At 37.2% G+C, this 72,089-nt stretch overlaps 1 protein-coding gene, 1 long non-coding RNA gene and 1 pseudogene across 2 annotated transcripts; 2 read left to right on the forward strand and 1 right to left on the reverse strand.

Annotated features, from left to right (window-relative positions):
* Positions 1–7,767: 7,767 nt before the first annotated feature.
* On the reverse strand, positions 7,768–8,662 carry TEX47 (testis expressed 47). Its single transcript, XM_055590604.1, has one exon. The coding sequence runs from the start codon at positions 8,524–8,526 to the stop codon at positions 7,768–7,770; it is 759 nt and encodes a 252-aa protein (XP_055446579.1). The 5' UTR covers positions 8,527–8,662.
* A 4,492-nt stretch (positions 8,663–13,154) lies between these two features.
* On the forward strand, positions 13,155–36,978 carry LOC129659363 (uncharacterized). The gene is made up of 2 exons (XR_008718025.1): positions 13,155–13,429; positions 36,377–36,978. It is a non-coding gene; the product is annotated as an uncharacterized LOC129659363 (long non-coding RNA).
* A 14,265-nt stretch (positions 36,979–51,243) lies between these two features.
* Positions 51,244–52,103, forward strand: LOC129659362 (40S ribosomal protein SA-like; annotated as a pseudogene).
* Positions 52,104–72,089: the final 19,986 nt, after the last annotated feature.

Below are 72,089 nucleotides of genomic sequence, written 5' to 3' on the forward strand. Positions count from 1 at the left end.
TGCCTAGAGAATCCCATGGATGGAGAAGCCTGGTAGGCTACAGCCCATGGAGTTGCAAAGAGTCAGACACCACTGAGTGACTTCACTTTCACTTTCAAGCAAATACAGATATAAATTTTAGTCTTATCAAGCATATGTCTCAAAGAACAGATAAGTATAGATACTGAAAAAAGGACTTAAAGAACATAAATAAGTCACTCTTAAATATGGAATAAAGGTCATATACCTTGCTGCTGCTAAGTCACTTCAGTCGTGTCCGACTCTGTGCGACCCCATGGACTGCAGCCCACCAGGCTCTGCCGTCCCTGGGATTCTCCAGGCAAGAACACTGGACTGGGTTGTCATTTCCTTCTCCAATGCATGAAAGTGAAAAGTGAAAGTGAAGTCACTCAGTCGTGCCCGACTCTTAGCGACCCCATGGACTGCAGCCTACCAGGTTCCTCTATCCATGGGATTTGCCAGGCAAGAGTACTGGAGTGGGTTGCCATATACCTTACTAGTAGCTTATTCAGAAAGTATTTTTAATCAAGTGAATTGGGAATGAGCTCTTTTTTTCAATGGGTAGTGTTATATAAAAACAAAAATTCGACTGAATCACTCCCAGAATGTATTCCTAGTATCCTTCCAAATTTGGGTGGAAGAAATTATTATGTGCTTAAAACTGAAGATTTCAGAGAAGGTGTCACCATGTTTAGACTTGCTATTTTAGAGAGCTTCATGAACAATGGCCAAACCCTGATGGGTCAGATAGGAATATTTTAATATATTGAGATTTCATAACCATTTTGATAAAAGTAGAATTAACCTTATGGAGAAATTCTTACAGATATTTTAATGACTCCTTTTAAAAATGAGGAGCTAAAGATACAAATATCAAAAAAATCTCATGATTATTATTTACAAGTTGTTGGGAAATGAATATAAAATTAAACAGCAGCAAGAAGACAGAAGACTTGCCAAAATGTGGTTGAGGATCATGAACGATGAAGACAGAAAAGAGTATCTTGAGTTTTCCAGGCTTCACAGAGGAAATAAAATTTAATCAATAAGCAGAATTTTGCTAAGGGAAGTGAGGAAGGAAGTTAAAGACAAAAAACATGAAAATATTAGGAAATCTTTAGAGAACAAAGTGTGAGAAAGATAATGGTGGTTACAGATGAAGGTGGGTCACTTAGTAAGCAAAGATCAGAGAATCAAGGCTTTGGAGATCATTTTAGAATTCTGTTTTTTATCTTGAAATGGAAGCCATTGAAGAATTTTGATCAGAGGAATAGTGTTTATTATACTAGCATACTAGTATGCTAGGATCTTTACACCATTATTTCATGCAGTATCCATAACCAATCTTATAGGTTCTATTTACCACACTCACTTTGCATACGAGAAAACTGAGGTGCAAAAAGGTAAAGAAGCAAATTACGGCTCTACAAACATTCAGACCCAGCTTTCAATACAGCAGTTCAGTGCCATAGGTGGGTTCTCTACCTCTTCTGCTATACCACCTTTAACTTTGAGAGACATACTACACAGAGTAGAAAGACAGAGAGGAGGACAAGACTGGAGTGAGGGAGATCCTTAAGGATGTCACAAAAACAAGGCCAGACAGGAAACACTGTGGGAAAAAATGGGTGGGGCTTGGATTGATTGCCTGTCAGTGAGATAAAAAGAAAGGGAGGAAGTTAGGACAACACTCAAGTTCTTTTTTTTTTTTTTTTTTTTTTTGGCTTCTCTGATAGCTCATTTGGTAAAGAATCCACCTGCAATAGATGAGACCCCATTTTGTTTCCTGGGTCCGGAAGATCCACTGGTGAAGGGAGAGGCTACACAGTTCAGTATTCTTGGATTTCCCCGTGGCTCAGCTGGTAAAGAATCTGCCTGCTATGCGGGAGACCTGGGTTCCATCCCTGGATTGGGAAGATCCTGTGGAGAAGGGAAAGGCTACACACTCCAGTATTCTGGCCTGGAGAATTCCATGGACTATACAGTCCATGGGGTTGTAAAGAGTCAGACACAACTGAACGGCTTTCACTTTCAAGTTCTGATTTAGCAACTGTATGGAGAGTGTCCATTTTACAGTAATGGGGAATGCAGGGAGCAGACTGAAGGAATAATAGAGACAAGGAATGATGAATTCTATGCAGAACATGTGGAGATGGAGATGTCAGTCAGATGTTTAGAAAAGGCATTATGTGAGGGCTGGAGCACAGAAGGGGTGTGGCATAGTAGTGAAGAGAGCTCTGTTTGGGTTAAATCACTTCAGTGGTGTCTGACTCTTTGTGATCCTCTGGACTGTAGCCTGCCAGACTCTTATGTCCATGGGCTTCTCCAGGCAAGAATGCTGGAGTGGGTTGCCATGCTGTCCTCCAGGGGATCTTCCCAGCCCAGGGATAGAACATGCATCTCTTAAGTCCCTTGCATTGGCACCAGGTTCTTTACCGCTAGCGCCACTAGCACTTAGAGTCAAATCTAGACACTAACCATGACTAAGTGCCTGGCTACAGTTAATTATTTAAAGTGATGAAGTGGAGATAGGGGACTAGTGTTACCAACTATTGCTTTTACTGTGAGCCAAACGCTTAATGTCTTTTTCTGCAAAACAGTGAAGGGTCAGGGGGATGGGTAGAACAGACATTTGACAGGTACCTTTGGGGTTTTATCTTTATATTTTCTTGAAAACTAGGCACTGTGTTTATTGTATGAATCCTATCAGCAGGTAATCTGGAAATTTACATAATTGACCACAAGGGGGAGAACTCTAATTCTACATTAAGTCACTACAACTGTAAAATAGCCTTAAAGTACTTGCTATTTTCAGTGGGTATTCAGCTTAATACCATTTCCACTTCCTCATGGAAGTTTGGGGAGTTCTCTGCTAGAAATAGGTTTCACTGAATTGAAATGTGTTGTGGTGTTAAAGTTATGATCAAGTCACTGAATGTAAGAATCTCTTTGTATTAAGCAATAATTCTCCAGGAAGGAATCCAGATGCTTCTTTAATTAAAATGAAGACAGTATGAATTTGAAAATTCACCCTGGGAGGGTTTTTCCTTCCAAATCACATTATTTCAGTTGTCCTTCAAGAAAACTATAATCTTTCTGAAAGTCCTTGGTTACACTGAAACAAGAAGAAAGTCAACCTGTCACTCTGTTGTAAAGTTATAGGTATCAAAACAAATGGATTAGAATGGTGCTGGCCATATAAATGTCATATGTTCCTTGACTATATATGAGTACATGTTACATGGTTATATGGGCAGTGAACATTGTATGTTCAGTATTTAAATGCTCATTTTTCTTTTCAGTTTAATTTCTGTGCCCTGGTTTTATGTAAAGTGTAATTGTAAATAAACTATAATCCTCATTAGGGGTGAAAATTACCTTATGAGACTTTCTAGTGTTTAATGAGCTACATTTTTGGACTTGATCAAATTAAATTACATTTGTTAAGATATGAGTATAGTATTTCTGCGCTTTATCATTATACCGAAACAGACACAACTAAATGAGTATTGTCCCCTTTGAAGATATGATATTGGTGAGCTCTATAGGGCTTTCAATAATTCAGCTGTTATTGGAAAACATATTTTTGCTTCCCCTTGAAGGCAGTGTCATGCCCTTTTAATATGTTCAGTGTCAGCAGATTTTCCTTTGAGAGGGAGTTCGATATTTAAAAATAAGTCTTTCTATGAATGAAGGTTGAATTTTAAGTGAAAGTGGCTCAGTCATGTCTGACTCTTTGTGATCCCATGGATTATATCCTCCATGGAATTCTCCAGGCCAGAATACTGAAGTAGGTAGCCATTCCCTTCAGGATCTTCCCAATGCAGGGATTGAACCCAGGTCTCCCATATTGCAGGCAGATTCTTTACCAGCTGAGCCACAAAGGAAGCCCAAGAATACTGGAATGGGTAGCCTATCCCTTCTCCAGCAGACCTTCCTGACCCAGGAATCAAACCGGGTTCTCCTGCGTTGTAGGCAGATTCTTTATCAACTGAACTATTAAGGAAGCAGGTCACCAGTCAAATTGGAACATATATTATTTGGGGTCCAAAAAACTAGATATCACTAAGATATTTTAACTCCCTTTGATTTATAAACCTCCTTAACTTATCTGTCATAAAAGAGTCACACAATGTTTTTAGTAATAATGCTGTTACTGAAATGAGTTTAAACTCTCCTAAAGGTAACTACTTTCATATGAATAAACTCATTCTAAAATGTTCACTTAACAAATAAGTAGTTTTATTTATGCTCACTTTGTGCTTATTTTCCAGTTTTCACAATTGATACTTCAAAAATCCTTTAAATGTGGCATAATAGTCTACTAAGTAAATCAGTGTTTTCATTTAGAAATTTTCTATAACTTCTTTCAAAAATGACTCAGGTTTTTTATGTTTTTCTTTGACTAGATGAATTAAGTTTCTGTCAGTATGTTTCACACCAGAAAGTATTATAGATCAATAAAAGGTCTATGCTAGGAAGTCTCATGAAGTAATTCTCACCCCAATGAGGGTTATAATTTCCTTACAATTACACACATCTTACTTCTGCTTCTATACCCAGTAACTAGCACAGTGCTTGGTCCCCTAGTAAATATTTACAAAATATTAGTTGCATACATGAATGAATAAATAAATATGTACATATCTAAATAAACAAATATATATAAATGCATATATATACACATATATATAAATAAAATATACATATAAAATTATTCCTGTTATATATTGGTGTTCCATACTGCTATTATAAACATCCACTCAAAACTTGGTAGCTGGAGTCAACACAAGAATTTCTGCTGTTCACAGATCAGTTTAGACAGGGCCCAGTGGGAACAGTCCATCTCTACTCCGCTCCCCCACACGGTGTCAGCTGCTCTGGCTTGAAATCCAGGGTTGGCTGGGAGCCTAGAGTCTGGAATTACCTGAAGGTTCACTCAGTCACATGTCTAGTGGTGATACTGGCTGTTGGCTGGAACCTCAGCTGGGGATGTTATCTAGAAACCTGCTTGGATTGCTCACAGCATATTTTAGATTCCATTCAAGTGATCAAGGCAAAGTGCAAGGCATTTTTAAGACCTTGGAGGTCACATTGGATCACTTCTGTTGTAGTATTGGTCTAGGCAGTCACAAAGGTCTACCTGATTTCAAGGAGAAGGGATTCAGAACCCACCATGAGATGAGAAGTGTTTAAGGTCATATTGTAAGAGCATATCGGGTGAGATATATTGCAGTGGTCTTTTTTTTTTTTTTTATGAGAATATAATGTGCCGTACTTTTTATACTCAGATATGTAGTTTTACTTGTAAACTACTTCTATTCACTTTAGAAAATATTGTTCCCAAACAAAATTTACCCTGTTAAATGGATTCATCTGCTCCAATGAACATTTATGGGTCATTTTCTCTTTCCTGGTTTTGCTTGTATCTGTTCTCTTAAATATACTCACCTGCCCTTCAAAACCTCTTCCTCACATACATTCAAAGACTAAGACTGAAGTGTACTCGCTTTCTTTTTTCCTTCCTACTTCTCTTCCTTTCTTCACTTCTATTTCTTTCTTCTGGTTTTTTTTTTGGGGGGGGGTGGTTTGGGGGGAGGCCTGGAAAGCTTTTACTCTAAACTCATTTTGTCAAGTAAACAGTATCTAATAGGTGACCTCTCATAGTTCAAAGAGTAAAAATCACATTGATGTATATTAGGTGTTTAATATTTACCAAATTGATGAAACATTTATAAATTATGTATTCTTTCTTAATTTGAAGAGGTTTTTTCTCTAAAATATAGTTTTTGTTCTTAAATTTAAATGAAAGGAACTTTAAGTTCAGCTTAAAGTGAAAAATGCCATTCTTTTTCTAAATCTATTTTACTAAATTAAAAAATAAGAATTGTCTTTCCTGAAATTTGATTCTGATAGGGAACAAATTATGAAATTTTCTGCATAATGACAAATCTGAGGTGAGTACTGAAATGGCTTTTTTCCCAAAAAGTGACTGAAATAAACAGTAAAAAATGAAACTAAAATGATATAACAGTATTTCCTCTATTCAGTCCAAAGTCTGTTTCATAGGATATTGAAGCAATCTGGGGATAAATAAATCACTGAAGTAGTAAGACATTTATGTTGTTTAATTGCTTAAAGTAGAAAATTTTAAATAGTGCAAAAAAGCATTAACCTTAATAAAGGAAGGGGGAGACCAACTTGAAGTAAGTTGTATAGGAATTGCATATAATTAATTGCTATCCACAAAGAAGGAAATGGCAACCCACTCCAATATTCTTGCCTGGAAAATCCCATTGACAAAGGAGCTTGGTGGGCTACAGTACATGGGGTTGCAAAAGAGTTGGAAGCAACTAGAAACAAACAAATAAAACAAACTTGAACCTTTCAAAACCGCTTAACCCTTTGTTGTCTAATTTGTAGTTTGACTTGGGGTTTTGGTTCCAGTTGCCAATACATATTTATTAACTTTCTGACTGTCCCGTAATTACACAAAACTTCTGTGTTGTTCATTCGAGCTATATTAAACAAGTATGTTGACCCTTCCCCAGCTACAATGAAGTTACAATCAATGCTTTAAAAAAATTGTTTTGAACTCAGTTAATGGGGACTTCCCCGGTGGCTCAGTGGTAAAGAATCTGCCTGCCAACGTAGGAGACAAGGGTTTGTTTGATCCCTGGTCCTGGAAGATCCCACATGGCACAGGGCAACTAAGCCTGTGCACCACAACCACTGAGCCCACACTCTACAGCCCAGGAACCACAACTGCTGAAACTCCCATGCCCTAGAGCCTGTGCTCTGCAAAAAGAGAGGCCACCTCAATGAGAAGCCTGCATATTATAACTAGAGAGTAGCCCCCATTCCGCACAACTAGAGAAAAGCCCGAGCAGCAATGAAGACCCAACACAGCCAGAAAGAAATAATTAATTTAAAAATTAATTGCTGTCTAGGAATTAAATGGAAAAATAACCAATTTGTTTATCTTACAAAGACTTTCCAAGGGAGGACTCATCCTAACATATCCCTGTCATAAATGTCTGTCCTGTGAATGGTGCTCAGTAAATGATTTGCATGAAAGAATTCAGTGCTTTCTGATGGTGTATTTTCTAGTCATTTCAAAAAACTATTGTGTTCTTTAGCTTTATAATTGCCTCGATATTCTTGATTATGTCATCCAGAATATGAGATTTTGAAACTATTTTGAAAGTTTAGGTTTTGTGTTCTGAGTTCAGGGATCATACATATAGAAATTAGTCCCTCACTCGTGCTGTTACAGCCTTTCCTACATACTGCTACTGTAATAACAATCACATATCACATCATATGCCGTATTTAGTCTTACACATATTTGCCTCCAACTTTATCCCCTGAAATAGTATACTCTTAGAACACATTCCTGTGTGGTGACAGCTTCTCATTGATGGTTGAGAGAATGAATGAGAATCTGAATCTAGTGTTTGTCCTCTTTCATCTCCATTTTTCATTAAAATATTAAGTTTTTTCATCAATGTGATATAAGCCTTTGAGAAACTTATAACCTTAAGAAACCCTTCACTGTTGAAAATAATGTGTTGAATTTAATATTAGACCAGATAAATGTTCAAGTTTAATTCAACATATTTTTTAAAGATTAATCTATTACCTTTGTGTAGATCTCCATGTTGTTTCTCTTTTAAGGAGAGAACTTTAGGCATATTTTCCTTTTATTTAAGTAGCATGCATTCCTTAAGAGATTTGACCACACTGACCACATCATCTCTCTTCATCCTAGAAACGGGAAGGAGCAGGCCATACCACCTCAGAATCTAAGGTGACATGTATGGGTTTATTGTACATGTTTATAAAATCTTCCGGGTCCATTAATTCTGCAGAGTTGCACAAATACTTTATTATTTGTTCTGGGAGGAGTAATTCAGGTGCAGCTTGGTGCAAACTGTCTCCTGGTCCTTTAGGGCTCACTTTCACAGTCTTAAAAAGGTGAAGTGCTAGCTTGTGTGTTTGGATGAGAAATTCCGTCATGACCTCTTGTAGGGACTGTGTCTGTGTCACATCATCTAGATACATGACCGGCGCTTTTATTACTGAAACGTGCCACTGCATAAAGAGCCTTGTTGGGATATTGTGGGACATGACGATAATCTTCATTCCTTGGATAAAAAATTCCATTTCATCCTTTTTATGGCTCAGGTAATCTAAGAGAATTTGGTAAAAAGTACCACTGGAGGACTCCAGAATATGCAGAATGGAAGTAGGATATATGAGCAACAATCCTGTCACTGCTTCTCCTAGGTGACGTTTCAAAATTGACTGAAACAATTGTTCAAAGTAGTCAGCAATATCTTTTTTTTCTATGTTTGCTGTTATCCTTGCCACTAGGAACATCCTATGAAGAAGGAATTTCTTTAGTTGTAGTCTTTGCTTTTCTTCCTGAAATTGCAAGTAATTGCTACGTGGAACTTGTGGCATTAGAGATTCCAGTGGCAAATTCTTTTTGTTGGTCTTTCGGGGATGGGTTCCAAAGGACATGATGAGTCTTATTTATTCTGCCAGATGATTCCAGTTTTTAGCTTATTAAAATAGTTATATCACCAGGCTACTTCTTTGGTGATAAACTCATTTTTGTTTCTTGTGACAAAAAAACAAACAAAAAAATTTAGTTGTTCAAATGCTTCCAAGTGTTATCAATAGTGTCTTTGAAATAAAAGAGACTGTTGAAACAAGAATGAAATTATAGAATTTTGTTTTAAAATTTACAATGAGATAACTAGCACTCATATCCTAGAAAAACTCTCCAACAAACTGGGTGGTAGGAAGAAGATAGAGCTTAATCTAGAATAAGTTCACTGTGTCATTGTTTACATTATTATTATTTTTTTTTAATTTATAGAATTTTTTTCTCCCCATCTTAAACCGTATATACACACACACAAATATGAATGTATCTGCTGATACGAACAGTAGCCTTGGCATTGCATTAAAATGTCTTTTCATTTATATAATGGTAAATACAGATTCTTTTTGGTCAAACTTTTTAAAGGATATCTTTTACCATAATTCCTCAATTTATATATTTAACTGACAATAAATTTTTTAAAATCTGGGGATCTCTTAACTAGTAACTGGCTTCTTTAACCTTTACTCAGTACAGTGAAAGTTAATAGTGTTGCTTGGATAATTAGAGTAAACTTTTGAAGTAAGTAGTTTGGGTTCTTTTTTTGTCAGTAGACCTCAGAAATGGCTTTTTTTCCTTTTGTTGTTGTTGTAGGGGTGAGATTAAAAAATTCTGTTACTTTTGACTTAGTGTTCTTACCAATCTTTTTCTCTTTCCTGCAAGTCAACTTAACACTTCTTTCTTTCTTAAGTGCCTCTCCCTTTTACCTGTCCGCGAGGTCCCACTGGCTCCATCACTGTCGCAACTGCCAGTATCTTGGGTGCTCTAAGGTGCCCTGTGTTCTGTTCTGGTTTCCATGGTGCCCTGGGAAATCAGAATGTCAATGGTATTAAAGGGCCAAAGTACACTGGCAACTCAGCTGGGTGGTGGACCTGGAAATCCCAGACATTTTCTCTTCTTTTTGTCCACAGTTTATGGAAGAGGAAACCAAAGCATGGATTAGCTCTGTATCTTGCACGCAATTAGCTGAACTTGATTTCTACAGGGAATATCAGATTATAGAATTTTGTTTTAAAATTTCTTTCTAACCTTTCACTTTAGAAAACTCTAAATTACTTCTGCTATTTTTCTCAGCGTGCACCTTTATGTGCTGGAACCAAATGTTTCTGAAGAAACAATCTACCAATGTCCTTTTGTCTTTGTAAGACAAGTAGAACAGACTAAATACCATTAATTGGTTATTACCCTGTGTCATGTAAGCATCTAGTCAAGAACATCTGTGCTGTGCTTTGTTATTTCAGGCGTTTCTAACTCTTGGCAGCCCCACGGACTGTAGCCCCCCAGGCTCCTCTGTCCATGGGGATTCTCCAGGCAAGAATACTGGAATGGGTTGCCATTCCCTCCCCCAGGGATCTTCCCAACCCAGGGATCGAACTCAGGTCTCCCTCATTGCAGGCAGATTCTTTGCTGTCTGAGCTACTAGGGAATCCCCCCTAATAGCATACACTGAATCAAAAGTGAACACTTCTTTCATTTAAATTTGATACCTAAAATTTAAATGTTACCTTCTGAAAAAATGATAATGTAATTACCTTGAGAGATAAAGAGAGCTGTATCATGAACTATATTCCCTTTCTTCTTCGACTGTTAGCAAACCTAAAGACCAATCTCTGGCTTCCCAGAGTGATAACGATTGACACTGACCTTCAAAGCAGGATGATGTTCCCACCCCTACTTATCTCCTATTCCTGGTCTAGCTTTTATTTTTATTTTATTTAACCCTCACTGTTTTAAATTTATTGTTTTAATTTACAAAATTTCTTTTAGATGACTCGAGTCTGTTGTGAAAGCAAGTCAGGCTATAAAAAATAATCAAATATAGACTATCCAACTATTGGGATGCTACTCAGGATTTTAGACAGCTTTGAATGTGATTCATGGAGAGTATTCATTTTGTTCATTTGTAGCAAGTATAATTAGGGCTGCCAATTTTTTGCTTTGACAATTGGCAAATTCCTTTTGGCAAGTTTGATTTCACTTTTGTGTGGGTGTAAGAAGCAGAATATAGTTTATTTTGAAATGAGTACTGCCAATTAGCTATTTTTCTCCCTAAGCAATCTTTTACCTCCCTGTTATTCTTCTTGCCATTAATCTTTATTTCTTTCATTAGCTTGGTTACCATTTCTTCAACATCTTTTTTGGTTCATGACTAAATGTTGGCATATACTTCTTACTTCAGAGGCACAGGTCTCTGCAAATTGTAAGAACCACCCCATTCTGTCTGCTCCCCAACTCGAGCATGCATGTCCCTTCTCTGTTCATTAATCACACATATTAATAATTTTCATCTCTAGCTGAAAATTTAGAGCTTCCCTCATATCTTCTTTCAGAACCCACATACAATTGTTATTCTTCTGCCCTCTTTCCCACAGCTGTGTGATGTGTTCAGTCATTCAGTGTCCAACTCTTTGTGACCCCAGGGACTGTAGCCCGCCAGGCTTCTCTGTCCAAGAGATTCTCCAGGCAAGAATACTGGAGTTGCCATGTCCTTCTCGAGGGGATCTTCTCAACCCAAGGATCCAACCCAGGTCTTCTACATTGCAGGTGGATTCTTTACCTTCTGAGCCACCAGGGAAGCCCCCAAGAGCATCTAATTTTGCCAGGAATTTATAGAAGAGGAAACTAAGGTATGGGGTGTGCAAGTACCTTGCACACAATTTAAACATGCTCTCAACAACCTCTGTACTCTGTCTACCTGAGGTAAAGAGAAGATGAATTATTCCATCTTTTCATCATCACAGGGTCATTCTTTGCTCTTCTATGATATGAAAGTTCGACTGCAAATGGAAGTTAGCATATGGTTTTAATAAAGTAAATTGAAAGGAAAACTCCTACATTATACCTATGATACAAAATTTTGATGTACTGTCTTTAATTTCTCATTCATTTTGGATTTATCTACACCTTTGATGTACCAGATAATATCATTTTCACTTTAAGATTCACAAATGTGGAAAATACCTGGTTGCTAATTTTAGGGGTTTAGAGTCCATTGGGGTAGGAGATGTCTATGAAAAACATAATAAAACCAGACAAATGTTTGTGCTTTAGAACACCAAGGTAGAAAGGATGGCTGGGACTTCTTAGAAAGTTTAATGAGAGAGTTCGCATTTTGGCATGGCCTTCAGGGACACTGGGGAGTGGCTTTGTGTAAGCTTATTACTTTAGAATGTCAGGATTAGCTGAACTTGATTTCTACCTGGAATATCAGATCCCACTCTAACCTTTCATTTGTGCTCATGTACTCAGGAAACAGAATACTCTAAATCCCTTCTACTATTTCTCTCAGTGTGTTGACCCGCGTATACATTTAGTGTAAGAGAATCAATGGTCTAAAAAAAAATATCTAACAACTTGGGTAGAACTTTTCATTAAGCATTTTATTATTATTTTTTAATTGAAGTATAGTTAACTTGGGCTTTCCAGGTGGCACTGTGGTAGAGAATCTTCCTGCCAATGCTGGAGACATGGGTTTAGTCCCTGGCTTGGGAAGATCCCCTGGAGTAAGAAATGGCAACCCACTCCAATATTCTTGCCTAGAAAATTCTATGGACAGAGTAGCCTGGCAGGCTACAGGCCTTTGGGGTTGCAAAGAGCTGAACAAGACTGAGCAAACATGTGTGTGGTACATAGTTGATTTATTTTTACAGTAGTTCAGGTATACATGTTGCTAAGAGTCGGACTCGACTGAGCGACTGAACTGAACTGAGGTATACATAAGTCGTTAAGTAGACAAAACATACTTGATTTAGCAGAGCAAACCAGAGTAAGCTTAGTTACCAAGAGAATACTTAGGTGTTTTAAGATTTATTAAAAAAAAAAAAAAGGGAAAACTAGTTTAATTCTCGAGTGTTTTTTTCTCTTGGCAAAAACATGGAACAGTGTTGGGTAATTATTTATCAAGGAGATTCAGGCTAGAAATACTTTTTTATTTAGTATAAGCATTTAACAGATGTCCTGTTTGTGTAGAAAAATATGCCAGACAGTGTGGAGGTATTCTTGTGAGTCAGATATTGGACCCGCACATGAAAAACTCAGTCCTCTTAGTGGAGCTTAAAGTCTACACAATTACATTTAACACAGGGCTGGAGAGAAGAAATACTACAGTAAGGACAAACAATGAACACTGAAAACACAAATGCCAGAACAGTTAAATGTTGCTGGAAGGATAAGCAAAGCCAGGCATGCAAAAAGATGTGATTTGTATGTCTGGTGCGGGGTGGTGGAGTAGAGATGGGGGTCAGGGAGGGTTTGGAAATGACTGTAAGCTTGAAGCGTAGAGAACAGAAGACATACATTCACTTCATTAAGAAAATGAGAATAGTCTGGCTTGACTAGAGTAGTTCTCAGACCAAACAACCTGCAGGTTTTTTAAATTGTTGATTCCTGGTCTCTAGCCCTAAAAGGTGTGAGTTAGCCTGCTTAAAGTAAGGTCCACTTAAAGTGAGGTCTTCAAAAGTCAAGTGACTTCTGACAGGTTCTCCCAATAGCTCTGTCTATTTCACTTTAAGGCAGAATGGTCTGGCTTGTGGTGATTTAAACCTTGGCTGTTAGAATCATCTTGTGGAGAATTTTTTTTTTTTTAAAGCTGACTCCTGTTCTTATTTAATTAGTGTAGAATGGAACTCTATATATTTGCAAAAGCCTCTCCTGGAGGAGACTTGCTGGCATAGACTTGAGGGTAAGCAGAAGAAGGGAGTGGAAAACAAGAAAGGAAGTTGCATCCAGTGTTTGGAGAACCCAGACATGTGCTCAGAGGTAGGAGAGAATTATTGAGCACATGTAATCCTAACTATGTTTTAGAAAGTTGCCTGTGAAGTGCAGAGAAATTAGAGGTGGGGGATACTGGAGGCAGCCAGAGCACTTTTCAGAATTCTGTAGTTAGCAAATTAGTGCCCTTACTGTCTGCCAGTTGACGACTTTGATTTAGCTTTTCTGGAAAGCAATTTGATGGTCTAGATCATAAGCTTAAAAACTCATAATCTTTGATTAAATAATATGTCTTCCAGATACATGTCATAAAGAAATAAATAAAATTGACAAAGATTTTAATGTAAAGATCGTTATTATGGAATTAAAAGAAAACTTTGAAAATTGAATAGATGTATTAATTATGGATTTTTATGGTGCCCTGAAACCATTTCTGAAGAATATTTTAAGTGGAGGGGAAAATGGCATTCTCTAAAGTAAAGAATATAATATACAAAATTATATGTACTATGTGATCCTAATTTTATTTAAAAAATATAGAAACCAGAGTAGAGAGAAATCTAGCCAAATGTTAAAATTAGTGGAATTTGGTGGTGATATTTGCATTGTATATTCATAATATTCTAAGCATGTCTACATTATTGTTCTGTTTAGAAAAAGCAATTGACACCAAAAAAAAAAAAAAAGGCTGTGGTGATGGTTTGATGAAAGGTAATGCACGTTTTGTTCTGCTTGTGACTCTGGGATAGGCTCACTTATCAGCCCACTGATGGATAGAATTCATAAAATGCTGGATCCTGAATCAGGCTCAACAAGGGGTGTTTGGGCCTAATGAATGCGTCAAGATAGGAAGACATAGAGATGAAAGATGGATCAGTTATCAAGACACAGTGTAGGAGTCCAGAAAAATCTTACATGAAGTGAAATGTTTGCATAACTAGCCTAAGGCATACTACTGAGAGAAAGGTAGGTCTTTAAAAATTTTAGCTCAGTTGGACAGTTAGAATTTCAACTAAAGGAGTTGCTGAGATGGAGAAAATATGCATGTCATCACCAAGATTTTCATGACTTAAAGATGCTCTGTGGGTTTGAATGTCAGTAACTACAAAGTCTATGCTTTTTTTTTTTTTTTTTAATAGAGATGGAGGATAAAGGAGGAAACCTAGATTTTGGAAGAAAAATAGTTTGTATATATTATGTTGAAATGGAGTTTCCATAGAAAGTTGTAGGTGTAAATGCAATTAGAGTCTGGAGAACTGGAGAAGTCTGGATTGTGATGCAAATTTGATAGTCTTCTACATTGAGGGAAGAGTTGAAACCATGGGAACCAAAATGATTGTGAGATAATGAAAGGAAACGAGACACTGTAGGTGGAGAAGAGTACCATGTAAACCTAATTTTAAGAAGTGGGCAAATGGGACTCAATGAAAGAGGTGGCAGAGCATTACAGGTGCAGAACAAAGGAAACGCGGGGCCATGAAAGTCAGTATAAGAGAGAGGTATAAAAGTAGATGCTAGAGTAAAATTCTAGAGAGGTCAAAAAACTTGAGGACTGAGATGACCTACTAATATTGGCAATTACTGGTTTCCTGGAGCCTTAAAAAATAATAAAGTGGCTGGGAGAAACCAGTTTGCAATTGATCAGTTAGTCAATGTGGTCAAAGAGTAGACCACTCTTCAAAACATTTGGTGGTAAAGAATGGAAGTATCTGATAGTAAATTATAGAGGAGGAAGATTATAGGGTAATTATGCTTCAGTAATCCTAAGTTTTTCTCTATTAAAAACTAAAATGCTGTGTTTTACTAAATTGCTGTTGTGTCCAGCTGGTAAAGTGGAGCCTGAGAATGGAATCCATGTGTTATATGCTTTGAAATATTTTAGGATCATCCCTTCTAATAGAGATGTTGGAGACTGCTAATAAAACTAAACTCTGAGCTTTGTTACTTTTCCTCCCTTACAAGATTTATTTTCTGGTTATTTGATGTTTGGAAGAACTCCAAAGATACATGGCTTACTTAACCTTGCTGTGTGCTCTATGTCATGTAACATTAACACAACAAATCACAATTTAGTTTTTCAAAAATCTATGAGTAATGGATTTTTGAATATCAAAAATGTCTAAGTATCTTTCTGTACACAAAGATAATTATGATTCACTTCAGTTTAGTTTCTCAGTCGTGTCCGACTCCTTGAGACCACATTGACTTCAGCACGCCAGGCTTCCCTGTCCATCACCAACTCTCAGAGCCTACTCAAACTCATGTCCATCACGTTGGTGATGCCATCCAACCATCTCCTCTGTTGTCCCCTTCTCCTCCTGTCTTCAATCTTTCCCAGCATCAGGGTCTTCCAATAAGTTGGTTCTTTGCATCAGGTAGCCAAAGTATTGGATATAATTATGATTGGAGTAATCTTTATAATTTTAGTACAAGTACTGGAGTTTCAGCTTTAGCATCATTCCTTCCAAAGAAATCCCAGGGCTGATCTCCTTCAGAATGGACTGGCTGGATCTCCTTGCAGTCCAAGGGACTCTCAAGAGTCTTCTCCAGCACCACAGTTCAAAAGCATCAATTCTTTGGCGCTCAGCCTTCTTCACAGTCCAACTCTCGCATCCATACATGACCACAGGAAAAACCATAGCCTTGACCAGATGGACCTTTGTTGGCAAAGTAATGTCTCTGCTTTTGAATATGCTATCTAGGTTGGTCATAACTTTCCTTCCAAGGAGTAAGCATCTTTTAATTTCATGGCTGCAGTCACCCTCTGCAGTGATTTTGGAGCCCAGAAAAATAAAGTCTGACACTGTTTCCACTGTTTCCCCATCTATTTCCCATGACGTGATGGGACCGGATGCCATGATCTTCGTTTTCTGAATGTTGAGCTTTAAGCCAACTTTTTCACTCTCCACTTTCACTTTCATCAAGAGGCTTTTGAGTTCCTCTTCACTTTCTGCCATAAGGATGGTGTCATCTGCATATCTGAGGTTATTGATATTTCTCCCAGCAATCTTGATTCCAGCTTGTGTTTCTTCCAGTCCGGCATTCCTCATGATGTACTCTGCATAGAAGTTAAATAAGTCTAAGTAATCATATATTTTAAGAGAAACAATGTAAATAGTAAAAGAAAGAATAGTGAAATATTTTGAAAAATTGGCTGTCCTAGACACGTAAATGGATTTTTGTTAATTTAGCCAGCAAATCTTTATTATTGTGCAATCTTTTCAGCCTATGCTGAATTCAAAGCTCTTTTGCTCATTCTAATTCAGGAAAATTTCACATTTCTTCAGAAACATAGTGGTTTTGGACATTTCAGAGCCTTGTGGGATACTAAATATCATTGTTTTAATATATGTGATTATAAATGCCACTTTGTGAAGTGAGTTACAGAAAATGAAAGTTTACTGAGGTGACTACTTTGGAGGACAAATTCCCAGAGTCTTCAGTGGCATGACAGTCAGGGCAGTGTAGGCATCTGGTCTTCCATCACCACTTTGCAGTGTTGGCATCTGCTGGAAATGCATAAAAGCCATTTTGGTCCATGCTTCACCTGTCACTATACTTCCTTGTTTCTACTACAGAGACCTCTCAGCTATGTACACGCCACTGTTGACCTCATAGAAAAACCATTTCAATATGGGTACTTATTCTTGGAGGGATCCTAGGCAAATCTATCCTGGACTTAGTGTGTTGTTGTATGCTGAAATATTGATAAATAATTATATTGTGCTTCTTTCAGCCTGGAGAGGCTCTGAGGCTTACATTTTGTAAGATATTGGCTGAACTAACTAGAAGGTCTTAACTCCTAACCCAATAGGATCTAGTTAGTAGAAATAATTATGATTTTTGTGTGATTATTTTGTATTCTTGCAAAACTTTTCAATTGGCTATGCCACTTTTGTTCAGTTGTGATATACTCAGAAAAATCCAGCTATTGTTATAAGATGTCTAAAAACATAACTATAAACACAAAATTCTCAGAGTCATATTGCAAATTTTAGGATCAAATATTGAGGCCCTTTGGATCACCTACTCCTTAGAATTATCAACTCTTTTGGCCAAACAACTTTTTGTTTGTGTTATAATTGCTGTGATTATACATGTTTACAATGATAATTTTTATTAAATTTTATTTTAAAGTCTACACTTTTTGGTTTTGACTTGATGAGAAGGGTAATTTTGTTTTCATCATAAACAGAGCTGAAGGTATAAGATTACTTTCATGTCTGGCAGTTTTATGGAGTCTTTCACAAGGTAGAGAAATAGTCTGACCTAAGTCATTGCTTGACAAGTTAAATCTCTATTCCACAAAATATTATACCTAATTACCATGGAACCATATTCAATTACCATGGACCCATATCTCATTTGTGTGTGTGTTTGTATGTGTGTGTGTGAGAGTTTTCAGTAAGACAGCACTCTGGTAAAAAGAAAACATACTCTTAAGCCTCATCTCTTGACTGAAGGCTCCCAGGATTGTGGGGAGTGATATTGTTTCCAGATGTGAAGACAAGTAGTGTGATGTGTATTCAGTGATCATCCTTAGTTGTTAGAATTTGCTTTCAGTGATATATTTTAGGATCAGAATAGCCTTAGATTTTTTATAAGGTCATTCTCTAAGATCTATGTCTCATAAAAGGAGGAAGATTGTTCTAGGTCATGTTTTTATTGTAAAAAAAGTACTGGTAGTACATATCCTCTGCCTTTAACAAACTGAATTCAAGAAATTTTAAAATGTAATAGCCTTTTGGAATGAAGACAACCTTATACTTATAAGGTATGCTTTTAAAAAGAGGATCTTTAGAATAAAAATCTTTTCAGGGATAACGAGAGCATACTCATGCTCTGCAAAATTTTAAAATTAAATGATCATATTGTGATTGCTATTTTCTACTTATTTGTTTTGAGTGGCATACTTTTACTATCATCCTTTATAGTTAAGCTATTTTTCTATAATGAAATAGAAAGGGGAAAAAAAAGAAGTTTATGCTATGAAAAGTTAAAAAAGAGATTTGTATTGGTAGGGGTGATGGCAAAGTGGAAAAAAAAAATTCAACCACATTGTACAGGGAGCTAGATTAAATCTTGAGTGCTCTGTGTTTTGTGAGTAGGAAAGAAGCATCCTCTGAATACTAGATAACGTCTGAGTGGAGAGAGTGTTGCTCCAGCAGTATCTGGGTAATACAATCAGGGTGTTTGAAGCCAGCATCTATTTATCTTAAATTAATCATTTTTCCGAGTAGGCAGATGATAATCCTGGTGCTGGATGCCAATGTCTTTTTATTCATGACACAGATAAAATGGGAGCTCTTTTTAGATTGGTGAGAACTATATAAGGATTTCCAGCTGTAACTCTTCTGCAAGATCATGGACTGCTTTTTTTACTTTCTGACATTCTTTTGGCATTGAGAATCAGTAAATAATTGTTTCTAGAATAACTTCTTGAGCACAACTAAGTCTATTGTACCTTTCTGCCTTCAGCAGAGTATAAACAAGGTATTCTAAATATGAGAAGGCAGCATTTTTTCCTCCTTCACCTTTAAATTCTTTAGTCAATGGCATTCCTATAGCTGAAATGAAAATAAGTTCACATAGGTGCTAGGTTTTACAGGTGTTGGGACTCCGCTGTCCGTGGGAGCTATAGGATGAGCGGTAGTGTGGTGCTTCTGATGCAGCTGACCTCCTATGCCCATGTGACACCACATTGTGGGCCAAGCAATTGAGCTTGCACTTTAAACTCTCTTTTCCAAAAAAGTAGGCTGGAGAAGTGATCTGATTCTTTAGAAATAAATAATACATTTTTAAGAAGTAGAACTTACTTCCTAAGCTTTGTCAGTTAAACATTATATTATCAACTTGCCTGGGTTAGAAAATAAGATAGCAAAAAGACAGCAAAATTTCTTTGCCCCTAAACTGACCAGTTTACCAGCAATTTAACCATTTTCTCACTCCTGCTTTCTCTACAAAACAAAATACATGTGCATACATACATGTTCATCAGGAGGAAGACTTTATGCATTATGACTGCTTGGTGTGAGAGATCTAACTTTTAGTCAAATGTTATGGAATATATGCAAGTGTAGGAATTGTAGTCCTAATGGAAAGAATCTAAAAATAATTCAGAACTGAAAAGCAGTGACTCACATTGTTGGATTCAATTAAATATCATAGTTAACGGGATGAAAGTTAATGTAACTTAAAAATTTGGGAAGGGTATAAGTAAATCTATAATATGTGCTATGTCACTTTCAAGGCTCTTGAACTCAACCCTCATTAAATCCCTGTAATAGACCATGCTTCCCCTGATTGTGGCTCATTTGGTAAAGAATCCACCTGCAATGCAGGAGACCTGGGTTCGATCCCTGGGTTGGGAAGATCCCCCTGGAGAAGGGAAAGGCTACCCAATCAAGTATTCTGGCCTGGAGAATTCCCGGGCTGTATAGTCCCTGGAGTCGCAAAGAGTCGGACACGACTGAGCGACCTTCACTTCACTTCACTTCAATAGACCATGAATAGGGCTCAAGGTGACCCTTAATGGCACTAACCAAAATCCAGTCAGCAGCTTGATTGAAATCTCCATCCAACATACAGTTTCGATTGATTGAAAAGGTAACCTCAAAACTATTTTTAGTGATATTCATTCCTTCATGGATAAAGAGTTTTTAACCTTGGAAGATTTATAATTTACAGTAGAAATATTTAAAATAGTTAAATGTTTTAGCAGCAATATTTTTGTGTAAAGAAGAGATCTGTGTGTATGTGGTATTTAAGAATTTCTAGTGTGTAAGAGAATTTGCCCTACCATGTAACATCTTAAAATGATTCTGTCTTAAAATGTGTAATAGCATAAATGATTTAAATTTTTAGATTGACTCATTTTAAGTTGAAATCTTACCAAGTTACATATAGTTTTGGATCATTCAAGATTTTATCTTGTGTGCATGCTCATGCTCAGTCATGTCCAACTCTTTGTGACCCCAAGGACTGTATCCTGCCAGGTTCCTCTGTCCATGGGATTTTCTGGCAGGAATACTGGGGTGAGTTGCCATTTCCTACTCCAGGGTATCTTCCCAACCCAGGAATGGAACTCATGTCTCTTGTGTCTCCTATATTAGCAAGCAGATTCTTTACCACTGTGCCACCTGGGAATCCTTTAAGATTTCATATGTATCTATATCTATCCATCTATTTATCTACCTATCTAACCTATTCAGTTTATCAGACAATTTTTAAAGGGATTGCTTTTAAAATAATTATTTTTGAAAATTGGACAAGTGATCAATCAAAATCTTTTAAGTTACTATTAAAATATTTTACACTAATAATTTGTAAATTGATCTAAAAACTTAAAGGTGAGTTAGGCTTTTAGATTTGCACCTTGAATAGATTTAACTTTAGGCTTTAAAACTAAAGGAAATCTAGGAATGATCTTTTCTATGCATAAAGTCTTCTCTCAAGGACACAGAAACACTCTTTATTGACAATATTGATTTGTCTTGTCCCTTATCAGATTGTGAAGAAAGAGCAGTCAACACTTTGCATTAGAGTGAATGCCTCCTGCCCAGGTGTTTTTAGCCTCTCAGCTTCGTTGCTTTCTCTGCCAGCAGAAGGTTGCAATTTTCAATAATGGTGATTAGCCCGGAGTCTCAGAGATCAAGGCTAAGTAGGATGAACCAACTTGAGAAATGGCTCACATGCGTTCTGGCAAAGCTTCCACTTCTTTATTATTTTATATAACCAGGTTGTATACATTTCTTATAGAAAATGTAGAAAACAAAGAAAAGGAAATGATATTTATCTAAACATCATAATTTAAGAAATTAACAATTGTGCATATTCTGTGATTCTCTTTTTCTAATTGCAGTTGTGTGTAGGTATGTTTCAGTTCAGTTCAGTCGCTTAGTTTGTGTCCGATTCTTTGCGACACCATGAATTGCAGCACGACAGGCCTCCCTGCCCATCACTAGCTCCCAGAGTTCACTCAAACTCACATCCATCGAGTCGGTGATGCCATCCAGCCATCTCATCCTCTGTCGTCCCCTTCTTCTCCTGCCCCCAACCCCTCCCAGCATCAGAGTCTTTTCCAATGAGTCAACTCTTCGCATGAGGTGGCCAAAGTACTGGAGTTTCAGCTTTAGCATCATTCCTTCCAAAGAAATCCCAGGACTGATCTCCTTTAGAATGACTGGTTGGATCTCCTTGCAGTCCAAGGGACTCTCAAGAGGCTTCTCCAACACCAGAGTTCAAAAGCATCAATTCTTCAGCACTCAGCTTTCTTTAGTTTCACATATAATGAGTTTACACAATAAGGATCACTGATCTGACACACACACACACTTTTCATACCATGTTATTCTTATATGGCTTTCTACTTTGTTTTCACCACTCAGCAATATATTATGAATGCCTTTTAGAGTTAATAAAACATAAGTACAAAAATACATAAAAATATATTTTAAAAAACCTGTGTAAAAGTATATAAAAGCATACAATGTGTTAATAAAATATAAATCAATAAAATTTTGTTTAATGGCTATATAGGCCCTTACTAACCAAACCTCGACTCTTGAGCATTTTGTCTACCTCTTTGTTAAAATAAGCAAAACTAAGTATACATCTTGGACTCATGCCAATGGACAGATTTCACTTTTGTTAATTCATTTCATAATTTCATTGATACTTACATATATGAAATATCTGGAGAAATGATTATATATTCTTTAAGTTTTTAGAATCATATTATCAAGTTCCCCTCCAAAAATAAGAACCAGTTACTACAGTTATTACTCTAAAGGGCCCTAGTTTCTTTTAGTTAAGAATGATGTTTTGAAATTACTATCGGGGCATTAGGTCTACTAGTTGCTATTGAAGTGAAACTGAACCCAGGTCATTCTCAGTGAACAGGGCACATACACACACTTACACTGATATTTCTATGCATATATTGAAAACCATTGTTCATGCTGAAACCGCCAATTCTAATTCATTGCCACAGCATGGTGTTCTAATTTTCTTTCTTTCCACATTTGTAACTCTTTAACAGCAGGACATCTGGTGCCTTCTCTCTGTGTGATTACTTAATCACTACACTTGAACTTCATCCTTCCTTAACAAGCTGCCCTCTACGTAGGCAGTTAGCACTTGCCCATCCAGTGGCCTTATGACTGAAATATCCATGAAGGGGAAGGAATGAAAGGGAAAGGGTACAAAGAAAATATTAGGGCCATACTTTTTCTGTTTAAAAACTTTTGTTCATGATTCCATATATAAAAATAAATATTTAGAATTATTTTAGGCTAACAAAAAATTGCAAAGATAATACAGAGTTCTGGTTTACCTCACCTGCCTCTTACCTGTTGTTAAGATCATACATTAGTATATGTGTCACAACTAATGAACTGACATTGATATATTTTAATGAAATAAAGTCCATAAATGATTAACATTTCTAGTAACATTTATAAAGGAAAAAAATGATTACATCCCTGTATCTCCAATATTCTATTTTCACTGCAGTCCCCTGCCCCTCCCCCCGAACTTGATTGTTATTTAAATAGAAAACACTAAAATTGCTGGTGTGGTAGGAATTTCTAGGAGATCATCCTCCTTATAGATTTTCTGGGGTTTTGCTGCAGCAAACTATTATCTGTAGCTCAGAGTGCTTTTTTTTTTTTACTGGACAGATAATCTTATGAGGTAAGGTCTGCAAACTGGCTGGCATAGTGCCCCAGGTCACTTTATTTATCAGGCACCAGAACATAGCATTAGGGGGCTACAGGTTTTTCAGTGGTCTGCAAAAAATAGGCTTGAAACCAAGAAAGAAAATTCTCTGGAGATTATGATAAAAAGGCAAAATCTAAATGAATACATGTTTTATTAAATGTCTTTGAAGCATAACATTATTGTCAACTTCATGAGTTGTTAAATTTAGTGTTAATAAAAATGTCATATTTGAAAATAATCTATAGACTAGATTTTCTACAAAATGATTGCTGAGAAATCAGAGCTTATCCTAATTAAATGAGAGACTTGTAGCCAATAATTTCAAAAGCAAAATGATAATAGTAATTATGTCTTTTTTTTCCCAGCTAAAATTATTTTAATGTGGGACAGGAACGAATTTTATTGTGCTTGTTAGCTTGTTAGAATATCTGTGACAATCATAAAAATGTCCCACCTAGTAAATAATGAGTCACCAGCGAATGTTATTTTTCTTTCCTGATTTTTCTCTCTTTGAATGAATAATTTATACCATAGGGAATAATGACTTGATAATGTATAAAATACATTCACTGGCAAATTTCAACAGATCTGGTGATTTTAATTCATTTTGAAGAATATAATAAAAATAGGATACAGTGAGAAGAAACCCAGACTCGTAGGCTGAAGCTTTTGCTGACTTACTTGCTCTGTCACTTATTTGCTCCTAAATTTTAATCTGGTTTCCACTGCATCATCTGAAAACGGGGGTACTAATCGTACCTGTGTATCTACATGCGAGTAATGCTTGTGAAATCGCTTACTGTGAACAGTCAGGTAAGCAATTTACCTGACTTACCTGACTATCAAAATGTTAAATGAAATTACTGATCATAATTCTTATTGTTGGCCCCACTATGGTGTTGATTTAGATATATGTTAGAGATGATAAAGTTGCCATAATCAGAGTATTTTAGGCTCTTCCCATAGTTTTAAATGACAGTTTTTACAAAGTACAGAGCTTGTAAGTAAACAGCAGCAGGAAATATTAGAGTGCTTGGCTATATTCTCTCCACTCACCATTGTAATTCCCTATGAAAGTGCATCCCTACCTTCTCTGCCTTCTTGATTTATTCTTGGTTCCAGTGAGGAGTGTGATGCCTGAGGCATTTTAGGACCATCACCCAGTGATAAGTTTCATCAACTGTGTTAGATGATAAGCACTCATCTAGAATGCTTTCTCCATACTGATTTGTCCCAGAGACAACAATAGTGCTATGGCTTTAGCCTTTCTCATAGGTTTTAGAAATCTAGAAAGGTGGAAAAATATCTATTAATTTTTCCTCTATGAACAATTATATGAAGAATCTGAATTTTTAGGTAGTGAGTCATTATAAAAACCTATAAACTGAAAAAGGCCTATTCACCAATAAGTTTAGCAAAATAGTTCTAAAAGACAAAACAAAGATATAGTTCGCTTGTTTAATTGACAGACTGGCATTTATTGAATATTTCATTCCTCAAAATGGTTGATCCTTATGTCTTGGCAAGCTCAAGAAACTGATCCAAGTTTTGCTCAGAAAGTATAGTTTGTTATGTTAAGCTTTTTAAAGATAAGTTTTGAAGATCCTCTAATAATTTTTCATCACTTTTCTGAACTTGGTATCATTTTAAGTCATAATGAAAGCTCTATCCCAAATGTTGTATGGAAGGACAAGAAATAACTCCTTTTTCCTATTTCCTTTAATGGTACAGCCATGACCTTTTCTTTTAGTTCCAAGATAATTTAAGAACTCTAAGGTGGGCATATAGATTCTTAATTGGTGATATCTTTTGCAGGATAGGTACTTTATTATAGGCTTGCTGTCTAGGCTTATCATAGCTTTTCTCGCAAGAAAAGCTATGACAAACTTGCTCCTTGAAAGAAAAGCTATGAAAAGCCTAGGCAGTGTTTTTAAAAGCAGAGACATCACTCTACTGGCAAAGGTCTGTATAGTCAAAACTATGGCTTTTCCCAGTAGTCATGTATGGATGTGAGAGTTGGACCATAAAGAATGCTGAATGCTCTAAAGAATTGAGGCTTTTGAACTGTGGCATTGGAGAAGACTCTTGAGAGTCCCTTGGACTGCAAGGAGATCAAACCAGTCCATCCTAAAACCTTGAATTTCACTGGAAGGACTCAAGAGCTAAAGAGCCTTTTGACAAAAGTGAAAGAGGACAGTGAAAAAGCTAGTTTAAAACTCAACATTCAAAAAACTAAGATCATGGCATCTGGTCCCATCACTTCTTGGTAGACAGTTGGGGAAACAGTGACAGACTTTATTTTCTTGTGATCCCAAATCACTGAAGATGGTGACTGTAGCCATGAAATTAAAAGATGCTCCTTGGAAGGAAAGCTATGACAAACCTACACAGTGTGTTAAAAAGCAGAGACTTCGCTGAGCCAACAAAGGTCCATATAGTTCAAGTTATGGTTTTTCCAGTAGTCATATATGGATGTAAGAATTGGACCATAAAGAAGGCTGAGTGCCATAGAATTGATGCTTTTGAACTGTGGTGCTGGAGAGGACTTTTGAGAGTCTCTTGGACTGCATGGAGATCAAACCAGTCAATCCTAGAGGAACTCAATCCTGAGTATTAATTGGAAGAACTGAGGCTGAAGCTGAAACTCCAATACTTTGATCACCTGATGCAAAGTGCTGACTCATTGGAAAGACCCTAATGCTGGGAAAGATTGAGGGCAGGAGGAGAAGGGGATGGCAGAGGATGAGATGGTTGGACAGCATCACCAACTCCATGGACAGGAGTTTGAGCAAACTCCGGGAGATAGTGAAGGACAGTGTAGCCTGGCATGCTGCAGTCCACGGGGTTGCAAAGAGTTGGTCACGACTTAGTGACTGAACAACAACGTAGTTTAGTATATAATATGTTTGACAGATATATTTGAGAAATTGAATGTTTGAAAAACAAACAAAATACATGATTATTTTAGTGATGTGTGTGTAGTGTTCCATTTTTGGAAAACTAAAAATTGGCACTACTTTGTTAAACACTATCCCTGCAGGCATTCCAGTGGGTGGGTATGAACCTTTGCAGAACAAGGGGAAGCAGCAGCAGAATGGAATCCTGCCAGGTCCCTCCTAGAAATCAGAGACATCAGTTTGTGAACCTCCCTCACAGGTCTCCTGCCTCTGTCCGATTTCTTCCATAGAGGCTTGATCTGAATGTTGAGTGGCCTTCAGCCTTTAAATCTAGAGTGGATGTTCACAGTGTTCTGGAGCATGGCTAAGACAGAAGGAAGTAGGGAGATAGCCCACACTTGTTCACAGACCCCGGGGTGAGGACTCGCCAGCTGCCTTCCACAGGTGCTTCCTCTTCTTATTGCCACTCTCATAGCCTAGAGTAGAATTAGGACTGAGGAGGCAGAAAGGGTTTGGAAGGAAAGGGGAGATTCAGTGGGGTAAGGGGTAATTTTAGTTGTGCATGATAAAATGAATTAACTGATAACTTAAAGGTGTCCTCTAGTGCTAGGAATCTGCATAAGACCCCTCAGTATGGAAGAGAGGGGTGGGATAGAGAAGCCTGTACTGTCCTGTGGTCAACATGGTCAGAAAGCATTTGCATTGCTTGGCTTAGCTGGTGCTGCTCCAAAAAATAGTCTACAAATGCCACAGTCACATCATGAAGGCTGACCTCCCTTCCCTTTCCAAATCTCCATGGGTTTCTCTAAATCACTCACAATCACTTCTAGTGGGAAATTCTGAATTTGGCCTCTGAAAGGTGGTTTAGGGCATGGATTTATAATACACAGAAGTATCTATTGTGTAAATGTCAAGAACCACCTTTGTGATGTGAGTTTACAAAGAAACTACAATAAAACCATAATCCCCTGGTCATGATAAATGCCTAGCCAAGTCAAAATGTCCAGGTCCAGGGGGCATAGCTATGTGCTCATAGTGATCCCAAGACTGCAATTTGTAATTGTTGAAATCTTGCTTCAAATGAAAGAATTATTTTTTAAAAGATGACCACATAAAAAGAATTTGTGATTTTACCCAATATTCTCAGTTGTTTTTTGTGTTTTCAACAACCATGAATGGTATTCATAACTCCTCAAAGTTTTCAACACAGATTTAGTTTAAATTTTGAAATATGTGTCTTGTATATGAACCTGGGAATGAGGAAGATAGTAGTGACAAAGCAGTAATAGCAAGGATTGTGAAGGAGTGGCATTTACAGATACAATGACAATTACTCAGTAGTGACTCATATCTTTACACAATATCCTTTAGTTGCATGAAAGGTTATCAGGTACTTGCAGAAATTAAAAATTACAGCCTCATAACCAGTGGGGGAAGATGAAGTTGTTATAACACATGTAACATAATCCACCCTATTACATATACACAGCTTTTAGATCACAGGTCTATTCCTATTTTTATTCCTTCACAATTTATACTATTTGTGCTTTATTTGAGGCTCTTTACATCATGAGGAGGAATACTGGATCATCATTTGAAAACATTCTTTTATGATAATGCAATAGTTTGCTATAGATGGAAAATCTAAAATTTTCTCTGTGGTGTGATGATAATATGAATTGTCCAATATTTGGATATTGATAGATATCCAAAGCCAGCTGCAGCATTATTTGGAAAAATTACATGAGTATAACACCAACTGGTGATATTATATTTATTCATTTTGTTTTACCATAATGTTTTACCATTTTGTTCTAATCAGAGTTCTCAAGACAATGGAACTGTGCAGAAAAATTTTTATTATTTTATTAGTATGAGTTGAGACTTTTGGTTTTGTTGTTATTTTTCTGAAGCAGATTTTATGGATTCTTCATTTTTAAATTGAAGTATATTTGATTAATGATGTGTTAGTTTCAGATATACAACAAAGTGATTTAATTATGCATATGTATCTATCCTTTTTCAAATTCTTTTCCCATTTAGGTTATAATAGAGTCTTGAGCAGAGTTCCCTGTGTTAAATTGTAGGTCCTTGTTGGTTATCTATTTTAAATAGAGCAGTGTATACATGTCAGTTTTAAAATCACATTCGAGTTGAGACTTTTGAAATGTCTCCAGTTTTATGAAATTTTTATACAAAAGTGAAATACCAAAACCAAGCTTTATTTTTATGGGAACAATAACAAGAACAAAAGGACACTAAACCCTGATCAGATAGCCTTGTGATTGTCTATCCACAAACAATCCTGGTTTGTTTGGTCATTTTTTCTGCTTCAAGTTCATTAACATCATTGACACCCCTGTTTATAGTTTTCACTAAATGCAGCCCACAGGCCAGCTGGTAATGAGGGGAAGCTGTTTTCTCCTAGAATGTTTAATTAGCTCTTTCAGCCTGGGAAAGTATGGGCAAAAAGACAGTGAGCTTTAGTGTAAGAACAGTTGAACAAAGTTCTATTTAGTCTGATGCTTTTCCTCAATTGTAAAATTGATCCTCTTAATCAGTATTGTAGAGAGAAAAAGAGATAATCCCACAGAGAAGCAGGGTGGAAAATGATAAAAATTCAATGAGGCTTCACAGTAGCACCACAATTTTGAAGTAATATAATTTACAAGAATAACTCTGTTCATGACTACTTTTAAGTACAAATAAAATAAGCAAACACAATATGAATGATTTTCCATTTTGATTTAGCCTCATTCTTGGTTCCATTATCTTAAGTAATCTAGGACCCTCTAATCAAGCATTCACTTGGTAGAAAGACGAACTTATAAAAGTTCAGTAAAAACATAGTATATGTACACATAGGGCTGGCATCAGAGTACAAAGCACCCAGAATGAAAACCTCAAAGGCCATCTTTAACTGCTACACAGTTACAGCCCACCTGGGCCAGTGGTACTCCTAGCAATGTAAGCATTCAAAGTGTGTCCATATTGGAGGTTCATATATGCTGGCATGTTTGGCAAATTCAGTATCTCCTGACTAATGCCAAAATGATGGGACAAAGAAGTTTCTAAGAGTAAAAGGTCACCATGAGGATGTTAGGAGTTGGCAGGGGGCATCAGACTTAGGGTCATGGAAGGCCTAAGTGGTGAGTGTGCAAGTAGGGAGGAGAGTGATCAGGAATGGTATCAATTCCTGGTAGAGTGAGATGAATACACTTGGCCACAGCCCTTCTTAGTCCCCGGACAACATGTTGTTCAGTGGCTAAGCTGTGTCTGGCTCTTTGTGACCCCATGGACTGCAGCACGCCAGGCTACCCTGTCCTTCACTATCTCCTAAAGTTTGCTCAAACTCATGTCCATTGAGTCAGTGATGCCATCCAACCATATCATTCTCTGTTTGCCCACTTATCCTCCTGCCCTCAGTCTTTCCCAACATCAGGGTTTTTTCCCCACTGAATTGGCTCTTTGCATAAGGTAGCCAAAGTATTGGAGCTTCAGTATCGTCCCTCCAATGAATATTCAAGGGCAACTTCTGGCAAACTGTAAAGTGCTAGGTGGACAGGATAGCTTCTGCTATTTGGGCAGATACATTTGCTAATGGCTGGACACTAGAAGAGGAGGATGTTTCTTTAGTGGTTTGAGATAAACATGAGATGAAAAGATCTGGAAACCAGAAAACTACTGATAAAGGCATTAAGTTCCCAGGGGCAGCAGAAGCCAAATGTTCCCATAGTGGTAACACCAGAAAGAATGGCCAGCAGCCTCAATGCCCAGAAGGGAAAGGGGAGTGAGACAGCTGCAGCCAAGGGACCTCTGTCCTGATTCTGACTCTGGGATTTGGTTTACATGTGATCACCTTCTCCCCAATCCCCATGATTCTGAGAGAATTTGAACAAAGAAAGCAGCTTGAGTATCTGGTAAATGAAGACTTCCAATTCAGTAGAAGACTATGGGTAGGGACCTAAATTTGTCGAGCACTTTCAAATTAGTGTTGTTTAAACACTACTCCTTGATATGTTCCTGGTCCCTTGCTGAGTCTTTTGCTGAACCTTTGCAATCTCCTATAAACCTGATGTTGAGTTTAGCCCCTTTTGCATTATCATTGGCTTTCTGGCTCTGTTCTTAATTTTTAAATTACATCTGACACATCCCAGAGCCTGCAACACTATCCCAGAATTCAAGTTAAATTTGTCCTGTCATTTCAGTGGGTGGTTTGCCAAAATAATATGAGCCAGAGTTTTACAATCAGCAGTAATGATTAACTGGGTCTATGAAGGAAGCTTAGGGCAAATGGCTAGTAGATGATAATGCTTCTTAGTGAAGAAGGCAAGATTCATTGACTAAAGCTCTATAACAGAAGGAAAATTCAATAATCAAGATTTTGACAATGGTCTTGATAAATCCCAGGCCTATAAGGGAATGAATGAAAAATTAGAGTTTTTCTGGTACCTTTTTGTCCTCATTTGGTTCTGTGTTCAAAGGGTCACCATTTTAAAAAGACAGAAGGATGGCTTTGGGAGAGTAGGAAGAACTGAGTAGAATCCTGTGAGGAATGATCCTGGGCAGAAGCAAAGATATTGATTTCATTATTGAGAATCACATTTCACAGAATGCCAGGTACTTTGTGAGCAGAGTTAACAAGCATTGTCATTGGTGATAGTTTTAGTACCACTGTTTATGTGCTATGGAATCTCTCTCAATCATCAACAAAGGAAGAGAAGATTGCATGAGGAAGAAATGACTTATTTATGGAATCCAAAGACTACAAGGTGCTAGCCTCTGAGCATCTGGTGTGTGGAAGACTGGAAGTACCAACAAGATACTCTTGAGAACCCAGGGGCACTCTCAGATTATAGCCCAGCTTGTATCCCTGAATTCTCCACATGTGTGATGGTCTGCAGAAAACTGGTCTGCACAGAGTGGTAAAGTCAAGTGATATATTCTGTTATATCCCAGGAGACGTGGCCTCTAACCCTGACTTATTCCCTTGACTAGTACAAAACCCAAGTAAGTCACTCTTTTCCTCTGGCCCTCAGTTTCCTCATATTTTTAAAAAGAATTTGCATCTTGCTTATTTCTCATGTGTCTTCCAGTATTGGATCTTTCACTTTATCTTTTGAGAAAATCTTGCTCAGTACCATTCTGCACCGATCTGATGATTCTTTACACTCATCTCACACGCTAGGAAAGTAATGCTCAAAATTCTCCAAGCCAGGCTTCAACAGTATGTGAACCATGAACTTCCAGATGTTCATGCTTGATTTGGAAAAGGCAGAGGAACCATATAACAAATTGCCAATATCTGTTGGATCATCAAAAAAGCAAGAGAGTTCCAGGAAAATATCTACTTCTGCTTTATTGACTACACCAAAGCCTTTGACTGTGCAGATCACAACGAATTGTGGAAAATTCTTAAAGAGATGGAAATACCAGACCACCTGACCTGCCTCCTGAGAAATCTGTATGCAGGTCAGGAAGCAATAGTTAGAACTGGACATGGAACAACAGACTGGTTCCAAATCGGGAAGGAGTAGGTCAAGGCTGTATACTGTCACCCTACTTATTTAACTTCTATGCAGAGTACATCAGTGAAATGCTAGACTGGATGAAGCACAAGCTGGAATAAAGATTGCCGGGAGAAATATCAATAACCTCAGATATGCAGATGATACCACCCTTATGGCAGAAAGCAAAGAAGAACTAAAGAAGAACTTCTTGATGAAGGTGAAAGAGGAGAGTGAAAAAGCTGGCTTAAAACTCATCATTCAGAAAACGAAGAGTATGGCATCTGGTCCCAACACTCCATGTCAAATAGATGGGGAAACAGTGAGAGACTTTATTTTTTGGGGCTCCAAAATCACTGCAGATGGTGACTGCATGAAGTTAAAAGATGCTGCCTCCTTGGAAGAAACGTTATGACCAACCCAGACAGCATATTAAAAAATAGAGACATTACTTTGCCAACCAAGTTCCATTTAGTCAAAGTTTTTCCAGTAGTCATGTATGGATGTGAGAGTTGGACTGTAAAGAAAACTGAGTGCTAAAGAATTGATGCTTTTGAACTGAGGTGTTGGAGCAAACTCTTGAGAGGCCCTGGACAGCAAGGAGATCCAACCAGTCCATCCTAAAGGAAAACAGTCCTGAATATTCACTGGAAGGACTCATGCTGAAGCTGAAACTCCAATACTTTGGCCACCTGATGCAAAGAACTGACTCATTTGAAAAGACCCTGATGCTGGGAAAGATTGTTGGCAGGAGAAGAAGGGGATGACAGATGATGAGATGGTTGGATGGCATCACTGATTCCATGGGCATGACTTTATGTAAATTCTGGGAGTTAGTGATGGACAGGGAGGCCTGGCGTGCTGCAGTCCATGGGGTCGCAAAAAGTCGGACATGACTGAGGGACTGAACTGAAGTGAACTGATGATTCTTTTGTCTTAAGCCCTTCCTGTGTCTCAACCAAGGTCCATTAAGTTCTGTTTGACTCATCTTTCTCTTTGAATCAACAATGGTCTGGTCCATTCCTGCCTCATTTAAGACAGGGCAATATAAAATAAGGAGCACTTTCTTTATATGTGTATGTCCTTTTTGAGAATTTAATTTTGAACTACAAAGTCAGCAAATATTTTGTTGAGAATGATCAGCTTATTATTATTTTTTTAATAAATCAGGACATGTTCTCATAACAGATGATTGAAAATTCCTACAAGCCTGTGTGCTAAGTCACTTTAGTCATGTCTGACTCTTGGGGACCAGTCTTTTCTTTCCATGGGATTCTCCAGGCAAGAATACTGGAGCAGGTTGCCATTTCCTACTCTGGTGTATCTTCCTGACCCAGGGATCGAACTCACAGTTTAATGACTATTCACTTTGTTATCATAAGTGAACTATGTGAAAAAATACTTAAAAATGATTGACATGATAGTGTCAGAAAACACTGTAATCTAGGTGCTCACACTTAAATCCAATGAGTTTAATACTCCTGTTTCTTTTCTTTTCTACAACTGATTTTATGTTTTTGATTAGAGGAGCTATTTTGCAACATTTCAAAACTTTTTAATTCATACAATACCCTTCAATATCGGTAACAAATTTTGATTTTGCACATTGTTTCTAAGCAATTCACTTAACCTCACAGAACCTCCTCTTTCTCATGTGTAAATTGAAGAGGTTGAAATAGCTAATCTCAAAGGTGCCTTCCAGTTTGCAAATGTTATAATTTGATGTTGCTGCTCATTTATTGTACACAGTGAGAAAAACTATTTTAGCAGCCAGGCACAATAGGAAAACTAATGATTATGGCTTCAACAGTGGTCTAATTAGGGCGTTTAGATATAAATTCAACTTATGCTAAGGTCTTTCTCATAAGACTTGCTTGAATGGTGGTTTTAAGGGATATTACTAGGCTTGGGTGAATTCCAAAGTATCTTTATTTCATGGCTCCAATATTTTTGCCTTACAATAAAGTCATACTGTTGTTGTTCAGTCACTTAGTAGTGTCCTACTCATTGCGCCTCCATTGACTGCAGCACACCAGGCTTCCCTGTCCTTCACCATCTCCTGGAGCTTGCTCAAACTCATGTCCATTGAGTCAGTGATGCCAGCCAACCATGTCATCCTCTGTTGCCCCCTTCTCCTCCTGCCTTCAATCTCTCCCAGTATCAGGGTCTCTTCCAATGAGTCAGTTCTTTGCATCAGGTGGCCAAAATATTGGAGCTTCGGCTTCAGCATCCTTCCAGTGAATATTCCTTCCAATGAATATTCAGGATTTATTTCCTTTAGGATGGATTGGTTGGATATCCTTGCAGTCTAAGGGACTCTCAAGAGTCTTCTCCAACACCACAGTTCAAAAGCATCAATTCTTCGGCACTCAGCTTTCTTTATAGTCCAACTCTCACATCCATACTTGACTACTGAAAAAACCATGGCTTTGACTATATGACCTTTGTTGACAAAAGTGATGTCTCTGCTTTTTAATATGCTGTCTAGGTTGATCATAGCTCTTCTTCCAAGGAGCAAGTATCTTTTCATTTCATGGCTGCAGTCACCATCTGCAGTGATTTTGGAGCCCCAAAAAATAAAGTCTGTCACTGTTTCCATTGTTTCCCCATCTATTTGCCATGAAGTGATGGGACCAGATGCCATGATCTTTGTTTTTTGAATGTTGAGTTTTAAGCCAGCTTTTTCACTCTCCTCTTTCACCTTCATCAAGAGGATCTTTAGTTTCTCTTTGCTTTCTGCCTTAAGGGTGGTGTCACTTACTGTTAAAAGGTTATGGTGTAAAAAGATTCTGATAATGGGGAATTTTTTTTTTAAGGAGGATTCTGAGTATGCTTTGCATAGGATTACATAATTTCCGAGACAGAAGGGATACTGGAAATTTTATGTAGACTTAACTTGTGTAGGATTCCTTGGTGGCTCAGATAGTAAAGAATCTGCCTGCAACACAGGAGACCTGGGTTCAATCCCTGGGTCACATAGATCTCCCAGAGAACAAAATGGCAACCCACTCCAGTATTCTTGCCTGGAGAATCGCTACAGTCCATGAGGTCACAAAGAGTTGGACTAAAGCTTTCACTTTCAACTTGTATAGGAACAATGCTAAAAACAAGGCAGTAAATATATGGAACTCATTCATTGATTGGAAGATTTCGTATAGATAACATACAGTTCTTTTAAATAACCTTTAGAATCAGGGCAACTTTAAGAATTTTTATACATATTAAAATATAGTTTAATAATTATAAAGAAAGGATGTTGGTATAAAATTTAAAATTCTACTATGTGTTATAAAACATTCAGCTTAAAAATATTTGTGGTTTATGTTGCTTGTGTAAGTGTATGTGTGTGTTTATTTTTAAACTAGCAATCATTTGGGCAAATATTTAAAAGGACTTGCCTTTGTTCTGATCTGTCTCCCAGAGTTGCGTTTTCAGTTTTTCCTCTCATCTCAGCACTAGGTCCACTTTTTAACTTCTTACTTAGTATCTGAACTTTACTATCTCACTTTGCCCGTCTTCCTCTTCATGTGCCTTCTTGAAGAGGAAGATGCCTCATCTCAGTAAACACAATGCACCTTGTCTTGTATGTCAAAAATCTGGGGACCGTTCTTCCAATGAATTACTAACAAATAATTACATAATTACTAAGTCCTGTTAATAAACTAAATTTGTTGATCCATGGGATCGTAGAGTTGGATGTGACTGTGTGACTGAACAACAACATATAACTTACTTTGATGTTCTGTGTCCAAAAAACTGCTTCAGAGAAAACCCATTATACTTCACTCAACTTGACAAGCTTTTAAAAAATGTAACTTTTCATCTCTGTTATGGATTACTGATCTCTTTCGTATGAACAGGTATAATAGCCTCCTAATCATCTCTCCAGTATACTTTCCCAAGTTCTTTTTTTTTATTGTCGTATTGATAAACACTTGAAACACAAATACCATAATACGTTTCTTCACACAATAATAAATTAGTTTGAAGAATAGGATTTTTCTGTAATAAAATCATTGAAAAAAATGGAAAACAGTTCTGCCAGCTTTTCAAAAACACATACACACACAAAGTGAGATTGTTTTGAAGAGGATCCGGTATTCATTTTCGCAATTTCCTGAAATCAAAAGAACTTATTTTTTCTCTAGCTTTGTTGTTGTTGTTCAGTCGCTAAGTTGTGTCCGACTCTTTCAGACCTCATGGACTGCAGCACGCCAGGCTTACCTGTCCATCACTATCTCCCAGAGTTTACTCAAACTCATGTCCATTGAGTTGGTGATGTGGTCAGTGAGTTTCCTGAGATCATCAAAGACAGTGAAAATGAAAGTGTCAGTTGCTCAGTTGCATCTGACTCTCTGCAGGCCTGTGACTGTGGCCCAATATGCTCCTCATCCATGGAATTCTCCAGGCAAGAATAATACAGTGGGTTGCCATTCCCTTCTCCAGGGGATCTTCCTGACCCAGGGATTGAACCTGTGTCTCCTGCATTCCAAGCAGATTCTTTACCATCTGAGCCACCAGGGAAGTGTTGCCCCAGATCAGATTATCTAACATTAAGTACCCTGTAGTTGTAGGAGTGCCTTGTGTTCTCTTTACTGCTCCACCAAATACTTTTGTCTTTGCTCAGTTACTGAACTGTTTGTTATGAGCATAGACAGAGGAGGAAGTAGATTGTTTTGCTGGGCTTTTTCATTATCCTTTATCGGTTATCACATATCTATTGTGGAGATTAGCTGTCTTTTTTTTTTTTTTTTAAATGATCTTTGAGGTCACTGTGAGAGCTCTGACCAGATCATAGTGCTAAATCCATTCTACCAAAGCAACATGGACCCAAGGTCTGTTCTCTAATTAAATATCAATCATTGTTTCAGGAGTGCCTCCTTGGTGAGACGCGTCTTCTGGCGGTAATGAATCTTAAAGCTCAAAGAAGACAGTTAAAGGAGTAACCAGTGACCCTTCATGGTCCTCTTAAAGGGAAGGTGGCTAACTCATTTTAACCATCAGTTAAAACCATTTTCGCATCAGGATTTAAGGTTAAACATCACAATTGATAATTTAAATGATTTCCCATACTAAGAGAGCCAAGCAAGTTTCATATAACAAAATGATGTAATGTCCCATAGTATGTTTTAACTAACAAAAAGAGAAAGTTGGTAATGTGTTATTTTAATAGCTTATGTGACTTTTATTTATGAGTTTCCTGAACCTCCTGTAGCCTGGAAGGAAATCATGATTTGTTTGTTAAAATGTTGAAGAGTTAAAGCATTCATTGTTTTATATAAAATTCTCTTTGAGATAAAAATAAGGTCATGTTATTTGTTTAATCATAAGTTGTGCTGTATATTTTACTCTGAATATATGCTGTTTCACTAATTTTAATAGTGTCATCAATTATGTTGTTGCTTATAATCATCTTGAATATCCATGAATCTTTTGATTTTTGTTCACATATTAAAGGCATTTCTGAACCATATATTTTAGTGGTCTGGAGAAAGTTAAGCTACTGTTCATCACTGATTTATGATTCTGTAATCTCTCATTGGGCCCACTGACATTTTGGCACAGTGCTTCACTGGCATGATTTGCTTAATGAGTGTGCTCTAATGGGTCTAAGAGGAAAATAAAAAATACTGCAGGTACTTCTGGAGAATTTCTTACAAACCAGCTCATGCTTGATTATTAAAAAGGAATTAGACTGAAGCTTGTATTGCCAAAGGGCATTAGGGAACAAAAATTATGTAATTAAAGTGTTTATGTTGATCAAATTAACCAGAGCACAGAGTAATCTGTAATAAGGATGAAGAGTTATATTTTTTAAAATCTTGTCAAATTGAATGATGTATGGCAGGTTTTACCTGAAGAAGAACTTTAGACATACAACAGCAAAGTCAGTTATATGTTATTTTATATGTAAATGTAATTTCCTTCTGAAAATTCTAAAAGCAACTGTATGCTCCGATTTTTCTGGAAATAATGTGTCAGAGGTTTATTATAGATTGCAGAATATAGTCTAAAATATAAATTGTATATTTGTAGAAAAATAAGGAAAAAAAATATGCAAAGGCCATTCCCAGCTTGCTTACTTCTCTCAGGCAGGTAAAAATATAGCCACAGCATTTACTGGATTTTTTCCCTATTATTTTAATTACAATTTCTCCACACTACAAACATGTTCAAGTTGGAAATTTTAGAAAATATATAAGTACCCATCCATGTACATACACACACAAAAATATAAATCATTTAAAACTTCACCTCTTAAAGATAAAATAATTTTTTATTCTATTTTTTTGCTTTGTTTGAACTGTGTGTTGTACATGAAACAGACTGGTTCCAAATCAGGAAAGGAGTACATCAAGGCTGTATATTGTTACCCTGCTTATTTAACTTATATGCAGAGTACATCATATGAAATACTGGGCTGGATGAAGCACAAGCTGGAATCAACATTGGTGGGAGAAATATCAGTAACCATGCATACCCTTATGGCAGAAACCGAAAAACTGAAGAGCCTCTTGATAAAAGTGAACCAGGAAAGTGAAAAAGCTGGCTTAAAACTCAACATTAAGAACACTAACATCATGGCATCCAGTCCCATCAGTTCAGTTCAGTTCAGTCACTCAATTGTGTCTGACTGTTTGTGACCCCATAAACTGCAGCACACCAGGCCTCCCTGTCCATCACCAGCTCCCGGAGTTATTCAAACTCACGTCCACTGAGTCGGTGATGCCACCCAACCATCTCATCCTCTGTCGTCCCCTTCTACCACCTTCAATCATTCTCAGCACCAGGATCTTTTCAAATGAGTCAGTCCTTCGCATCAGGTGGCCAAAAGTATGGGAGTTTCAGCTTCAACATTAGTCTTTCCAATGAATATTCAGGACTGATTTCCTTTAGGATGGACTGGCTGGATCTCCTTGCAGTCCAAGAAACTCTCAAGTCTTCTCCAACACCATAGTTTAAAAGCATCAATTTTTTGGCACTCAGCTTTCTTTATAGTCCAACTCTCACATCCATACACGACTACTGGAAAAAACATAGCTTTGCTAGATGGACCTTTGTTGGCAAAGTACTGTCTCTGCTTTTTAATATGCTGTCTAGGTTGGTCATAAATTTTCTTCCAAGCAGCAAGCATCTTTTAATTTCATGGCTGCAGTCAAAATCTGCAGTGATTTTGGAGCCCCAAAATATAAAGTCTGTCACTGTTTCCACTGTTTCCCCATCTATTTGACATGGAGTGATGGGATCAGATGCCATGATCTTAGTTTTCTGAATGTTGAGCTTTAAGCCAACTTTTTCACTCTCCACTTTCATCAAGAGGCTTTTGAGTTCCTCTTCACTTTCTGCCATAAGGGTGGTGTCATCTGCATATCTGAAGTTATTGATATTTCTCCCGGCAATCTTGATTCCAGCTTGTGCTTCTTCCAGCCCAGGGTTTCTCATGATGTACTCTGCATAGAAGTTAAATAAGCACGGTGACAATATATAGCCTTGATGTACTCCTTTCCCAATTTGGAACCAGTCTGTTCCGTGTTCAGTTCTAACTGTTGCTTCTTGATCTGCATACAGATTTCTCAAGAGGCAGGTCAAGTGGTCTGGTATTCCTATCTCTTTAAGAATTTTCCACAGTTTTTTATGATTCACATAGTCAAAGGCTTTGGCATAGTCAATAAAGCAGAAATATATGTTTTTCTGGAACTCTGTAGCTTTTTTGATGATCCAAGAGATGTTGGCAATTTGATTTCTGGTTCCTCTACCTTTTCTAAATCCAGCTTGAACATCTGGAAGTTCTCAGTTCATGTATTGTTGAAGCTTGACTTGGAGAATTTTAACCATTACTTTACTAGCGTGTGAGATGAGTGCAATTGTGTGCTAGTTTGAACATTCTTCAGCAATGCCCTTGTTTAGAATTTGAATGAAAACTGACCTTTTCCAGTCCTGTAGCCACTGCTGAGTTCTCCAAATTTGCTTGCTTATTGAGTACAGCACTTTAATGGCATCAACTTTCAGGATTTGAAATAGCTCAACTGGAGTTCTATCACTTCTACTAGCTTTTTTCATAGTTATGCTTTCTAAGGCCCATATGACTTCACATTCCAGGATGTCTGGCTCTAGTTGAGTGGTCATACCATTGTGATTATCTGTGTCAGGAAGATCTTTTTGTATAGTCTTCTGTGTATTCTTGCCACCTCTTCTTAATATCTTCTGCTTCTGTTAGGTCCATACCATTTCTAACCTTTCTTGTGCCCATCTTTGCACGAAATGTTCTCTTGGTATCTCTAATTTTTGTGAAGAGATCTCTAGTCTTTCCTATTCTAATGTTTTCTTCTATTTCTTTGCACTGATCACTAAGGAAGGCTTTCTTATCTCTCCTTGCTATTCTTTGAAACTCAGGATTCAAATGGGTATATTTTTCCTTTTCTCCTTTGCCTTTTGCTTCTCTTCTTTTCACAGCTATTTGTAAGGCCTCCTCAGACAAGCATTTTGCCTTTGCATTTCTTTTTCTTGGGGATGGTCTTGATCCCTATCTCCGGTACAATATCATGAACCTCTGTCCATAGTTCTTCAGGCACTCTGTCTATCAGATCTAATCCCTTTAATCTATTTCTCACCTGCACTGTATAATTGTAAGGTATTCAATTTAAGTCATACCTAAATGGTCTAGTCATTTTCCCTACTTTCTTCAATTTACGTCTGAATTTGACAATAAGGAGTTCATGATTTGATCCATAGTCAGCTCCCAGTCTTGTTTTTGCTGACTGTATAGAGCTTCTCCATATTTGGCTGTAAAGAATAATCAATCTGATTTCAGTATTGACCATCTGGTGATATCCATGTGTAGATTTATCTCTGGTGTTGTTGGAAGAGGGTGTTTGCTATGACCAGTTCTTTCTCTTGGCAAAACTCTTAGCTTTTGCCCTGCTTCATTTTATACTCCAAGGGCAAACTTACCTTTTACTCCCTGTATCTCTTGACTTCCTACTTTTGCATTCCAGTCCCCTATAATGAGATCTTCCCTGGTGGCTGAGGTTAAAGCATCTGCCTGCAATGTGGGAGACCTGGGTTTGATCCCTAGGTCAGGAAGATCCCCTGGATAAGGAAATGCCACCCCCTCCAGTATTCTTGCCTGGAGAATCCCATGGACAGAAGAGCTTGGTGGGCTACAGTCCACAGGGTCACAAAGTGTTGGACACGACTGAAGCGACTTCACCTTCACTTTCTTTCCCCTATAATGAAAAGGACATCTCTTTGGGTGTTAGTTCTAGAATGTCTTGTAGATCTTCATTGAACTATTCAACTCCAGCTTCTTCAGCATTACTGGTCAGGGCATAGACTTGGATTATTGTGATATTGAATGGTTTACCTTGGAAATGAACAGAGATCATTCTGGTTTTTTTGAGACTGTAACCAAGTACTGCATTTCAGACTCTTTTGTTGACTGTGATGGCTACTCCATTTCTTCTAAGGAATTTTGGCCACAGTAGTAGATATAATGGTCATCTAAGTTAAATTCACCCATTCCAGTCCATTTTAGTTTGCTGATTCCTAAAATGTTGATGTTCAATCTTGCCATCTCCTGTTTGACCATTTCCAATTTGCCTTGATTCATAGACCTAACTTTCCAGGTTCCTTTGCAATATTGCTCTTTACAGCATCGGCCTTCACTTCTATCACCAGTCACATCCCCAACTGTGTGTTGTTTTTGCTTTGGCTCCGTCTCTTCATTCTTTCTGGAGTTATTTCTCAACTGATCTCCAGTAGCATATTGGGCACTTACCGACCTGGGGAGTTCATCTTTCAGTGTCCTCTCTTTTTGACTTTTCATACTGTTCATGGAATTCTCAGAGGCAAGAATACTGAAGTGGTTTGCCATTCCCTTCTCCAGTGGAAAACGTTTTGTCAGAACTCTCCACTTGGAGAAGGAAATGGCAATCTACTCCAGGACTATTGCCTGGAGAATCCCATGGACAGAGGAGCCTGGTAGGCTACAGGCCATGGGGTCGCAAAGAGTTGGACATGACTAAGTGACTTCACTTTCTTTCACTTTTTCCACTATGACCCATCCATCTTGTGTGGCCCTGCAAGGCATGGCTCATAGTTTCATTGAGCTAGACAAGGCTGTGGTCCATGTGATCAGATTGGTTAGTTTTCTGTGATTGTGATTTTCAGTTTGTCTACCCTCTGATGGAGAAGAATAAGAGGTTTATGGAAGCTTCTAAATGGAAGAGACTGACTGAAGGGGAACCTGGGTCTTGTTCTGATGAGCGGGGCCATGCTCAGTAAATCTTTAATCCAATTTTCTTTGATGGGTGGAGTTGTGTTCCCTCCCTGCTATTTCAGTTCAGTAGCTCAGTCATGTCTGACTCTTTGCAACCCTATGGACTGCAGCACCCCATGACTCCCTGTCCATCACCAATTCCAAGAGTTACTCAAACTCATGTCCATTGAGTTGGTAATGCCATCCAACCATCTCATCCTCCATCCTCCCCTTCTCCTCCTGCCTTCAATCTTTCCCAGCAACAGGGTCTTTTCAAATGAGTCAGTTCTTCATAGCAGGTGGCCAAAGTATTGGCGTTTCAGGTTCAGCATCAGTCCTTCCAATGAATATTCAGAACTGATTTCCTTTACGATGGATTGGCTGGATCTCCTTGCTGTCCAGGGACTCTCAAGAGTCTTCTCCAACACAACAGTTCAAAAGCATCAACTCTTTGTCACTCAGCTTTCTTTGTAGTCCAACTCTCATGTCCATACATGACTACTGGAAAAACCATAGCTTTGACTAATTGGACCTTTGTTGGCCAAGTAATGCCTCTGTTTTTTAATATGCTGTCTAGGTTGGTCATAACTTTTTTCCCAAGCAGCAAGCGTCTTTTAATTTCATGGCTGCAGTCACCATCTGCAGTGATTTTGGAGCCCCCCAAAATAAAGTCTGTCACTATTTCCACTGTTTCCCCATCTATTTGCCTTGAAGTGATGGGACCAGATGCCATGATCTTAGTTTTCTGAATGTTGAATTTTAAGCCAATATTTACTCTTCTCTTGCACTTTCATCAAGAGTCTCTTTAGTTCTTCTTTGCTTTCTGCCATAAGTGTGGTGTCATCTGCATATCTTAGGTTGTTGATATTTTCCCCAGCATTCTTGATTCCAGCTTGTGCTTCATCTAGCCCAGTGTTTCTCATGATGTACTCTGCATATAAGTTAAATAAACAGAGTGACAGTATACAGCCTTGATGTACTCCTTTTTCTATTTGGAACCTGTCTGTTATTCCATATCCAGTTCTAACTGTTGCTTCCTGACATGCATATAGATTTCTCAGGAGGCAGGATAAGTGGTCTGGTATTCACATACATTTAAGAATTTTCCACAATTTGTTGTGATCCACACAGTCAAAGGCTTTGGCTTAGTCAATAAAGCATAAGTAGACGTTTTTCTGGAACTCTGTTGCTTTCTCGATGATCCAACAGATGTTGGCAATTTGATCTCTTGTTCCTCTGCCTTTTCCAAATCGAGCTTGAACATCTGGAAGTTCACGGTTCACATATTGTTGAAGCCTGGATTGGAGAATTTTGAGCATCACTTTACTGTGTGGTAGTTTGAGCATTCTTTCTCATTGCCTTTTGGGGTCAAACTATGGTGGAAGTAAATGGCGACCTCCTTCAAAAGGTCCCACGCACACACTGCTATACTCAGTGCCCCAGCCCTACAGCAGGCTACCGCAGACCCACACCTCTGCCAGAGACTCCTGGACACTCACGGGCAAGTCTGGGTCAGTCTCTTCTGCAGTCACTGCTCCTTTATCCTGGGTCCCGATGTGCACAAGGTTCATTTTGTGCCCTCCAAAAGTCTATTTTCCCAGTCCTGTGTAAGTTCTAGCAGCTCTATGGTGGGGTTAACAGTGACCTCCTCCAAGAGGGCTTATGCCATACCCAAGTCTGCTGCACCCTGAGCCTCTGCCTCTGTGTCAGTCCACTGCTGACCCATACCTCCACAAGAGATGCTCAAACACAATTCTGTCTCAGTCTCTGTGGGGTCTCTGGGTCCTGGTGTGCACAAGGTTTGTTTGAGCCCTTTGAGTATCTCTGGTGGGTATGGGGTTTGATTCTAAATGTGATTTCACCCCACCTACGCTCTTGCTGGGGCTTCTCCTTTGCCCTTGGTCAGGGGTATCTCCTCACAGCTGCTCCAGTGCCATGCAGCCACCGCTTCAGCACCGCACAGCCCATCACTTCCTGGCAAATAGATGGGAAACAGTGGAAACAGTGACAGACTTTATTTTCCTGGGTTCCTAAATCACTGCAGATGGTGACTGCAGCCATGAAATTAAAAGATGCTTGCTCCTTGGAAGAAAAGCTATAACCAACCTAGACAGCATATTAAAAAGCAGAGACATTACTTAGCCAACAAAAGTCCATCTAGTCAAACCTATGGTTTTACCTGTAGTCATGTACAGATGTGAGAGTTGGACCATAATAGAAGCTGAACACTGAAAATTTGAGGCTTTTAAAGTGTGGTGTTGGAGAAGACTCTTGAGAGTCTCTTGGGCTGCAAGGAGATCCAGCCAGTCCATCCTAAAGGAAATCAGTCCTGAATATTCATTGGAAGGACTGATGCTGAACCTGAAACTCCAATACTTTGGCCACCTGCTGGGAAGAACTGACTCATTTGAAAAGACCCTGATGCTGGGAGGGTCTTTTCAAATGAGTCATAGTGCACTGGGATGACCCAGAGGGATGGTATGGGGAGGGAGGAGGGAGGAGGGTTCAGGATAGGGAACACATGTATACCTGTGGCGGATTCATTTTTATATTTGGCAAAACTAATACAATTTTGTAAAGTTTAAAAATTAAAAAAAAAATTACCCCTAGCTGAAAAGACCCTGATGCTGGGAAAGATTGAAGGTGGGAAGAGAAGATGACAGAGACTGAGATGGTTGGATAGCATCGCTGAGTCAATGGGCATGAGTTTGAGTAAGCCCCAGGAGTTGGTGATGGACAGGGAATCCTGGTGTGCTGAAATCAATGGGGTCACAGAAAGTTGGACATGACTGAGCAACTGAACTGACCTGACGCATTCCTTTTTATCTTTCCTTTTAAATTTGATATGTTAATATTTCTTTACATCTTTACAAAAATGTTTTACTTTGTAATGGTTTTAGATTTACATTAAGTTGTAAAAATAGTAATTTTTCTCTGTGGTCTGTGCCCAGCTTCCCCCATTGATAACATTTTATATAACCACATTTATATGTTTATATAACATTTTATATAATCACAGAGTACATTGATCAAAAGCAGGAATTTACATTGGCACAATAATTTTGTCTAAAGATCTCATTCAGATTTTTCTAGCTTTTATTTTTACACAAACCCACTGTGTGTATGTATATATGTTTTGTAAAATTTTATCTTCAGTGTGCTTATATTTGTATTTCTTCTTTGGGGAATGAAATAAATATCTTTTCATAAGGTTAAACATCATTTTCACTTTTTTGTCTGTCCGTGTATTTTACTCATTTTTCTGATTTTCAGATGTTGTTCATTATTAAGTTGTTAAGTTTTGTCTGACTCTTTATGACCTCATGAACTGCACCATGCCAGGATTCCCTGTTCTTCACTCTTTCCCAGAGTTTGCTCAAAGTCATGTCCACTGAATTAGTGATGCTATCTAATCATCTTATTTTCTGCTGCCCCATTCTCCTCTTGCCCTCAGTCTTTCCCAGCATGAGGGTCTTTTCCAATGAGTTGGCTCTTTGCATGAGGTGGCCAAAGTGTTGAAGCTACAGCTTCAGCATCAGTCCTTCCAATGAGTATTCAGATTTGATTTCCTTTAAGATTTATGGGTTTGATCTCCTTGCCGTCCAAGGAACTCAGCTATATTTATGGTCCCACTCTCACATCTGTACATAACTTTGACTATACAGACCTTTGTTGGCACACTGATGCCTCTGCTTTTTAATACACTGCCTAGGTCTATCATAGCTTTTCTTCCAAGGAGCAAGCATCTTTCAATTTTGTGGCTGCAGTCACCATCTGCAGTGATTTTGGAGCCCCCGTCTGTTTGCCATGAAGTGATGGCATGATCTTAGTTTTTTGAATGTTGAGTTTTAAGCCAACTTTTTCACATTCGTCTTTCATGCTCATCCAAAAGCTCTTTAGTGCCTCTTTGCTGTTTGCCATTAGAATGGTATTATCTGCATATATGAGGTTGTTTATTTCTCCTGGCAATTTTGATTTCAGCTTGTGATTCATTCAGCCTGTCATTTTGCATGATGTACTCTGCATAAAAGTTTTCATATGTCTTACCACAAATTTCAAGGGTTATTTAAATCTTAGAGAGTAAACTCTTTATTTGGTAGCCATGCTTCAATATTTATTTAAGCCATCAATGATTAGTAAATATTTAGATCATATCCAAATTTTTATATTAAAAATGATACAATTAACATCCTAATGGATTCCTTGTCATGTCCTAAATATAATTTTTAAGGAATCAGGTAGTTTGGTTAAAGTGTAGGCACATTTTTTAATGTTTTTGTTATGTTTTGTCCCTTAATTTTGAGAGATATTTCCAGTATAAACTGTTTTCAACAGCATGCACCTTTACCAAAAACTAGAATCAGAGATTAAAAAAAAAAAAAATCTTATTTGAAAGGTGCCTCTAATTCTTTGATTAACAGAGATTCTAAACTTTTCTTCCTCAAATAATTAAATATTTGTGTTTTTCTTATGATGGAATGCCTATTAATGTTCTTTGCCCCTTTAAAATTGATTGATTTCTACAAGCTGTTCATATGTAAAATGACAAATTTTCTATCATATATGTTGCCAATTTTCTCTGCTCTAGTTGCGTCTTTTAATTTTGTTTTTGCTCTTTATGTTGTATAAATCTTAAAATATTTATAATTATTGTTATCAGTCTTTATACACCCAAAGAAATACTCTTTCTAATTAATTTATTTCTTTTACCCATCAGCATATGTAGAACTTACTGGCTTGCCATGAATATTAGGTAGAACTCTGTTTCTCCAATTAATTTATAAAGTTTGCCATGTGTTCCCTAGAAGGCAATGGTTTTGTATTTCAGGCCAAATTTACACTATTTCTACTCAGAAAACCCATCAGTAAAAATTGTTTTGTATCTTCCCATCCCATAAATACTGAAATTTATCTTACACATTTGCTATAAAGTTATTTAAATTATTAAATCACTAAACATGCACTAATTTAGAATTTCATATGTTTTTCTTTTTCCTTTCACTCTCAATCTGTAATTACAACACAGATCATCTTGGTCTCACAAAAATTCAAGAGAAGTGTTCGTACTAAAAATAGTGTTGTAATTTTCTTTATCGGTCATTTTGTTTTAATTGGAGGATAATTGCTTTACAATATTGTGTTGATTTCTGCTGTATCATAGTGGAAGTCTGTCATATGTGTGTGTGTGTGTACATATATTTACACCCCTCCCTCTTGAGCTTTCCTTCCCCTTCCCATCCCACCACTGTGGACTTGCACAGAGCACCAGGCTGGGCTCCCTGTGTTACAAAGCAGTTTCATACTAGTTATCTGTCTTATACATGGTAGTGTGGGGCCTCCCAGCTGGCACTAGTGGTAAAGAACGCGCCTGCCAATGCAGGAGACATAAGAGACTAGGGTTCGATCCCTGGGTCTGGAAGATCCCCTGGAGTTGGAAATGCAACCACTCTAGTATTCTTGCCTGGAGAATCCGATAGATAGAGGAGTCTGGTGGGCTACAGTCCATGGGGTTGCAAAGAGTTGCACCCTTCATGACTTAATGACTTCACTTCATGACTGAAGTGACTTAGCACAGGGTGGTGTGTATTTGTCAGTGCTACTTTCTCAACTTATCCTCAGTCATTTTAAGTGTTATTGACTTCAGTCATTGCTGTTGAAATTTCTTCTAGGCTGAACCCAGCCAAACGTTCCACCTGCTTTTTATCTGTGGGAAAAGCACAACAAAACAATATGGACAAAAATATTAACTTTCTCCTACCATTTTGTCCCTAGGAACAGATCTCGTAGTCAGATTGAAGAAGCAGAGTTGTTCTACATCTGATCTAGCCATTTATCTTTTCCTGTAATTTTTTTTTAATTTTATTGTAGTAAGAGCACTTAACATGAGATCTATACTCATGTGTAGATATGAACTCTGAAGGATTTCAGCTGGACTGTCAGTTTGAAAGTATCTCAGTGTATCTTTTTAGTGCTAAACTTAATTTGTATTTGATACTTTTATTTAACCTCCTGTGAATTTAGACTCAAGTAATGCAAATTTTCAAATCTAAATTTCCTATCCTCCTTTCAGTGTTTCCTTTCTGCTTTCTTTGGATCAGCTGTCTTCCTCTTCTTAAGAAAACATTTTACTGAAAGTGTAAAATTAATCCTTTTCAAGGATTTCAAGGAAAAAAGGATCACCTCTGTAATTAGAGTTGCTGCTACTGCTACTGCTAAGTCGCCTCAGTTGTGTCCAACTCTGTGCGACCCCACAGACGGCAGCCCACCAGGCTCCCCCGTCCCTGGGATTCTCCAGGCAAGAACACTGGAGTGGGTTGCCATTTCCTTCTCCAATGCATGAAAGTGAAAAGCGAAAGTGAAGTCGTTCAGTAGTGTCCGACTCGTAGCGACCCCATGGACTGCAGCCCACCAGGCTCCTCCCCGTCCATGGGATTTTCCAGGCAAGAGTACTGGAGTGGGGTGCCATTGCCTTCTCCGGTAATTAGAGTTATCCACCTTTTATTTTTATTTTTTAAACTTTAGAAGATCTGACAGTGTAATCTTACTTTTGTCATGTACAGTCCTTGGGATTTCAAGGCAATTTCTTAACCTTTCTGATCCTATTTTCTTAATCAATAAAATGGATTGAAAACAGCTTATCTTTTAAGGTGGCAGTGAGGATTAACTGAGGTACTTCAGTTAAATTAAAAGAAAAATTAGGCGATTACATGTGCAGGATATGTTGCTAGGGTATTAAAATTAGGAAGGTAGGCACTCAGCCCTTAGGCGATTTTAGACAAAGAATATGGAAAGAGTTTGAGGGTTTCAAAAAGACTGGTCTAGGAGGCCAATGTAGTTTCAATTTCATTATTTCTGCTAATAATATGAAAAAAATATCCTGCCATTCTATTTAAATGTCTGTTTTATCATTAGTTTAATGGAGAGCTTTAATTCTATTCATCTAATGTAAGAAGGTCAAGTTTCTCAAATAGTCTCTGCTATTTGTAAAATAAGAGCCAAAAAGATTAAAAAAATAAGTTTGAGAATAGCTGATTCTACATTTGTGAGTTTATCTCGGTTAGGTAAGGAAACAGAACCAGAGATACTCAGAAAAGTGAGAGTGTTGGTCACTCTGTCCTAACTCTTTGTGACCGCATTGTAAGCTCCTCTATCCATGGCATTCTGCAGGCAAGAATGATAGAGTGGGTAGCCATTTCCTTCTCCAGGGAGCTTCCCAAGCCAGGGAGCAAACCCAGGCCTCCCACACTGCAGGCAGATTCTTTACCATCTGAGCCACCAGGGAACCTCACAGTTCAGTGATTAGACTAGGGCTAGATCCAGGCTCCTAGTTGTTTTACATTAAAAACATTTTCACAGTTACATCAAAATTGCTGAATTTTTTTTCTACCAGAAACACTATTAAGAAAGTGAGGTCAGACTTTTTCAGGTAAGTAAAACAATTTTTAAAAATCAGGTCTTCTAATTTTTGAAAAAGGTCTTCTCTATGAATGGGGCTAATTTTCAGCATCTACTTACTTTTTAACACATACCAGTGAGCTGTAGTCATTTGAAGTTTCCCTTTAAATGGGAGGCTATAATCATAAATAATTTGAGCTCCACATTTTATAGATACTTATTGAGAGTGTCAGTTCTGTGCAAAAAGTCTTTAAATAAGAAAAATTATGCACAAAATTCTCTTTATAACTATTCTTTAACAAAATACAATTGTAATAACATAAAAATTACAGAGGAATATAGCCTATATTGTAATCTAGTCTAAAGATTCATATTACCAATGTGAAAGTGAAGTCGCTCAGTCGTGTCCGACTCTTAGCGACCCCATGGACTACAGCCCACCAAGCCCTCCATCCATGGGATTTTCCAGGCAAGAGTACTGGAGTGGGGTGCCATTGCCTTCTCCGTTAACAGCAGCTAAGCATATTATATTTACTTGGAACTGGTATACTTGGTGACAGCCTTAGTAATATACAAATTCAAGAATGAACATTCCTAAATGTTATATAAACCATGAAAGATCCTGGATAACAAAGCAATGTTTGGATAGAAGAACAATGCTGGGTGCATCGTGCTCTCTGATTTCAAACTATACTACAGAGCTATATAATTAAAACAATATGTTACTGGCATAAAAACAGACACATGGATCAACAGACCACAGTAGAGAATCCAGAAGTAAATCTATGCATGTATGTTAATTAATTCACAACAAAGGAGCAAAGAATATACAATGGGGAAATTATAGTCTCTTCAATAAATGGTATTGGGAAAACTAGACAGACACATGAAAGAGAATGAAAGTAGATTACTATCTTATACCATACACAAAAATTATACCATACACACAAATTTTAAATAGAATTAAATACTAGACTGCAAAGCCTGAAACTATAAAACATAGAAGAAAACATAGTCTGTAAAGCCTGAAACCATAAAATATATTAAAAAAAAGCATAGGCTGTAAGTACGTTAACATTGGTCCTAGACATGAGTTTTTTCTTTTTTGAATTTGACACCAAAAGTAATGGAAACAAAAGCAAAAATAAAATGAATGAGACTACAACAAACCAAAATGATTCTGTATAACAAAGGATGCATTACATTATTATTTACCATAGCCAAGATATGAAAACAAAGTATCTATCATCAATGGATGAGTAGATAAGGAAACTCTAATACACATACATATACCATTATATATGGTAATATTGCTGCTAAGTCTGCTAAGTCGCTTCAGTCGTGTCCGACTCTGTGCGACCCCATAGACAGCAGCCCATCAGGCTCCCCCGTCCCTGGGATTCTCCAGGCAAGAACACTAGAGTGGGTTGCCATTTCCTTCTCCAATAGTAATATTATTCAGCCATAAAAATAATAAAATCTCACCATTTGTGACAACATGAATGGACCTTGAGAGCTTTATACTAAGGGAAATAACTCAGAGAAAGACAAGTACCCTATCATCTCTCTTTTATATGGAATCTAAATAATAAAGAATAAACAAGCTTATAGATACTGAGAATGGATTAGTGGTTGCCAGAGGCATGGTGTGAAAGGTGAGAGAAATAGCTGAGCTGTCTTTATTTTTTTCTTAGTTTGAATAAGTTTAATTAAAAATTATTAAATTGTACCACAATAAAGTAGATTTAACAAAACATTATGTTGAAATTTGACCTCAGATGTTCTGTTTATCAGTTTGCTTTTCTTAGATCCTTGTACTTTGGGTTACCAGAAATGTAGCTTTGGGGAATAAATATTTTAAAAGTCTTAACAAAATACATGATGGAATGCTGACATGCAGAATGTCCTAGAACAATATATAATGAAATGTTGCTATCTATGGAAGGCACCTACTTTCCATGAAGTTCCACAGCAATATTGTGTGCACAGAGCTGCCTGGATAGGGGTTCATGTAGCATTGTTCTGGGCTCCTGTCATGATTTAAGGGAAGCTTTCACAACGTCCAGCACCCTTGGTGTCCAGAGAATGAAGGGAGGGGATGTCCTCAAGTTCCTTATAGTGGGAATCCTCTGAGCTGGCATGGATCTTGACTTCCATATGGAACACTACATCTACAAAAGGAAAAGTGATAATGTCTTACATCATAAATCTGAAGGCAATCCGAGGGAAGCTTCTGTTGGAAGCTTATGCCATTGTTCCCATGAAAAACCTGGCTGATGTCAGTGTCATTTCCTCCAGGAATACTGACCAGAGAGTTGGGCTGATGTTTGCTGCCACCTCTAGAGCTACTCATATTGCTGGCTGTTTCACTTCTGGAACCTTCACTCACCAGATCCAGACAGCCTTCTGGGAACTGCTAGCCTTCTGAGAACAGCCTTCAGGAGGTTACTGATCCCATTAGACCACCAGCCTCTCACAGGGATGTCTTACGCTAACCTGTCCACCTTGCTCTGTGTAACAGAGACTCTCTTCTGCACTTTGTGGACATTGCCATCCTAGGCAGCAACAAGGGAACTCACTCAGTGGATCTGAGTGGTGGATGCTAGCCCAGGAGGCTCTGCACATGAGTGGTACCATTTCCATGGTAGTAACATCATAGGAGGTCACACCTCATCTCTAGTTCTACAGAGAGCCTGAAGAGATTGAAAAGCAAAATGAGCCACTGCTGAAAAGGCAGAGTGACCAAGTAGGAACTGTTCGGGGTTAATAGGCTGGTCCAGCACCTGAGTTAACTGCTATTCAATGGAGATCACAGAGGTATCTAGAGGTTCAGGTGTTCTGGGGCCGGTTCAGCAGTCCCTATGGCAGGCAGGGGTGCTCAGCCCATCACTGAAGACTGGTCTGCAACCCATACTGCTCAGGTCACTGAATGGATAGGTACAAGCCTGAGTAGCCTGAAGTGGTTCATTTAGACTTTAAAATAGAAAATATAAAATAGAAATAAGTGTGAGAGAAAGTGTTTCTTTAAAAAAAAAAAAAAAGGAATTCATGCACATATAAAAAAAACACCCCTGAACTTTCATTGTTCTGTCACTCCTGAACAAAACTACAGTGATCGTTGTCTTAGCTAATTGATGTTTGTGTTACTTTAAAATCAGATATGTTAATAGAAGCTGTTACATCTTCTCATGTACACCCCCTTATGCCAAGATTATGATTTTTTAATCTCAATTGCAAAAAAAGTGAACTGGTGTTTCTTAGAGAAGATTTTATTCTATTCTTGGACAGAGATAATTCATGGGCATAAAACCTTCTATCATTGCCAAAAATAAGGGAAGTTTAAAAAATATATCAAGACAATTACTAAATAGATGCATAATCTAGCTGAAGGAGTTGGTCATCAGCTAAGAGAAAAAAATGTAAGCTTGAAATCTTAAGTAATGGAAACTTTTCAAGTCTATTAAAGGCCATAAGTTAAAAATGAAACTTAAAAAGTGAAAATGAAATACACACTGGAGTAGTTGTAATGCCAAAAATGGAAAACCTTGATAGATGGTAGATGGTTGGTTTTTTACTGATTTTAGTACATTTTTATTGATTTTAATAATTTTAGTACATGTGTATATATATTCTACATATACATATATTTTTGCAATGTTTAATTATAATTATACATATATATGTATACATATATATACATACACATATATACAATTATTACTGATAAGCAAGATAGAAACATATGCCTAAAAGAGGAAGTCAATATAAATATTTTGAGTTTACTTTTTCCTTCATGTACAAATTAAATATGTATATATATGAGTGTCTGTGTATAATCAGAATCTAAAAGAAAGAATGAAGAGGATTAATTTTGAATAGCCACATACTCTCTAACGGTAAGAATTCTGCTGAGGTCTACAAGATAGGACATTGTAGCAGATGCCTGGAAAATCCCATGGATGGAGGAGCCTGGTAGGCTGTAGTCCATAGGGTCGCTAAGAGTCGGACACAATCGAGCGACTTCCTTTTCACTTTTCACTTTCATGCATTGGAGAAGGAAATGGCAACCCACTCCAGTGTTCTTACCTGGAGAATCCCAGGGGCGGGGGAGCCTGGTGGGCTTCCGTCTATGGGGTCGCACAGAGTCAGACACGACTGAAGTGACTTAGCAGCAGCAGCAGCAGCAGCAGCAGATGCCTATTTACCAAATAATTTCAGCTCGTGATGGCTAGGTGAGAAGGTTATCCAGCAGTTGATCAACTCTGGTGGTCATGTATGTTAATTATTATAACATCCTACTTCAGGATGCTAATTTAGCCAGATGTTCTAAATGGAAGAATTACTGTATCAGATTCAAACCTTCATTTTCTAGTGGATAAAATGGCTGGATGAGCATTCAAGTGATCTTAAATTACAGATAAAGCCAACAGAAGCTTTTAAGCATAATGAAAAATTTGTATAGGTAACTATACTAGGTAACACTGACCATTTAGAAAGTAAATAACAAAAAAAGTAAATAATATTTCCTGGAAATGAAGAGAAAGGATAGGATTTACTCAGTGCAACAAATCAAGTCATCTGAGTTTTGCAAAGAATCACTTAGTCCTTAATCCAGAACCAGCAATGACATTTAACCTGTGGTAGAATTCTTGCTATTTTGAATTGAGAAATTTTTTGTTTATCTAGGAGGCTTCCAAAATAAATATCTAGTTAAAATGCTAAGCCTCAGGAGGACATAAAAGTAGGAATAATAATAATATAATAATAACATGAATGAATAAATATTTTAAACACACACATTAAAAATAAATGTATTGCTAATCAGCACCCTAATGAACACTTGAGGGAGACCCTGAAAAGATTTCCAGGGCTCTCTCTTTGTGTTGTTCACTTTTCTTTCCTGTGAACACTTAGCCACTTGGATTCTCAGTCTCTTCAACATGGAGAGTCCATGAGCCCTTCTGCATTCTCTCTCTTTGTGCCATGACCTAGAAACTCTCTTGAAGGAATGAAATAGGGCGCTTGTAGGGATGACTTCTTTTGTTTTCCGTCTGTCAAGAATCAGTGCTTTTTCGGTTGCTACCAAGTGTTTTTGAAAACATTTGATTCATATATTTTGTCTGTGTTTTTGCAGAGATGGGAGGAGGATCTATTCTGTCCCTTTTAGTCCATCTTGTCCACAAGCAAGAGAGCACATGTCTGCTTAATATTTTCTTTGACAAATTGAGAAGTACACAAAAAAGCATTTTTGACTATCATGGCTTTCTTTGGAAAGAGCACTTGTCCATTTGAATTGAGAGTTGTAACAATCTCCCTCTTTTCATGGAATACAATTTTTACTTGAAAAATTAACTGACAGACAAAATATGGCTTTGAGTATTTGGCACACATTTACTTTAAAATAAAAGAAGTCATCTTGTCACTTCAAAGAAAATCAACTGGTACTATTTGTTGGCCATGAAAAATTCATGCTTTTAAGAGAAAATTAGAATTCAGGAAACATTGAGATAGCCACCGTGAGTTTGAGAGATTCCCAATCTTTACAGAGTTTTCAGATAAAGGTGTTGGTGATATTAACAAATATATTTTTATAAAATATGTTAATATTTGAAAGAAGGCATAACTCAGTGAGCCAGTATTTTTTAAGTGATCAATGTAGACAACTGATCCATTTTCTATAAGAAAAGACCAAAGTGCAAAATAGAAGCATTCAGTGTAACAGACAGAGTATAATGTAAGAGAATGCAGCAATGTGCATTGACTCAGTTTCAGAATGCACATGGCTGTGAAGTTTTAGTAGACAATCACTTGTCAAATTTTGGTGTCAGTAAAAAGAATGGAATATCTGAAGTTTTCTGAAAAAAAATCTATTAAAATAGTCCTCTTATTTCCAACTACATATCTGTGTGAGTCTGGGTTTTCTTCGGATACTTCAACCAAAAGGACATAGTATTACATACCGCATTCAGAAGCAAATATGAAAATCTAATGTCTGACATCATAGACGTCAGGTAAAGACTTGTGCCAAGATGTAAAATACCACCACTCTTCTCATTATTTCTTGGGAGAAGATGTAGTTATTTTATACTAAAATATATTGTTTATTTGAACATATTTTATTTTTTAAATGAATTAATTTCAATTTTAATTTCTTACATGGTTATACATAACAACTTAAACAAAACATCTTGAGATTCTCAATATAGGAGTTCAGAGACAAGAAATTTTTGAGAACTGCTTCTCTAATCATTGTGATATTTTCAGCTATAACTAACACTTTAACTGACGTATGCGATGTTATCAAAGTTTTGCTGATATACTCATGACTCTCAAAAATTCTCACAATTGGACAATGAGATAAATATTATAATCTCTTTTTTTATAGATGTGAGAAATGAGGCACAATTTACTCAAACTCATGCAGATATTAAGTGGAAGAAATCAGAATTTGGATATGGCTGAATTTGGAGCCATATGGTGGTATGGCTCCATAGTCCGTACTCCGACACCTCATTTTATATTCCTATGCTATGTTCTGTCTAAATCTTGCAGTGCTTTCAATATTACAAAGAGTTTATATTAGAAGTATTTTCTTGTTATTGTTCAGTCATAAAAGTATTGTCTGACTCTTTGTGATCCCATGGAGTATATCATACCAGGCTTTCCTGTCCTTCCGTATCTCCCAGAGTTTGTTCAAACTCATGTCCATTGAATTGATGATGCTATCTAACCATGTTATCCTCTGCCACCTCCTTCTCCTCTTGCTCTCAATCTTCCTGAGCACCAGTGTCTTTTCCAATGAGTCAGCTCTTTGCATCAGGTGGCCAAAGTATTGGAGATTCGGCTTCAACATCAGTCTTTCCAATGAATAGTCAGGGTTGTTTTCCTTTAGGATTGACTGGTTTGATCCCCTTGCTGTCCAAAGAATTCTCAAGAGCCTTCTCCAGCATACCACAATTCAAAAGCATCCGTACTTCAGCACTCAGCCTTCTTTATGGTCCAAGTCTCACATCCATGCATGATTACTGGAAAAACCATAACTTTGACTATATGGACCTTTGTTGACAAAATGATGTCTCTCTCTTTTTTTTTTTTTAATACACTGTCTAGGTTTGTCACAGCTTTCCTTCCAAGGAGCAAGTGACTTTTAATTTCATGGCTGCAGTCACCATTCACAGTGATTTTAGAGGTCAGAAAAATAAAATCTGTCACCATTTCCACTTTATGCCATCTATTTGCCATGAAGTAATGGGAGCAGATGCCATGATCTTAGATTTTTAATGTTGAGTTCCAAAGCAGCTTTTTCACTCTCCTTTTTCACCTTCATCAAGAATCTCTTTAGTTCCTCTTTACTTTCTGCCATCAGAGTGAGATCATGTGCATATCTGAAGTTGTTGTTTCTCCTGGCAAACTTGATTCCAGCTTGTAATTTATCCCACCTGGCATTTTGCATGATGCACTCTGCATAAAAGTTAAATAAGCAAGGTGAGAATATACAGCCTTGTCATAGTCTTTCCAAATTTTGAAGCAGTCAGGTGTTCCATGTCCAGTTCTAACTGTTGCTTCTTGACCTGCATACAGGTTTCTCAGAAGACTGGTAAGGTGGGCTGGTATTCCCAACTCTCTAAGAATTTTCCACAGTTTGTGTGATTCACACAATGGCTTTAGCATAGTCAATGAAGCAGGAGTATATGTTTTTCTCAAATTCCAACATTTGTAGTAGATGATGCTATAAAAGTGCTGCACTCAATCTGCCAGCAAATTTGGAAAACTCAGCAGTGGCCACAGGACTGGAAAAGGTCAGTTTTCATTCCAATCCCGAAGAAAGGCAATGCCAAAGAATGCTCAAACTACTGCACAATTGCACTCATCTCACACGCTAGTAAAGTAATGCTCAAAATTCTCCAAGCCAGGCTTCAGCAATATGTGAACCGTGAACTTCCTGATGTTCAAGCTGGTTGTAGAAAAGGCAGAGGAACCAGAGATCAAATTGTCAACATCTGCTGAATTATGGAAAAAGCAAGAAAGTTCCAGAAAAACATCTATTTCTGCTTTATTGACGATGCCAAAGCCTTTGACTGTGTGGATCACAATAAACTGTGGAAAATTCTTCAAGAGATGGGAATACCAGACCACCTGATCTGCCTCTTAAGAAATTTGTATGCAGGTCAGGAAGCAACAGTTAGAACTGGACATGGAAAAACAGACTGGTTCCAAATAGGAAAAGGAGTACGTCAAGGCTGTATATTGTCACCCTGCTTATTTAACTTATATGCAGAGTACATCATGAGAAACGCTGGACTGGAAGAAACACAAGCTGGAATCAAGATTGCCGGGAGAAATATCAATAACCTCACATATGCAGATGACACCACCCTTATGGCAGAAAGTGAAGAGGAACTCAAAAGCCTCTTGATGAAAGTGAAAGTGGAGAGTGAAAAAGTTGGCTTAAAGCTCAACATTCAAAAAACGAAGATCATGGCATCCGGTCCCATCACTTCATGGGAAATAGATGGGGAAACAGTGTCAGACTTTATTTTTCTGGGCTCCAAAATCACTGCAGATGGTGACTGCAGCCATGAAATTAAACAATGCTTACTACTTGGAAGGAAAGTTATGACCAACCTAGATAGCATATTCAAAAGCAGAGACATTACTTTGCCAACAAAGTTTCATCTAGTCAAGGCTATGGTTTTTCCTGTGGTCATGTATGGATGTGAGAGTTGGACTGTGAAGAAGGCTGAGCGCCGAAGAATTGATGCTTTGGAACTGTGGTGTTGGAGAAGACTCTTGAGAGTCCCTTGGACTGCAAGGAGATCCAGCCAGTCCATTCTGAAGGAGATCAGCCCTGGGATTTCTTTGGAAGGAATGATGCTAAAGCTGAAACTCCAGTACTTTGGCCACCTCATGTGAAGAGTTGACTCATTGGAAAAGACTCTGATGCTGGGAGGGATTGGGGGCAAGAGGAGAAGGGGACGACAGAGGATGAGATGGCTGGATGGCATCACCGACTCGATGGACATGAGTCTGAGTGAACTCCGGGAGTTGGTGGTGGACAGGGAGGCCTGGCGTGCTGCGATTAATGGGGTCGCAAAGAGTTGGACACGACTGAGCGACTGAACTGATCTGATTAAGTTTGCAATCAGTTTTAAATATGGGAGATAATTTACCAAATTCACCACTTTTTTCCGTGTGACAGCATTGAGTTAGCATTGAGGAATATTCATTGTTTAATTTCTAAAGAACATTCACTGTTTATTGGAGTTTTAAGACTTGTATGCTGGATGTTAAAACAAGTAGAGTGAATAGTGAGGGCTCCTCTCCATGTACAAAAGCTGAAGTTTTGGGGATGAGCACCATCTGGATCCCAGACATAATTTTTAAAATGATGACAAATCATGAGAGCCTTGAGCTGTACTTGAATTCAGCATGTAGCAAGCCTGTGATTTATGCATCTTTCTCATTTGGGGATGATGATAGTGCTTGACTGTGACAGGAGCACTTACTAAAGACTTACAGGTACTTTCACTAGCAATTCCAGACAAAAGTCATTCTATTCATATTCAGACTTTCTGAATCAGTTAAGATTTATAAGACTTGGGTATCTTTTGATTTAGTCTCACTTATAAAGCTGAGATACAGAAAATCAAATTAAGAATATTCCCAATAAAGTACCCAATGAATACTTTATTCTTGAGGGATTCATGAGGATGTTTTAAGAAGTGAAATACCAGGTATACAACTTAGTTTCAAAATACCAACCCACAGTGTGTGTGTGTGTGTGTGTGTGTGTGTGTGTGTGTGTAGAGGAGCTTCCCAGATAGCACTAGTGGTAAAGAACTTACCTGCCAATTCAGGAAACACAAGAAATGCAGTTTGACCCCTGGGTCAGGAAGATCCCCTGGAGGGGAGAATGACAGCTTACATCAGTGTTCTTGCCTGGAGAATCCCATGGACAGAGGAGCCTCACAGGCTACAGTCCATAGGTTTGCAAAGAGTCACACATAACTGATGTGACTTAGCACACACACGTGTGTTTGTAAAGGAAAGACAAAGTATGTATAGCCAAATGATACAACTGATGAATCTAGATAGAGTGTGTAGATGCTTATTGATTGTACTATCATTTCAATATACTTTTCTGTGTAAATGAAAGTTTTTACAGTAAAGTTTAGGAATGAGAGAAAGAACTCCATGTGAAAACTAGGATTGAAAACAGAAGCAAATGTAGTTTTTGAAGCATGCTTCCTTGTATTGTGTTCAAGGCCACAGGGAGTCACATGGGAGCTCCTTGTTAGAGTTTTTAACGTTCCTTTTATATTTACTTGGAAGGGCATTGAAAGTAATTTTCTATAAACAAAGTGTATGCTTGATTTTGAATCCTTAGATAGAAATCTTTTACCTATACTATCAAGTAGGTGTTAATACACTTAATATCTCTTATTTCATAGATATCAGCCACTTTTGACTTAGAGAATCAATACATTGTAGTAGTAAGAAATGGGGCTCAAATTTCTTTGGTTCTGAGCTTGTGAGTCCTTGGGCAAGCCATTTCAACTCTATATGCCTGTTTACTAGTCTGTAGAACTGAGATAATAATAGAAGCTACCTCATAAGAAACTTGTGAGAATTCCTTGAATTAACATATGCAAACATCTTAGAACCTTTCTAGCAGCATGGTAAACCTTCAATACATATTAACTGCTTCTGTTGTAATAAGCAAAGAGTGTTAGCCAGTCACTGATCAGTCACTAATATCACTTACTTAAAAAGAGCTAAAAGTCTTATACATAGAATCAGACCTTGAACTCCTTGAGTTCAGCATTTCAGTTAAATGTAACTAGAACTTGTATGATTTCAGTTCAGATGTTCAATTAACTGTATCTTCCATCTTCATGTATGATCACGGGGCAGTTTTAGCTCTTGTAATGGCAACTCTCAACTTTGTTAGCCTTAAAAAAAAAAAAGATGAGCAGATCAATTACCTTAGGCATGACTTATCTTCACTCTTTTTTGACAGTACTGCGTCCAGTTTATATTTGCCTGGTATTTAAGATGCTTTATCAAAAAAACCTGGGTTCCTAGCATCAAATTTTCAATCAGTTTAATGCTGGGGTCCCTTGTGTTTGTCTCCCAGAGAAGTTGCTGAGCTGTCCCACACCTTAGTATCAAGTACTATGCTAAGTGCTTTGTTTACATTTTCTGTACAGAAAACCTATGAAGTTGGCTATGTCATACCTAGTTCACTTAGGAGGAAAACTTGTGTAGAGAGTTGAGTAATGTGCTGAAGGTTGCATGCTAGCAAGTGGCAGATAGAGATTTGAAGGCAGGCTGACCATCTCATTCCCTGAAAGTTATTAGCATCTCTGTCTTTCTTAGCCTCAAGGAAAAGCATTGAAACAATCAGATCCATCAATAAGGCTATTCACAACACTAGATTCAGAGCAACTGGGCCATTTTGGTATGACCTTGCAACAGGTAAGACAAGAGTATGAGAAATAATATTCTTTGGAATACTATAAAGTAGGGATTGAATCTTTCACTGGCCACTTTAGCAGCTTCATCTGGGAGAGGTTCTTCAACCCTTGTGCACCTAATTTCTTCCTCGAAAATAAAAATAGAATCATCTGTGCAGGAGGAATTAATTAATAATATATACACAGCACATGACATATAATAAGCATTCAATATATGTCATCTTGTTCTTTAGACTGGGGACTAGTTTTACTTTGATTAAAAGTAGTCATTTTCCACTAGAAAAGAGCTCTTAAAAAAAAGACATTTATCCTCAAGATTTCTGTAAGGCTGGTCATATGTTGGCCCCTTCATGGTGAATGCCAGATCATTGTATATGATCCTTAGAGAAGTGTAATATGAAGTAATATCCACATAGGAGACATCCAGTAGAGAAAAATATTCCTACAGACTAATACTAAGTTCTGGCACAGAAGCAGCATCCCTGAAGCCTTCCATGGACACAAGGGTGTTTTTCAGACACTTTTATGGCAAAGCTGTGTTCTGACTCCCAACTCTGCAATAAGTTGTTCATCTCAAGTGTTTCCTTCTTTGTGATCATGGCATTAGGGTAATTGATTGGCAGCTTTTTCTTTCCTATTGCTGGGTTCTCTGCTTATAGATATTCTCCATCTGGATAAATAATATTCTAAATGGAAATTTTCATGAAAAAATTATACAATTTTATTTATACAACAAGTTTTTATAAAATCAATATGCCTTGTATTTTGTTCTCAGAGTGGCACCAGATAATCTTTTTCATTTTGAAAATGTTAATCCTTATGAATAATCTCCTTAAAAATGGGGATATTAGTAATCATATGTTAGAACTGATCAGACTCAATAATTAGAATTCCTAAAATATTTAATTCAGGTCTATTGATGGTCATTAACTCGTTTCCATCAAATTAAATTATCTTCCAAGGGATAGTTTTAAACTGAAATGAGACTGAGCTGAATAAATTAGCTGGGAAGTCCCTGAACTGGACGAAGGGTGAGCCAAGAGTTGGTATTGTTATAATTATGTTTAAGAAAGTGGGAGAAGGTGGCATGTGGTGTGATGAAAAGCTTTCTTGGTGAGTCAAAAAACAACTCAGAGTAGACATGTATCTATAAAAATATTTGATGATTAAAATAAAATGACTTGAGATTAAAATGTTTTGGCAGTCTCAATAGTGGACAGGTTGGTTATGCATCCAACTGCATAAACTGAATACTCATTGACTTCTAGGGAATAGAATATTTAAGAGTAGATGATTATATTGTCCTAGTTAAGAAAATTCATAGTGAAACCAGAGATTCACAATATACTTATCTATTGATATTACTTATTTTCTTTAACTTCACATCTAGGTGTGAAATAATCATTTAATATTCATTGTGTAGTAAAGAATTTGGCTTTGCTCAAAGAAATATCTTGCTTTTGCGCTTGGTTTCTGAGATATCTATTTAATACCTGATAGGAGCATCTTTGTTTGAGGTGGGGGCTGGCTACATTGGAGTTGGGGTCAGGTCATCTATACCCAGTGGCTTGAGGATGGGGGCTGTCCCCACTATAAAGATCAACAGTGTGACCTAGAGTGGCAGCTTTGGCTCTTGTGGTATCAATTGACCTAGAGACTGGTTCAGCCGTGTGAGCAATCAACCAATGATATGTGTGTATTACAGCTACAGTGGAAACTATAGAGACAGAATCTTGGTTGTGCTTCCTTGTTTGGCAAAATCTTTGCCCATTGTTACATGGCATTTCCAGGAAAGCAGAATGCAAGTTTCATGTCTGGAATCCTACTAGACTCTGCTTTATGTGTTTCTTCCTTTGAATGCTTGCAAAGTTTGTATTTTTCACTGTAATAAACAGTAGCCATAAATATAAGATTTCAGGGAGTTCTATGAAAATTCTTGAACCTGAAAGTGGTTTTAGAATCCCCCTGAACTTGTTAGAAATTGGAACAGTGTTGGAAACTATGCTTTCATGCTTCAGAATTTGACTATGTCTAGGCATTCTTAATAAACATTATAAGCATTGTTAAATCCTGAATTGCCTTCTGAATTTTCTCAGCCTAACTTATATTTAGTGCAGTTTTATTGTTATTTTGGAAGTGTCCTATTTCTTAAGAAGAGATAAACACTCAAGTAATAGAATATATATTGGCTACTTACCATATATTTCTGGCTGATACATATAATTATTTTATTACTGTAGGTATTTTATTGTTAGGTATATGTCATAGTTTTAGCCATGCTCTGCCTTCTGAATAGACTATTCAATATAAATGGTACATTTTCCATTTAGTGATACAACATAAATATTTGGGTACAGTAGTTACATTCTAGTCCACATCCATCTCAATTTTTGTGTTTTTACCATGGGTTAAATCAAGCACTTTTTGATTGGCACTTTTCCCCCAGTCTAATTTTCCCTAAGGCTGTCTTAGTGACTTAAGAATAGTAACTAATTATTTTGTTGTGTCCTCATCAATTGTACAAATGAATTGAACCACCCAAGAAAGTTGGTTTCATTCGATTAGTTCCAACTCATTCTGTTTCAGCTGTGATCAATTCTTGGGAAGTGAGCTTAGAGAGACCACCTCTCCTGTGAAGTACAACACTGCCTTCTTTACTGGGGGAACATACATTCTATCACAGTTTTATCTTAAATCTATTATTAACAAAACCTTGCATTGTGGGCTTCAGCCTAAAGCAGACGTTTATAAACAGATAAGAAAATGAGGAATGGAAATTGAAACACAGAGCCTTTGAGGACAACTGCATAAATGGTAGCACTATAGTTATCAAATTATTAAAATTCAATTAAGGAAGGTGGGTCACCTGATCTTTCTGTGCATGAACTATTTAATTATGGAGTCTGTTTCTGATATCAAATATTTCTAGACTCTGAAACTTTAACAGTGTGCTGTTTTATTTAGAAAGTATAATCCAGAGATTTCATGGGCACCGTTGTTTCAAAGGAACATATATAAGAAATAATTGCACTGCTCTGCACCAGTTATCCAATCTCTAATGCAAACTTACTGGATAAATTCATCTGGTATCTTTCAAAATGTAACAAAGTGTTTGAAAATTATTCCTGAAACCTTTTGAGTATTTTATAATTTTTATTTAAAATGCTCACTAACAGAAATAATCTGAATGATTCCACAATACAGGAGAAAAATCTTTCTTTGAAACATGTCCATGCTTATGATTTTTATAATCCTTAAATCATAAGGAGAATTTAGGATTTTGGTTCTATTTTTTAAGAAATAGCTAATCTGGCATATGCAATAAAGTTTGCTGTAATTCTTCAATAAGAAAACTGCTTAAAAGGAGATGAAGAATGCTCTGAAGCAGGAAAAAAAAAACTTTTGGAAAATAGTCTACCTTTATAATTATACTTTTACTATCAGTGACACCATTATTTTTTAAAATGCCACTATTCACTTTGTTACCATTGAATTCTAACACCTTATATTTAGTAACTTACTTATTCCTCAAAAAAGGTGTGTGTGTGTGTGTGTGTACTCAGTCATGTCTGACTCTTTGACCCCATGGGCTGTAGCCCGCCAGTCTCCTCTTTCCATGGTATTTTCTAGGCAACAATACTGGAGCAGGTTGCAGGGGATCTTCCTGAACCAAGGGTCGAACCCACACCTTTGTATCTACTGCATTTGGAAGTAGATTATTCATCACTACGTGATCTACACTTCAGGCAGATTCTTTAAAGCTACCAAGGAAGCCCTATATAATATGATATATTTATTAATATCCTCATTTTATAGCTGATAAAATTTAAACTCAGATGGTTTTAGTAACTTGAGCAAGTAGATCTATGATACATAAAAATTAAAAATTCAGTAATTTCTGGAGAATGATGAGACTATAAATCATTTACTGAATGAGAAGAATAAATGAAGAATGAATGAACAAATGAAGTTAGTGTCAAACTCATTGTATCTTACATCTGAATCATAATAGCAATTATGAAATATTTTTGGGCTGTTTTAGAAATATTATATATAAAAGATTCCTTTTGATGTCATTAATCCATTTAGACATAAAAAAGTAAAAAAATGTTAACAAGTTAACATCAAACATATCAATTTTTAAAATCCAATTCTTAATAAAAATTTTCAATTATATGGAAAAATGTAGAATATAAAATGACTCCCATATACTCATTACCTTGATTTAACAAATATCAACATTTTTCCACATTTGCTCTTTCACTTTCTTGCTGAATAATTTTAAAGTAAATTACATATATATTAAGAACATCTCAAACCTAAATATTTTTGTACCAATTCTAAAATGGGACATTTTCTACCATTAAAATATCAGAAAATATCATGAAATCATTAATATTAATATTATCATTAACAAAAGTTCATCTATTACATTTTAAAATTTCACCAATTAGTCAAAAATGTTTTATAAAGTTCATTTGTTTAAGATCCAGTTAAGGTAAAGCATTGTTTTTAGTTGCTATGTTTCCTTAATCTTGTTAGACTGGGCACCTTTCCTCTCCTACCCTCTCCCCATCTTTTTTTTGACATTGACTTATTGACGAATGGGTCTTGCTTATTTATCCAACTGCTTCTTCCACCTCATAGTGTCATCTAACTTGTTTTTGCCATTCCTCTTACTGGAGAAGGAAATGGCAACCCAATCCAGTATTCTTGCCTGGAGAATTCCATGGACAAGAAGTTAGATTTAGCAGTCTGGTTATAATCATGTTATTGAATCTTAGGAAGAATTCCCTGTAAGTGATGCTATAAACTCATTCCATTCTATCTGAATGCACACAAAGTCTACTTGTCCCGGGATTCATTTTTTCTAAGAATGATCTATGGGTTCAGGTGGTAATATTTTGGATTCTCCCGTGGTAGATTCTACTTTACCTTCCTTATCTGAATCTTGGTGTGTAAAATACAACTGGGGGCTATACGTTTTAAATTTAGAGTTTCACGCTAATTGCTCCAAGTTCTAACCATATTCATTCTATTTTACATTTTCCTTTACTTGACATATAGTTCTGGGTTTTATAGCAGGAGACAAGGGGAGTTCATCCTTGAATGTTTTTGGCCTTATTCTAATTGGATTAAACTTCAAAAAATATGGAACTTTTCTTGTTTGTGGTTTGCAAGCTGGAAATTCTCCCAGTAAAGCAGAACCATCATAGAAATATTCTTCTATAGGTTTATGTTTGAAGGGGCCTAGTTTCTTCCTTTTCTGTAATTCCACAAGGCAAGCAAAAGCACTGTTTGCTTCTGGAAAACTTCCAAGGCAAGTTGTTGATGCTGTAGTGAGGTGAGTGGCTGTTCAGTGCAAAATCATACTAGCAAATGGTTCTTTCTTCACCCAGATCACGTCACCTCCCTCATCATCTATTTTCTATTGAGCTTCTGATTCTATGTAAAATTTTATTTAAGCTTTATGATAAAAGGACAAATAAAGCACTAACATATGCACATAACAACAAGCATTACACAAGAAAGTTCCAATTCTTATCCATGTGGATCTTAGTACATGGTCTAGGGGCCTGAGAATCACTCAGATGGCATCACCCCTGAGGAAGAAGCTGGCAATCCTGATCACTGCTACCTTCTCAAGCTGAGGGGCATTAGACAGCCATGCAAAGTTTGCTAGTGGAACCCAGAGATGTGGTCCATAAAATGTTTTTATCAGTTTTCAAATGACACTCTCAAGTCAGCTTTTGTTCAGGCTGTTTTTTTAATTTTTTTTTTTCCTCTCATGGCACTGTTCTTCCTTCTTTTTTCTGCCATGACAACTCTTAATTATCCTTTCAAAGCAGTGTACAAGTTGTCTCAAAACTAAAGCCTTCCCTGAGCCTCTGTTCTAGCTTCTTAGTATAGAACTTACCAGTTTTCGATTGATCTGTTGGTGGAACTGTTTTCTTTCTAAACTGAGCAGCCTCAGAATTAGGTACAATGTCCTTTTCATCTCTGTTAGTGCCTTGAATTATGTAAAAAATGAATATGTGTTTAATATATATATGGAAAAAATTGTAAGCCTATGTAACAACTGGAAAAGAGATAAAGAAGAGAAAGCTATAGAGGGGTTGTGGGGAAGGAGAGTAGTAATCAGTATAGTAGTCTGAGGTCTGATTTAAGTCTCCAGCTTTGGAATGTCACCAACTCCTAAAGCAGAAAGGCACCAATGGTCAAAGATATGCTGACTCTGGCATAACATTGTGCGTTAAGCCAAACATTTAACTATAACATTAACTTAATGTCCATAACTCTTGATGGCCAACAACCTCCTTATTGTTTTAAATTCTCAAACAAGATCCTTTAGAGTATGATATACTGGAGCTGAGCCTAGTGCATTTTGTATTCATAAAATCTCGCACAGAGTCACTAGTAGGTATTCTGTATGCTTATTGAGCTAAGCAGGAATAACTACCTTCCAAAAAATGATAACTGTGAAATAAAGATCCCAAGAAGAGACCAGAAAGTGTCCAGCTTTCTGATAGTTTACAGAGCCCCACGAAGGATAGGAACCAAGATACAGGGGAAAGAGGCTCCAAAAGACAAATGTTATCTAGCGTTTCCTCAGTGTCTTCAGGGATGTGCTAGTCAGAACCTGTGAGCAGACATTTATTTATCCACAGACTCACTCTGGATGCCTTGGAGTTTGTCATTGTCCAGTTATTACCAGAGAGCAGGATAACCATGGGTTGGAACTCATGGAAAGAAACACTTCTTTCCATAGGCACAAGGAGTGACAGGAAGGATGGAGGTTCATTTCCTCTTTAGTTTCATATTTGGTTCAATGGGATGATGAAAAAGAGCAAATAGTTTGTATGTATGTATATATATATATATATATATAAAACATATGTATGACATATATAAACATATGTAGACCACACACACACATGATTATTTAAAGATATGCCACTACCAAATATTGGCCAAGAAACTTAGAAGAAAATAGAAATTGATGGAAGGAAAAAAAAAAAAAACAACTAGAAACAAACTTTCAAATTTTGGTAAAGATTATATCAAAAGTAATGTTTTAAGTTTGAAGATGTATCTAGAATGCTTGAAGACGCATTTAGTTTAAAGTACAGTTTATTAAATTTAGCAAAATGACTATATTTTAGAAAACATATTAAAATGGTATATACATATGTATATGAAGTAAAAAAGTAAAGCACAGAAAACTCTTCAACAAAATCCTATGCATTGTAATATTACTCAGGCTAATTCTTGTGAGTTAATATTTTCCTCAATTATGTTACTATCCAATCAAAACAGTTGTTCACACAAAAACTGTGTTTCTAATGCTGCATTAAGAAAAAAAGTTTCTTTTCTTCAATAAAATATTTATTTTTATTAAAAAGTTATATAAGTTTTGAAGCTTCATTTTTAAACTGTTTCTTTTTTTAGACACTGACTTTTTAAGCTTAATTTTTATCTTATTTATTTATTTTGGGCATATCATTGCTGTACAATACTATTTAAATTATAGGTATGCAAAACGTGGTGGTGTGGTCGCTAAGTCTTATCTGACTCTTGCCACTCCATGGACTATGTAGCCCACCAGGTTCCTCTGTCTATGGGATTCCTCAGGCAAGAATACTGGCATGGGTTGCCGTTTCCATCTCCAGGGAATCTTCCCACATCTCCTGCATTGCAGGTGGTCTTCTGCCATTGCAGGCAGACTCTTTAATGCTGTGCCACCAGAGATCCCTTTACAAAAGAGTGATTCAACATTTTTAAATGTTATACTCCATGTATAATTATTATACAATATTGGCTCTATTCTCTGTGTTGTATTAATGCAATATACCCTTGTACAACAAATAAAACAATTTTTAATCTACCACGGTTATTAAAGCCATAAAATAAATATTAAGAGCTTTTAATACAATTGGATATATGTATAGGTTGTTTAATCAAGATAATCATCAGAAAAGATTATATTGAATGCTTTCTTCAATAACTGTCTGGTACATTCATGCCTGGCTGGGGGCTACAGGGATGTTTGGATTCACATTATTTTCACATTCCTTTAGTTGAGATAAATTTTAAGAAAATAAATACTGAGGAAGTATGGTGAAGGCAGCAATGGGAAAATGCACATGATAGAAGCAGTAAGAAGAAAAAGATAAATTCTGCCTATGGACCTGGTTATGCTTCATCAATGCAGAGATACCTAAGTTACTGTGGTCATTGTGGTAGTTTTATGGTAGTTGCTTTATTCTTTGTTGATTTGTCTTCTAACTGTGAACACAATTCTTTAAGTTTTCACTTACAGGAATAGTATAAAGGGGAGAAAGAATCATGCTGATAGAGGCATGGGCACATGAATCAGTGGCACTGTTTGGGGAATTATTACTAAGCTGGTATGGCTGGAGTAGTGGTTCTTCATCAGGGATCATTTTTGCCTCCACAAGAATGTTTGGCAATGGCTGGAGACATTTTTGACTCTGATGGGGTCAGGGTAATGTAGCATCTAGTGCAAAGAGGACAGCGATTCTACTCAACATCTTGCAGTATGAATAGGACATGCCCCACAACAAAGAATTGCCTAGTCTTAAATGTTGATGATGCTAAGCTTGAGAAGGCCTTGACTAAAACAGGAAAACTGAAGTGATAAGAAGGAGAAATAGAAGGAGGTAAGGCAGACAGTATTTATGTTATGGGAATGGTGGGGATGACTTTGCATATCAACCTCTGGAGTAAAAGAATAGCATGAGTATTATCATCAGTGATGACAAAATAAAAAGATACGGAGAGATGCTGTCCAAACATAAAACTGTCCAGGTATGCATGAAACTCATATAGGAAGTGCATTATCTAGGCTATGGTGCATATAAATAAATAAAATAAAGTTAGTTTCTAAAAAATAAATAAATGGAGGGGCTAGCATGGGAAATACTAAGCCATGAGATAAAAACATATAACAATATTTTATGGAGGGCTGTTTGTTGGAAGTTTAGATTTGATGCAGAGAGTTAGAGTCCTTGTTAAGTTACTGAATAGGAAAGATGAATGAAAATGGCCATTGAGTGATATTGGTTTTCCAATCCTGTGTTAGACAGATCATAGCATGAAGAACATGAAGCATATGACAGGGAGACTGTTGAAGTTCTGCCCTCAATTTACAAACAAAATAGCTGGCATCCATAAAATATCCTTTCATATACATGAACCATGCTTGTAAGTTTCTTTTCAATTTTCTTGGGTATGTACACTTACTTAGTCTTTTAGCCTTTCCTCTTCAAGTACATTTCCCGACATTTCAGTGATTTATTTTCCTTTTTTCAATTGTGTTTTTTATATAATATATCTCACTTCATTTACAATGATGATTCAGATTGAATAGTATATGCTAATACGGTTCAGATCAAAACTCATGAGAAGGAAAGTATATTCAAAAGAGATCATATATAGGTAGATAGATAGATAGATCTGCCTATATATATTTAAGGAATTGAAGATATAAAAAGGGAAGGATAGATTCAATCTAATGTTTTATATTTTTTATAAATACTGAATAGGTAACAAGATGTAAATAACTGATTAACAAATGTGAGAATAAGGAAAAGTAATATGTTAAATGTTATTTCTTGCAAATATAAATTTGTCTTCAGTCTTTATTTAAAACCATTGCATTAAAGCAACATAATTTTTTAAATAATTGCAGTTAAGGCAAGTTTATTTTAAACATAGAGTTAAGTTCTCCTTATATTCTTTTTTTTTCTCTTTATATTCTTGATTACTGAAAAGAATCTGACATCCTCTTGTCTTCCATTATAAATAAAATAAAAATTCACCAGCGAAATAGTTGAATGTAAATCAATCTAGAAATTCTTTCTAAGCTCGACAGATTAAATGATAATAAAGAAATTTCCACAGCAGACAATAGACTGAATTTAGCTATCTGAAACAACTTTTTCTTTTTAAAAGCAACACTGAGAATAATGCATCATCATTCAGAAGTTAAGTGTTTAAAAACAAGAGTACAAAATTTTGAAGGGGATAAATGGATACATACCATTTTATGGTTTTTATATGGTATGCTGCTGCTGCTGCCTGCTAAGTCACTTCAGTCGTGTCCGACTCTGTGTGACCCGATAGACGTCAGCCCACCAGGCTCCCCCGTCCCTGGGATTCTCCAGGCAAGAACACTGGAGTGGGTTGCCATTTCCTTCTCCAATGCATGAAAGTGAAAAGTGCAAGTGAAGTCGCTCAGTCATGTCCGACCCTCAGGGACCCCATGGACTGCAGCCTTCCAGGCTCCTCCATCCATGGGATTTTCCAGACAAGAGTACTGGAGTGGGGTGCCATTGCCTTCTCCGCTTATATGGTATACGCAGTAGTATTAATATAAGGTGTCTTGATAGTGTGTGTGTGTGTGTGTGTGTGTGTGTGTGTGCTCAGTCACTCAGTTGTGTCCAACTCTTTAAGACCCCACAGACTGTATATACCCCACCAGGTTCCTCTGTCCATGGGTTTCTCCAGACAAGAATACTGGAACGGGTTGCCATTTGCTCCTCCAGGGGATCTTCCTGAACCAGGGATTGATCAAACCCATGTCTCTTTTGTCTCCTGCACTGCAAATGGATTCTTTACCTACTGACCATTAGTATAAGGTGTCTTGTTAGTAGATTGTGTTATATTAAAAATGTATACTATAAGCTTCAAAAACCAGTAAAATATCACAACAAAGAATTGTTGCTAAGGAGATAAAATAGAATTACAAAGAATTGTCAATCTGAAAGGTAGAAAACGAGGAAAAAAAGGAAGAAAAAAGAGTTGGGACAAATAGAAAAAAAATAGCAAGATGGTGTTTTAAAATATCAATGATACATTAAATACAAAGTTAAAAAATATAAGGAAGATATTGTTAGGTTGGACAAAAGAAACTCAACTTTATGCTGCCTATAAAAAGTCCACTTTAAAAGTAAGGACACACATAGGTTAGCATTTAAAGGATGAATAATAAAGTAAAAGGATGGTAATAAATGGACTTTACTCACACTAATTAGTGTAAGACTCCATTTGATATGTAGACTGTGGGCGGGCACTGAGCTCCTATAGGTTGGCTTTATCTGCATCTCATAACTGGCTTGGATTCCTATAACAGTGCATTTTTCAACACTTTGCTAAGTACCTTAGAGCAGAGAATCTGCTAGATTATGGTGCAAAGGCCAGTAGGTAATTTCTCCATACAGCTATGTCTCTGCATACAAACTGGTTGCTGTTTAGTCGCTAAGTTGTGTCCAACTCTTGCAACCCCATGGACGGTAGGCCACTACGCACCACAGTCCATGGGATTTCCCAGGCGAGAATACTGGAGTGGATTGCCATTTCCTTCTCCAGGGGGTCTGTCAGCCCAAAGATCAAACCCATGTCTCTTACATCCCCTGTATTGCAGGTGGATTC

Source organism: Bubalus kerabau, chromosome 8 (assembly GCF_029407905.1).
Source record: "Bubalus kerabau isolate K-KA32 ecotype Philippines breed swamp buffalo chromosome 8, PCC_UOA_SB_1v2, whole genome shotgun sequence".
In the NCBI taxonomy this organism is placed as follows: domain Eukaryota; kingdom Metazoa; phylum Chordata; class Mammalia; order Artiodactyla; family Bovidae; genus Bubalus; species Bubalus kerabau.

Excerpts from the sequence above, each read along its gene's own strand:
- TEX47 (XM_055590604.1), bottom strand. The coding sequence starts at position 8,526 with ATGTCCTTTGGAACCCATCCCCGAAAGACCAACAAAAAGAATTTGCCA.